General features: G+C 45.8%; 2 protein-coding genes across 2 annotated transcripts in view; one reads left to right on the top strand and one right to left on the bottom strand.

Moving 5' to 3' along the window:
* Positions 1-11,333, bottom strand: part of Usp31 (ubiquitin specific peptidase 31) — a 63,628-nt gene extending 52,295 nt beyond the window's left edge. Inside the window, exon 1 of the mRNA XM_055627398.1 lies at positions 10,632-11,333. Within this exon, the coding sequence (XP_055483373.1) occupies positions 10,632-11,246 (615 nt within the window). The 5' untranslated portion in view covers positions 11,247-11,333. The remainder of the gene's footprint in view (positions 1-10,631) is intronic.
* Positions 11,334-37,622: 26,289 nt separating this feature from the next.
* Positions 37,623-64,789, top strand: Scnn1g (sodium channel epithelial 1 subunit gamma). The gene is made up of 12 exons (XM_055627644.1): positions 37,623-37,939; positions 39,407-39,719; positions 41,048-41,238; positions 42,430-42,533; positions 45,079-45,242; positions 58,017-58,115; positions 60,040-60,157; positions 60,917-60,995; positions 61,078-61,135; positions 61,325-61,386; positions 63,983-64,058; positions 64,409-64,789. The coding sequence occupies exons 1-12, from the start codon at positions 37,623-37,625 to the stop codon at positions 64,787-64,789; spliced, it is 1,962 nt and encodes a 653-aa protein (XP_055483619.1).
* Positions 64,790-71,893: the final 7,104 nt, after the last annotated feature.

Raw genomic sequence — 71,893 nt, 5'->3', positions numbered from 1 at the left:
CAACCACAAAATTATTTTCATTGCTACTTCATAACTGTAACTTTGCTACTATTATTAATTGTAACATAAATATCTTTGAAGACAGAGGGTTTGCCAAAGAGGCTGCAAACCAGTTTGAGAACCGCAGTTCTACACCAAACCTTCCTTATGTTTTCTCCTTGAATGCTCAAAGAAACGATGCAGAACTGCAGTCTAGCTCTCCTGCTCACTAGCACAGAATCCCATATTCCAAAACAAACTTTAGAGTAGCAATAAGCCCTCTTTCTCAGAGCTGCTGTAAAAACTTAAAAATTGAGCATGAAATCACTCTGTAAATAATCTAGCTCAACACACAAACACAAATACACACACTCACACAAAGTATTCTCAAGATTATGTTTGTTTTTAATTCTTACTTATGTGTATAGGTGTCTTTCCTACATACATACACGCATGTCTGGTGGCCATGAAGGCCAGAAGAAAACATCATATCCCTGGGGACTGGAGTTGCAAACAGCGTGAGGCTCCATGCAGGTGCTAGAAATTAAAGCAGGTCTTTTTAGAAAAGCAGTCAGTGCTCTTAGTCCCTGAGCCATCTCTCCAGCCCCATGATTATGTTTCTTAATGCTCCCCCAAACCGGATAGCTATGCCTTGCTCTTAATGCACAGAATGACAACTTTTAACTCTTAGAATGCCAAGTAAAATGTACGGATCAGACAATAAATGCCAACGTTCCTTTTAGTAGGAGCAGATACCAACAAAGTCATTGTCTGACCAGCCCCATGGAATCTTCCAAAGCATGAATTATTTGTTTGTGGATGTACTGTTTGCTCCATCCGAGCTTGACAACTAGAGGGAAGAAGCAACAGATGTTCAGTGACTGGCCAGTTCCTCTGGGCACTGCCTCAGCGCAGGCACAGAACAATGGCTTCTACACAGACAAGAAACAATCATAACACAACAAAAGACTCAAGATAACATGTGCTCTCTGCAAAAATGTCTGTTATACAGAAGAAAAAAAAAGTCACTTGAAGAACAGCAAATGAACAATTAATAACAGAGCAAACAGATTTTGAAGGAAGAGGCAACGGATGACAAGTTTTACTCAATTTTTAATGACTTCTCTTTCACTACTATAAAAAGGTTGGATTTTTGTTTTGAGTATGTGGAAATTATCTATGAGGTCATTGTTTTCCAGAGTTTTTACTATAGGAAACAGCTGCAGGGAACTATACAAACAGAGAACACTGCCCCATTTAGTAGCCCCTCATTGTGACAAGACTATAAAGGGACAGGAAAAATCCATCAAACCACACACTAACATCAAAACAGTAGTGGCTGAGTCAAAGTAAAAGCTTGAAGCACACAAAGGAAGATGTAAGACAATTCACTGGGACCAAGCACCAGCGTGAGGCCACCTGTGTTTGGGTTAAGAGGTTTGTTCTATGCGCAGACCAGTCAGGCCAGGTGGTTCCCAACCTTCCTAATGCTGCAGCCTTTTACTACAGTTCCTCGTGTTGTGTGACCCCAACCATAGTATTTTTGTTGCTGCTTCCTAACTGTGATTTTGCTACTGTTATGAGTCATGTTTTCTGATGGTCTTAGGCAATTCCTGCGAAAGATCATTCAACAGCCCCTCAAAGGGATCAAGACTCAGAGGTTGAGAACCACTTAAATAATTCACTTTGTACAGCTCCTGAAAATGAAGCAATCAACAGACAGCATTAAAAATGTTTTTTTTTGCCTAGGTTTCTGAAGTTCAAACACAACTGAATTCACCCCTCACCTCCAAAACCATTTTCTACTTTGTTTACCAGTCTTGAAAAGTGCCATCCCAAGATAACCTGTCTCAAGAGCCCTTCATATAGTCTTCAACTCTTCCTACCTCATTTTTTTCTCCATAAAGCTGCCAAACACTGTCAACTCACCTTGAGTGTACGCTCTTCACAGATTGAAGTAGGGAAAGGAGCAAGAGACAAGGCAATGAAAGGAAGGACAGTGCATGCAGCCCCTTATCACAAGACTGCTTCAGGGAGCCCAGTGACAGGAACTGCATCCTTCTGCACAGCAATTCATTCTCTGGCTTAATTCTCATAAAGTGTGGGTACTAAGGCCTGTCACTCCATCTTCTGATTTCCTCCCTGCTCTTTGAAAATTTAAAGCCTCATGTGAGGTCTGACCCAAGTCTACAACAGCCCTGGCCATCAGCAGCAGCACATCCACAGTTAACAGAGTCTAGTCTGCAAGCAGTCCTCAGTGGCTCCCTCAGTTCACAAGAACCAACAGTGTGCACATTCCACAAACCAGGAGCAGGAACTCAATACTGAGTAACACATAATCGCTGCCCATTGCACACAAGGAACTGGGGTAAAACAACAATGGGTTCAGAAATCTGAATCCCCTTATCTCTGTTTTTCAACAGTTCACACAACAGAGGAATTATCTGGTCCTATGAATAATGTATTAAAAAAATGCCTCCGATCCTGTTATACTTTTGGGGGAACATAAGGTTTTTTACTACCTCAATTTCTTCTCAGTTATTAGCTGATGAAGGCTTTCTCACTACATCGCTATTAGTTTACATTTGAAGGCTACTGATTTTGTCAATGGCAGGCAAGTGTAGTTCTGCCCAAAATTAACATAGATATTTAACATTAAAATTCACATAAAATAACTTTTTTTAACTTGATAAAAGAACTTTTAACAAAGAGCATGAAAGAGAATAAGCAATATTTGATATCAATACAACTGATGAAACGGAATGTAAAATGCATAAATACAACATCAAATGCTAAAGAGGCCTTCTGTTTAGAAGCAGGGTGATCTGAGGCTGGGTGAGAGCAACAGCACCCGTCAGCACTTGCTGAGCACTGTGTGCAGGGCCCTGCCAGGTCAGGCTTAGGAAGCAGACATACTGTCATCTCCTCGCTACAGATGAGGAAGTGAAGCCCAGAGATGTAAGCCTCGAGGTCTCAAGAGAAGTAGAGGAGTAGGACTAGTATCATATCAAAATCTGAGTAAATAGCATGACGAAGTGGGATTTATTCTTGCTGTGAAAGGAAGGTTCAACATACTAAATATCGAGCAATGGAAAGTACCACACGTTAACAAACTGAGGGAGCAGGGAGGCAGCAACATCTCAAACTGATACAGAAAAGAAACATTTAACAAAACAGGATTTTAAAAAAAAAACATCAAAGGGGGAAGGAGAAAACTGCTCCAGGACAGAGGCAATCAAGCTAGTGGTAGAAACCTGAAAAGGCAAAGCAAAGCAGAGTAAAAATAAAATAAAAATTGGAAAGAAGCCAATCTCTCTGTTCAGGAATGATATCACCTCTTATGTGGAAAACTATAGATACCAGGAAAATCTGCTAAACTTAATAAATTAACTAGCAGAGAAGTTGCAGGATACAGAATCAACACGCCAAAGTCAGTTACATACTTTTATACACTATTAATAAGCAATCCAAAAAAGAAATCAGCAAGTCTACTTATGCAGCTGAGAGCATAGCTCTTAATTCAACAGCAGAGTCTGTTTGGTATGTGCAAGGCCCTGGATTCCATTCTCAAACCAAAAAGAGCTATTCCATTTACAATAGCATCATTGAGAATAAAATATCAGTTTTAATCAAGAAGGCAGGAAAAAAAAAAAAAAAGAAAGAAAACTATACCAAACATAGAAAACACAGCGAAAAAAACAAGAAATGGCATAAATAGATGGCGCGCTCCCATTTTTATGAACTGGAAAATTCAGTATTATTACAATGATACTCTACCCAAAGAAATCTACAGGTGGAATGCAATCCCTATCAAAATTCAAACTTTTTTTTTCCCCAGAAATAAAAGTCCTTAAGTTCATACAAAATATCAAGAGACTCTGAAGCCAAAAAGATCTTGAAAAAGATAAAGGTGAAAGAATCAAACCTGATCTTCACACTTACTACACGTTAGTAATCAAAAGTGTGGCACCGACATTAAGATAATCATAGAACAGCAGAAGTGAATAGAGCTTGGACATGTGCATAACTGAATTTTGACAAGGATGAGAAAAGCAGTCTATCTCTACATGTGTCTCAAATCCAGCCCCATTCTCCATCTCCTCTCCCCAGTTTTTTCACCAGGTCCATCACAAAAGCCTGCTCTCCAAGCTTCTATTCTGTTCACTATTCAATACCAGGAATGAGCAGTTCACATTTGAACACAATCATGCCAGAACACTGTTTGAAACCAGGAACAACCAGCCTTTGCTCAGGATAAATCTAAATACTTCATCGTGGCCTGTATGGCCCAGTGAGACCTATCTCTTTCAAATCTCATCTCTTCCACTTTCCTTCTGCCTCCTTGAACTGCAAACAAGACCTGTCAGACTTCTAAATGCACCTCCAGGTCTTTCCAATAATATAACCTTTTGAGTCCATTTTCCTCCCAAACCCTTCTGGCCAAACTCATTATTTTCACTCATGTACCTTATCTTCTTCTTAGTTCTTAGGATTTAAAATTTCTTATTTGTCAGTATTAATTGGCTAATATCTGCCTCCTCTGTGACAAGTTCTGAGAAGAAACCTTGTTGCCTATGGCCTTCTTTATTTTACTATTTCTGTATCATTTTATTTAAACACCATATAACCAAACACTAACTAACACAGTGTCAGGAACTCTGATTTGTAGAAGTGTTAACTGCTGACAGTGAATTAAAAGATGAATGAGTCTTCAGCTTATATTTCGGCTCACAATCGGGTCCTTCTCTGAACTCCTACTCAACCTTCCATTAGTAGTTCAAAATCGCTTTCAATTGTAACAGATGGGTCCTCTAAGAGCAAGAACTCTGCTCCATAATCTTCACACTAAATCCTGTTCTTCACACTAAATCCTGTATTTCCAACCTTTCACCTAAACTAGCTCCTTTAAACACAGTAATTGAGCAGATGTGATGTAGCTTTAAGTCAGATGCCATATTTTAAACATGACCCCCAAAGCTCCTGTAATGTAATCCCCAATACAAACACTAAGATGTTTAAGAGGCAATTAGGCACAAGGAACCTGCCCTTAAAAATGGATAAATGTTGGAGTATCAGTCTCAGAAAAGACCCCTGTGCCCTGATTTTTTGGTTCTGTTGTTCTCCTTGTGGAGCGCCTGCTCCCTCCAGGTTTTACTATCTCCCCCTACTTTCATAAGTTTCTCTCCACTCTGCCCAAAGTCTGGTTGTGAGACTCAGAATCTGCTTTGATACACTGCTGGGTAAAGTCTTTCAGAGGCCCTCTGTGGTAGGCTCCTGTCCTGTTTCCTGTTTTCTCCTTCTTCCAATGTCCATTCCGTTTGTCTTTCTGAGTGTGGATTGATCATCTTACTCCAACCAAGGACCATTCATGGAGATAACCTAGAACCCCTGCTCAGATGTAGCCATGGCAGCTCAGTCTCCAAGTGGGTTCCCTAGTAGGGGAAACAGGGACTGTCTCGGGCATAAACTCAGGGGCTGGCTCTTTAATCACCTCCCCCTGAGGAGGGAGCAGCCTTGTCAGGCCACAGAGGAGGACAATGCAGCCAGTCCTGATGAGACCTGATAAGCTAGGGTCAGATGGAAGGGGAGGAGAACCACCTCTATCAGTGGACTTGGAGAAGGGTATGGGAGGAGATGAGGGAGGGAGGGTGGCATTGGGAGAGAATGAGGGAAGGGGTTACAGCTGGGATACAAAGTGAATAAACTGTAATTAATACAAGAAATGGATAAGTGTCATTATCACAGGAGTAGGTTCCTGATAAAAGAACAAGTTTATATCCCATTACACCCTCCTTCCTCATCCCCCTGCAAACACACAAGCTAGCCTCAGCCTCCTGACCATTCATCTTCTGCCATAGGATGATGGAAGAAGAATCCTCTTTTGCCAGATGTGGGCCCCTCAACATTGGGATTCCCCATCTCCATAATTTTAAGAAATAAATTTCTTAGAAATCACCCAGTTTAGCCTGGGCATGGAGGAGCACACCTGTAATTCCAGCACTCGGAAAGGCAGAGGTAGGCAGATCTCTGTGAGTTCGAGACCAGCATGGTCTACAAAGCAAGTCCAGGAGAGCCAAGGCTACATAGAGAAACCCTGTCTCAAAAAAAGAGAAAAAAATTCACCCAGTCTGTGTATTTTAATAGCAGAAAGTACCAGAACATCTGCAAACATGGAGTTCTATAATTGTCTGTGTATTTTATTCCCCAACTGTCGTTCTTTGGCAATTTCTTTCCTGCTTCCTGTGCCTGATAAGTGGTATACATCAGCTCATGCATTTAAAGAGCCTGTAAGGGTTGTTTTTAAGCACAATTTCCGAAAGTATCTGAGCCTCAGGAGCAATGGCATACATTCAAAGCTGGCGGCAGATGACCTTATTTTCACTACAATTTCGTACCACAGTCTCAGAGGAAAAAAATGCTGCTTGTCTCAGCAAGTCCACTAGGTCTGCTCAAGCGCTCCGCTGAGCCCTATCACGTCAGTGGTTGTGCTGATAAGGGCACCCCAGGCCCAAGTGTTTCTGATTACTACAAACCTGGAAGAAGTCTGCAGAGTTCTTCTATCAGTAGATCCCTCTGCTACAGTTACTCTTTGGGAGCATGGTTTGAAGACAGGCTATAAAACTTACCTACCTTGGCTGAAAGGGGCTCATCTGTCTTTTTTTTTTTTTTTTTTTTTTTTTTTTTACCCATTGTTACAAAGAGGACTGAGTACTAGAAATGAAAGGCTTTCATAAAGAACCTGAATACTCATGATCCTGAAAATCAAGCAATACACTGATTTCCCCTTAAAACACCAGAATGAGTATTCAGATTTCAAAATCATTTATTTACTTCACTGTTTTAAAAAAGATTTCAAAATCATTTATTTACTGTTTTATAAAAGAAGTGGCACAAGGGTCAAGTCCAAGTTTTACTCTTGTGTGACGTGTATATTCACAAACACCAAATCCACAGGGTAAACTGACTAGAGGCTGAGAAAGGAATGGAAGTCTATGCTGAGAACAGACAAACTGCTTCTCCATCTCAGCACTACTGATATCTTGGGCTGAATAATCTGCAGCATACAGAATCCCTGAAATCTACCCACTAGATGCCAGCAGCACTCGCATCCCATGTGAAACAACCAAGTATGTCTCCAAACAGACAAATGTCCCAGCAGGTGCAAGATCTGTGGCACAGAAAACGGAAAAATGCTCTGATCAGAAACCAGTGCTCTAAGACCATGAGAAGGTATATGCTTAAAACAAAATAAAAAGACACAGGCTGAAGCTAGAGATGTTTCTGGAAGCATATCAAAACTGGACTAGTCATTTTGTCACTCTAGCAAATAAAACTCAATGTTTGCAACCATAGTGCAACCAGAAGCAAAAATTAAAAATAAAAATAAATTAAAAAAAAAACAAGACCAAAACCACATTTACTTGACAAGTTCCTTCAGTGCAAATCAATGAGGTTAGAAGGATGAATTCTAACTGAAAACTTACACAGAGAAAGATGACTAACCCAGAAGGTTTAACATGATAAAAATCACACTCAAATCCACAGCAAAACCAAAAGGGCAAATTGGTTCTATCTCCTCTGCCAGCTCCAATCAGGTGATGCCTTCCTGGAGCCAAGAACAGAGGAGGGCTCTGGGATTCAGTGAGCTACTTGAATATGAAAAATATACAAATAACTATCCACGATGGCCACAAACAGGCAGGGGGGGCAGGAACATCTCCAACTTCTTTTATGTTCAAAATCATATTCAGCAAAAAAGGAAAGCCATAAAACAATTCTCCACAGACAGCAAGAGACAGAGAGAGGGAGAAAGAGGGAGAGGCAAAAGAAGGAAGGAAGACAGACAGAAAGAAATTCTATCACTCTCCTACTTTTATCAGCTCTGGCTCCCAACTTCCCAGGAGAACGCCCAAAGCAGCCCACAAAGCCTCCACAATTTCTTTACCCACTTGTTCACACACTTCCCCAAGGCCGTCCGCACCACTCTGGCTGGCTCTGGTGCAGCCAGGTACCTAGTGCCTCACTGTCTCCCCAAAGCCCACGCAATTTCACACTCCCCTCATCACTACCCGGCCCAGGAAACCTTTGTGCCTCCTGTTCAGTCACGTCCTCTCATCTGCTCTTTGGAGCCCACTATTACTCAAAGTACAGTCCTCGGATAGGCAGCAACAGCATCACCTGGGAGCTCGGTGGACAAGCAGACTCTGCAGCCCTCCCCCACAGATCAGAATTTTCTTCATAACAAGATCCTCAACTATAAATGTGAGTCACGTATAAGTCCAAGTGCAAGCGGAGCTCTCAAGGAAACTAGGTCCCAACATCACACCTTCTAACAAGTGTCCTATTATGAAGTACCTGGGTGACTGTCTATGGGACAAAACCCTACACATCTTCTATATTAAAGCAGGACACCAAAACACCTGCTTCTAGCGTTCATGGCCACCAACTGACACAGGTCTAGTCAGTGAAATGTCAGCAGAAGCCTGCTGGGGGCTCCTAGGTGAACATTTATTTCCCTCATGACTTCCAGACTTCCTATTAGAACACAGGGTGCTGCAGGTGCCAGTGTCAGCTAACCATAAGGTAACACACACAAGACCAAAATCCCAGTAACAGCTAAGGACAACAGAGTGGGTTAGCACTGGGTCCATGCACCTTCTGGGACACCACAGAACCACCAGACTACTGTGCCAGCCGGTTCAACATTTCTACTGCTCAGCACTCTCATTGGGGAATGTTCCTTCCAATGGTGAATGCATTTCTATCTGTGTAAACTGTTAGTAAAGGGAAGGTGAATTAAAGAATACACTGAACTCTACTGAAGGTCCAGGAGATTACAGTGTTTCAAAAACAAGGACTCCAAGAACATGCTCAACTTTGCCAAATACGCCTCCGAAGTCTCTATTCTAGAAGTATTGACCCATTTCTGTTGGTAGCTTAATGGATGCAAAAGTGAGCACAACCTCATAAAAAGCAATGGAAATGACTTCGAAGAATGTGCCCAACTTTGTCAAAGTATGCCTATCAATCAATCAATCCTGCACATCCAGAATTACTAACCCATTTCTCCTAGCTCATAGGAGATGGACACAGAAGTGAGGACCACCTCCTAAAAGCAACTGCAGTGTTTACATGCTAAGGCACTAACATACCAAAAAACCACAAACCTCACACTAGGATTGTGCCTTGAAACCTTCCCCACAGTTGTGGCTACCCATGGGTAACTATAAGCCAAGGAGGCGGATCCTGTAAAAAATGCTGTTCTAGTTTCTTACTTTGAGACCTCTAACATGAATCTTTGTCTTTTTTCCAGACCTTATTTCAGACTATTATTTCCATTCAAAATTTCAAGATCAAACAGTAAACACTTTTTTCTTTTTAAGCAACATAAATACAATCTAAGCAAAACTGATTAAAAGGGAGTGGTAGGCAACAGCAGCATTGCTCCTCTGCAAGGCAGGACCTAACCAAAGCGAACTCTTCAGCTCCATCATCATTCAGTCCTGCAATCCAATCAGTACTTGGAGAAATGTATTTTAGAGAGAAACTTGATAGCACCAATGGAAAACCAGTACCACTTGCCATAAATAGAAGACAAATGAAAAAAAAAAAATCCAATAAAAGCATAACCTTATTACATTTAGCTATTGTTGGGTTGAAAAGATGGCTCAGCAGATAAACCTGACAACCTGAATTCAATCCCCAAAATCCACATAAAGACGGAAAAAGAGAACTGTCTTCACAATTGTCCTGACCTCTACACACAGTGCCACACAGACATACACACGTAAATACTTTTGTAATAAACTTAATGTTGCCTACCAAAGTCTCTGAACTTGAAACGTGTTTTTTTAAAAAGAGGAGTGGGGTATTATTCAACTTCATTCTCGTATCCATGTCCCACCTCAAAGTATCCTTATACAATCTCCAATCATCTCCCTGTTCAGCTTGCAGTAAAAACTCAACTCCTTAGGACAGCCTAAATGACCCTTACCATCTAGACCCTGCAAACTCCTCTGCTCCCCAATCTCATCCCCTCAACTACACGGGCAGCTCCGCCAGCAGCTGCAAACCAAGGCCAGGACCACCTCTTCATCTACTACATCATCAGGTTCTGCCTTCTTCGAAGTACTATCTGAGAACACTTGGTTCATCTTACTTAAGAATGAAAAGAAAAAGAGTAATTTGCACATCCGGTACCAGACAGCGCTGAAGCATTTCACTTATCCCCATGAACCCCCTAAAAGTGCCCAAACTGGGTAATCTCAGCGTCCAGTGAAACCTGTCAACTTGCTGTGAGTAAGCACCAGGTAAACAGAAGCATAAAGAGGCTCGGTGATTTGCTAGGAAAGAAGGCAGATTCGAACCCAGGCGGATGCTCTTCCACCAATACCCGCTCCAAACACTGCAGTTCCGTGAAGGCAGGGTCTTGCTCCTGGCAGCATCCATCCCCAAGACGGAGCACGGGCCCTGGCTCCTGTGTCCCGGGCTCGAAGACAAGCTGGACGCGTGAACGGTGGGAGGAACGCGTTCCTTTGTCATCTGGGTTATCTTCCACAACTCTGAGCATCCAGAGCAGAAATCCTCCCGGCCTGAAGAGGGGGGAGCCCAAAGAAGGCGCCCGAGCTCCAGGGGTCCCCCTCCGGGCTCACCTTGAAGTCTCGGCTGTGCTGCGGGGTGTACTCCAGGGTCCAGAGCGCCCGCACCAGGTGCGCCAGCTGCTCGGTGACCTCGCCCTGGCCGTGCGGGCCGCGGGCCGCCGGCTGCACCGGCTCCGAGGGCTCCGGCCCGGCCGCCCGGTACTGGCCCAGGGCCAGGTACTCGGCGAAGAGCTCGGTGTTACTGAGGCACTGCAGCGTGGCGTTCATGAAGCACGTGTTGCCGTGGTTGCGGAGCCCCGCCACGCCGGGCACCGGCTCCGAGGCGCAGGCGGGCGGCGCGGGCGAGGCGGGCGGCGGCGGGCACGGCGGCGGCGTGGGCGCGGAGGCCGGGCCGGGCGGGAAGCAGCTGCGGAGGCCGCCGCGGTCCGGGGCGGCGCCCTCGGAGCTGAGGTGCGAGAGCGTGGACAGCGTCTTGAGGACGCGGCTCATGAAGCTGCCCACCGAGCGCGCCGACGACGGCGACGAGGGCGCGGCCGGCCCGGGGCCCCCAGCGCCGCCGCCGCCCCCCGCGCGGCCGCTCCGGAACAGCCGCTTGCTGAACGAGCGCTTCTCCTTCCCGCCCGCCGCCACCGGCGGCCCGGGCCCGGGCGCCGTTACCTTGGACATGGCGCCGGCTGCCGACGCTCATCACCGCGCCCGTCCGCCCGGACCGCGACCCCGCCACGGCCGCCGCCGCATCCCGCCGCCCGCGCCTCCCCGGGCCCGGGGGCTTCGCGCCCCACACCACCTTAAAAGCGCCTCGGAGGGAGCCAGCGAGAGCTAGGCGGCTGAGGGGCGCGCGTGCGCGCGCGGCCGCCCAAGTGGGCGGCTCACGTGACTCGCTCGCCTCGCGGCCCCGCCCCACACTGAAGCCGCGAGGCCGCCATGTTGACTGTGGGAACGGCGTTGTCCCTGAACCCCGGCTTCAGGGCTCCGGGCTCCGGGCGTGGTTCTGCGTGCTGAAGCTCAACACCGGCCATGTTTGGTATGGGCACGGTCCTACAGGCTGGGCAGACGCTAGGAGGTGGGTTTTAGGGGTGGGTCTCTGTCTTTGCAGATCCCAGGGAAGAGACCTAGAGAAAGTATGAAAATCGAGCTGCCTCTTAGCAGGGCGTGAGGGAGCTGATAGACGTAGCTTTGTCTTGCCCTAGGGGAGTTAACCCAGCCTGGCTCCCGAGGGACGGCCGCGTACCACCCACCCGAACGTGGTCACGGAGCTGGCACATTCTGATGGGCTTTTCTTCCAGGGTGTACCTTGGGGTCCCAGCAAACTAGTAGTATTAGAATTGCCTTAGTGAAAAGTTTTGTAAAAATCAGCCTTTAAATCCGCTGACCTCTCCCATCATTCACGCCATCCACTGAGCACTCGTGCACTCATTCATTCATTCATTCATTCATTCATTCATTCAATAGCTACTGAACACTTGCTGTGTCAAATACCGTACTAAACGCTAAGGGTACTACAAGAATGAAACTACAGCTTACACGCTCAGCAGGTACTCATTCGTGATACCCTTTGCAGTCAACACGATATGTCAAGCATGGAATACCTGCTTTAACCTTCAACTCAATGCCTTTGATAGCTCATTTAAGCCCAAGTTTGACTCAAAGTCTTAACCTTTAAACCAAGGGTCACAGACCCACGACTATCCCCAGATGAGTCATTCACATAAACAAAGGTGAAGGGTCAGTCATCTGCTGATCAGGTCACACTTCATGTGACTTGGGAATACAAGAAATGTTGTGGAGAGTGGCAAACTGCTAATTAACATTCTTCTAAAGGGATGGCTGCCACTCACCTCCAGTTAGTTGTCCTCATGTGAGAATGGTGACGTGGTGTTGCCAGGTCATCTGATTTCTAGAGAGAAGGTGGAAACTCTATTTTTAAGTGTTGGTTCAATTAAAAAAAAAAAAAATAGTGCATGGGAGAACAGTGTGCCTTAAGGCTGCCTTCCTCTTAAAATCTTCTGGTTTCTAATCTTTCCCTTTGTATGTTCTCTTTGCTGAGAAATTAGCCTGAGTCCTGGTTACTGCAAAATGGAGATATTGGGAAAGGAAGCCCATAACATTTTAAAAATAGAAAGGCCACCCATCTCAAAGTAAGTAGTTGGGACTCTAGACTACACAATAGTAAGTATCATATCCTGTAAAGATGTTCTTGGTTTGCTCTGAATAGGTTCAAACCAACTCCACTTCTACTTCATAATCAAAACCTCTATCCTGACTGTACCGCAGGCTCCTCGCAACATCAGAAAGAAAGCTGAAGCCTGATGTCCTCCACCTTGGCACACATACTTACTGCTCCTAGTGGTTTGATCCTGATTGAGAGCCTTTGCCCAAGCAGATACATCTGCTTCGAATATCTTTCCTTGCACTTCCTCACTCTATTCACCTCTCTTCGTCTCTAAAACCTTGCCTTCATTTCTTGCAGACTCTCTTAGTAAGTACCTTTTGGCCATAGCATTGACTTGACCCTGTTAGAATTCAACATACAATGAGCCACTATCTTAGTTATTTTTCTATTGCCCTGAAGATACACTGTGATTAAGGCAACTTATAAAAGAAAGTACTTAGTCAAGGGCTTGTTTACAGTTTCAGAGAGTTAGTCCCTGATTATCATTGTGGGAAGCATGATGCTGAAGCAGTGGCTGAGAGCTTACATCTTATCCAAAGGTTGGAGGCAGAGAGAATGAGAGGCAAAACAAGAATGTGTGTGTGCATGCGTGTGAGGGGAGAGACAGAGACAGCCTGGGCTTGGTGTGGGCTTTTGACAACTTCAAAGCTCACCCACAACAACACACCTCCTCCAACAAGACAACATCTCCTAATTCTTACCAAAACCCAAAATAGTTCTACTAATCAGAGACCAAGCATTCAAATATACGAGCATGTGGGAGTCGTCTTCGTTTAAGCCACTACAGTCATTTTCAGTAAACTGTAGGCTCAACCCGCAAGACCCTCGCCCATCTTACTCATTCAGGAAACTCAGTTAACTGCAAGAGTATATCTAAATTATGTCTGAACTCCTGGAAGGATATGTGAGAACTGCCTTTCCAAGTTCCTCCTACCAGTCTAGGCTTATGGGTCTCCAGGGACCCCAAGCCATCCAATCCTTGATAATCCAGAGTAGGCTTTGAAGAGTCCCTTGTTGAGCACTCATATGGTGGTGGTGGTGGTGGTGGTGGTGGTGGTGGTGGTGGTGGTGGTGGTGGTGGTGGTTGTGCTGCTGCTGCTACAACTGCTTCTAAGCTCCTCCTTCTTCTATTTTATGTGTATGAATGTTTTGCCTGAATGTATGTCTGTGTATCACATATGTGCAGTGTACTGAAAAGCCAGAAGAAGGCATCAGATTTCCTGAGACTAGAGTCCCTGTGGGAATTGAACCCAGGTCCTCTGGAAGAGCAACCAGTGCTCTTAACCACTGAGCCATCTCTCAGCCCAATATGTTCATTCTTAAGATTTATCCAAAACCACACTCCATAATAAATATCCCACCGCCCCTCCCTTAAACTTCAGCTAGGGAAACACAAATGAGAAATAAGAGCACAGTGAGGAGCATCCTTGGCTGTGCTTTATTTATTTTTGCAACTACCCTTAAGCTGAAACTCAGGTCAAGGAGCTTGTGTGCATCACAAACCTACCTTGGGGCAGGTTTGTCTGGGAAACAATGAATGGAGAGCACAGCTCCCACCCAGGAGATGGTGCTGAAAAGTTTTATCAACTTTGTCACACTGGCAACCTTAGTAATAATAACCAGGATGGTATCACTATTCTTAGGAGTCACAAGGCCAGGTTTGAACAAGTTAATACAGGTTAGCATTGGAGAGATTTGGAGAAACTCTGTTTCTTTGAGAATCAGCTTTTCATCTACGGAAAGGGTTAATGCCTAGCTTCACCTTTGTGTGGATATGCACATATTTGGTAAGTGTTAAAGTTTCTCATACTCTACTGAGTAGCTATATAGACAGCAATACATTTTAACAAAGATGAAAAGAAGTGCGATGACCTTAGCTGGCATATTAATGGGCTTTGATTTGTACAAATGAGCTTGGGTTCAAGCTGGGCTTTTAGCTCTTCAACATTCAAACCAACTTCCAGTTTGGAAGGGATACAGAATTAGGGAAGAGAACTCAAGCTTCCCCTGTGAACACAGAGCAGAGTTTGGGGAGAATGTGTTCTCCTTACCATTCCTATCGGCTAGAACCCAGCAAAGTAACCTAATAAAGACCAACCAGGTGTGCCCCGACCCCAACTTAGACGTTGATATTGTAGGAAAAAAAAAAAAAAAAAAAAAAAACAGGTTAGCTGGAGATAATGCTTCAAATCATGAAACCCCACAGCTCTGTGTTTGGCATCCATGAGGGACAGGGCCAGACACGGGTGCAGCCACTGTCCTGCTGGCCACCCGAATGGCAAGTTCTTACTGGCCTCTGCCTCCCTGAGTTTCTGCCCAATCCTGTTTCCCCAGCTCTGTTTTCATTGTTACCTAACCTGACAGGCTTCTTATAAATTCCTTTATTGCTGAAACTGTTAACTGGGGTCAGTTTCTTTTGTCTGTAATCAAGAAAATGACTAGTAGTACCTTTTAATTAGCAGTTCTTAATTTTTTCCTAGTGTGAGTTACCTGCAGGCATTTGCATTTCCCTTTCCTTTTATGTGTGTTGGTTGACAACAATAAATTGCATGTAAACTGTTGTTGATATTTCAGGTTTTTTTTTTTCTTTAGGGTAGCCTGAACTTCCTGGTGATCCTCCTACCTCAACCACCTGAGTACTGGAATTCTAGACATGCGTCGCCACCCGCTTCGTCAATGCCGTATCATTTAGTTGCCTTTCAACCATGTTTACAGGGTTTCCATGTCACATACAACACTTTAATATTTTCCATCTCTTCTATAAAAATGGTTATTTGTCATGCTTTGACAAACAACTTTCCTTACCCCAATATCACAAGAATGGTAATCTGTATTTTCCTTTCATTTTCTTCTTGGGGGTTTCCCCTTCACTTTAATATTAGAATTTCTGGACTTTGTGTGCGTGTGTGTTGTAAAAAATGAGGTAGGGCCCTACTATGGTTCACATTACCTTTGACTTCCCCACATTTGTGTTGCAGTTTGGTATCAGCATGACCATGTTGGGACATGAATGAAAGGGAAGGGTTTGGATCATAGGTGTGGAGCCCATATAGGGACTGAGGACTTTCTCGGGTGAGTTCCTGCTTGTTCTTGTAAGACTGGATTAGTGACCACGAGAGCAGGTTTTCATGAAGCGAGTTTGGACTCTCCAGCTTTCTCATGCTTTTCTCCCACAACCCACTCATCCTTCTACTTTCGGTATCAAGTTGGAGTAATACAGGAGCCCTGCCAGAGACTGGCAACCTATCTCGGACTTTCCAGGATCCAGAAGAGCCCTGAGGATGCAGCACAGTTTATACCATGCATCGCTAGCATCCGTGAAGCCGTGGGTTCCATCCCAATGCCTCCTAAACCAGGGATGTGAATCAGTACACACCCATCATCCCCAAACTGGGGAGGGAGGACAGGAGAGTGAAAAGTTCAAGATCATCCTCTACCACATGGCAAGCCCAAGGGCGTACGGAGATAGACCCTGTTTCAAAACCAACCAAACAAGTCTCTTTTCTTTGTAATTTACTCAGACTCAACTATTATGTCATACCAGGAGAAAAATTCTAAGACAGAATCTTACTTTTCCTCTATTCCATCCACAGGGCTCAGCGCCATTAAAAATAAAAATAACACAACTCTCCCCATTGCTTTAAAACCCCACTTTGATCTCACTTAAACTCTTATTTATTTTTGATGTCTTGGGGGAAAATGTTAGATGCTATCAGTATGTCTATATTCAAAAGTCATATAGATTTAGAATATATTGAAACACTTGCTAGACCATCCTTCCTTAGGATTAGCACTCTGCTCAGCCCCTCAAATCAATTTATATATTTGGGGCCTAAATTATATAGATTAACTTAGGAAGAAATCACATGATCACAGTTTTTAACTTACCTGAGAATGAAGTATGGCTTTTTAAAACCATACAGGAAGGGGAGAGGATGTGGCTCAGGAGTGGAGCACTCGAGCACTCGCCCAGCATGTGCAAAACTGTAAACTCCCTTTTTTTTCCTTAATATCTTTTGCATTATATGCATGTATGTGGAATGCATGTGTGTGTACACTTTTGCATGTATGTGGACACCGATGTGTGCAATTGCACTTGTCCTGCATGCAGAGGCTGATGGTGGGTATCTCTTCAATCAGTCTCCACCCTGTTCACTGAGGTAGGATCTCTAGATTGAACCAAAAGCCCATGGTGCTGCTAGTCTACCTAGCCAGCTTGCTCCTGAAATAATCCACCTCCACCCTCTATGCGTTGGAATTAGAAGCAGCCTGCCATGCCCGCCAGCATTTATGTGGGTTCTGAAGATCTTAGTTCTGATCTTCAGATGTGCACAGCAAGTGCTTTGCTTCCTGAACCATCTCCTCAGCCCAGCCCTGAGTTCCAGCCTCAGCACTGCCAAACAATTAATAAAAGAAAAGAAAGCCATTGCAGGGACTTGGGTCCCACACAACCTGAATACGTTCCTGTTTGTTGCTATCATAAACTGGACGGGTTTTTGTTTTTGTTTTTTGTGCTGTTGTTTGTCAACATTTAAACTTAGGTTCTTTTCTGTAATTTTGCAGTTGACTCATGAGTTTTTCAGGAAAGAACACATGAGCTAATAATCTTGCGTCTTCGTAAAGCCCGTCTGTACCTTTCTCTTGTCTAATTGTCCTTCCAGGGTTCCGCTTCGAGCAATAAGAGGGAGGCCTGCATTAATGGCTGTGCTCCCAGGACTTCACCATTAAGCTCCTGCTAGTTTGGGGTTTGAGATTATATATTATTTATTGCATTAAAGTGGTATCCATTTACTCCTGCTCAAAAAGAGTCATTATCAGAAATGAGCTTGAGCTTTATCAAACACCTTCTGTGTGTGACCACGAAAATGAACTTTCAGTCCTTTTCCTTTTGAGCTTCTATGCCCACCGGAGGGTATACACAGCAGGTATGTTTAATGTCTCCCATAGGCTCCTGTGTGTTTGCGTACCTGGGCCCCTGCTGGTGGCACAGTTTTGGGAAGTTACAGAACCTTGTGGATAGGGGGAAAACCTGGTGATGGGGGGGGGGGGGCTGGGGGCCCGGCTTGACAGTTACAGGTTAGCTCACTTCTAATCTAGTTTTTCACTTCTTAGTTTGCCAAAATCAGAAGAAGCCAAGCCACAAGCTCCAGATGCAACAGTTGGAGCCATGGCCCAGGCACTATGCCTTCCCTGCGATGACAAACTGTATCCCACAGACCTAAACAAACCCTTCCTCCCTTAAGTTGCTTCTGTCAGGTGTTGAGTCTCGGCAGTGAAATAATAAGTAACTAACACAGAAACAATTTAAGTTGCTTTTACTAACTCAGCTTGGGACTTCACTGGAAGAATGCATAGAACTGTCAGAAAAGCTGGAGAATCAGACTTGCAAATCCAAACAAGAAAACACAGCAGGGCCCAACTCCGGAAAATGCTGCTTAAGATGCCACTGTTGGACCATAGAGGAAGTTGATGCCGCCAAGACTGTCACAGAGTACAGTCACACTGCTGGACTCTGCAGCCACTATGAATGCCATTGAATAATCTGTCATTGTCTCTGAACCGTTCCTGTCACCGCCTCATCATTATGGCCCAAAGAGGAGATAACCGTTTGGACAGGAGACCTTACGTCTGCTCCCTGGGAGCTGGGACTTAAAATGAAGGAGCATCCCCTCCTTCCAGCCATCACAATGGAAAAAAACTATCTCCCAACTCCAGTGAGCCTCCGCTCAGAAGATTACTCAAGTGCTGGAAAAGCAAAATTGGCACGAATCTACTACATCAAATGTAGGCTGCCCTATTGATAACATTAAAAATATTACTGTATTTTTATCATAATTTTAGGTCCATATTAAAAAGCCAGCTTAGGCTGGGAATATCTCCCTAGATCAGTTGGTAAAGTATGCACAGACACACACACACACACACACTGACAAGGAGGGCTTATTTCGTGTCTATGTGTGTCTGTGGCAGGACACTGCCTGTCGATCTACTATCCTTGGCAAGTTTCATTCAGTTTTGCTAGTTCTTTAAAACCCAACTGTGAAGCATTCCTATTTTCTTTGGCTTTGAATCATTTAAATGGCATATTTTCAAAGATTCTGAGAATTCACCCAATTTAGTTGCTCAATCTGGAAGCTCTTTGAAACGTTTTCTAAATTTTTAGCCATTAATACTGCCGTATCTAAATCTTCCTTCTCCTTTCAGGTTAATTTTAGTCCTTTCATTTATTTTCTAGAAAATGTCCCAGATTTTCCAGCGCATTCTTAAAATCTTACAAAGAATTATTATTGTTATTCTGTCATCTCTATTGGCTCAAGGCCACAGAACTGAGTTAAACACATTCCTCATTTGGAACTCTCACTGGTGCCCTCCATTCACGTGCTTCTCTGCCCAAGTCATGTCCTGAGCCTCATATTGCAGCCGATGTGACTGCTGTTTCCATCATCCTCCGGGGGGCTTCTGACTTTTCTTCAAATCCAGCTTCCAGCTCTCCCATGCTTTGCTTCCATTTGACAGCCAAACGTGTGTCTCTCTTCTGAGTAGTGCCTGTAGGCTCCTGGCAAGCTAGGGAAGGCGTGCACAGGAAGCCAAAAGATGCTTGTCTTCCAGAGACTCTCAGCCAATGGATGTTGGATACAGGAATGTGGAAGCCATCTTCATTCTCTCCAGTTGAGACAAGCTCAGAGGGGTGGTTCATAGGGGTGTCTCATACTCCAGAGCTCTCTGCAAGGTTAGGATACAGGGATTCTTTCCAGGATTTTCCTTTAACCCCCTTGTCTTAGCTAGGGTTTTATTGCTGTGAAGAGACACCAAGACCACCACAACTATTATAAAGGAAGGCGTTTCATTGGGGCTGGCTTACAGTTGAGAGGTTTAGTCCATTGTCATCATGGCAGGAAGCATGGCAGCACACAAGCAGACATGGTGTTGGAAAGCTAGCTGAGAGTTCTATATCTGACTAGGCAGACAGTAGGAAGGGCCTGGCATGGGCTTCTGAAACCCTAAGGCCCACTGGCAGGGACACACTTCCTTCTACAAGGACACACCTACTTCATCAAGGCCACACCTCCCAATATGCCACTCTATCTTCATTCAAAACACCGCACCCATCTTCACTTGACTTCTTTCTTGACTGCCTCCTGCTTCCTTCCACCTTGCTAGGGCTTGGATCTGGAATAGCCTCTACAGAAGGGCCATGTGTTAGGGGTGGACCTCAGCTTGGCATTATTGGTAAAAGGTGAAGCCTTTAAGAGGTGGGACCTAGTGGAAGGGTTTATATAAGTGCAGCCATGCTACTGAAGGGGTCTGTGGGATGCCAGAGTCTCTACATCCCATCCCCTCTCAAGTCACCACACAATGGACAGTTTAGTTTTGCTACACAATGCACTTCCTGTCATGAAGTGCCTCACTATAAGGGCCAACAGTCATGGACTGAAACCTCCAAAACTGAGAGCCCAAATGAACTTTTTGTTTGTTTTGTTTCCTTTGTTTTTTTTTTTTTTGTTTGTTTTTTGTTTTTGAGACAGGGTTTCCTTTGTAGTCCTGGCTGCCCTGAACACACTTTGTAGACCAGGCTGGCCTCGAACTTGCAGTGATCTGCCTGCCTCTTCCTCCCCAGTGCTGAGATTAAAGGTATGCGCCACCGCACCCAGCTTAGCTTTTCAGCTTTTTATGTTGGTTAAATCAAGTATTTTGTTACAGTGCTGGAAAGCTGATATGGCCTCTTAGCAGTCTCTTCTAAGAGCTCTTCCTTAGCTGACCGCTTACATAAGAATTCTCAACTCCATGTCCAGGCATAGAAAACAAGTCTATGACAAAGATGGAAGTCAGAGGAAGGACTTGCAAGAGTAGCTTCTTTCCTTCCATCATGTCTGGGGAATTGAAACAGGTCATCATGCTTGGCAGGGAGCACCCTTACCTAGTGAGACATTTTGCCAATCCATAGTTGGGGGCCATCATTTCCAAGGTAATGGTGTTAAGAGGTGGGATATTTGGGAGATGGTTGGGTCCTGGGGAAAATTCCCAAGAGAGACTCTTCACTCCTTCTACCATGGGAAGACAACCTCTGTGAACTGAAGAACTGGCCCTGAGAAGGTACTGAATCTGAATGCTCTGTCTGACCTTGGACTTCTCAGAATCCAGAGCTCTCGGGGATAAATGTGTGTTCTTACATGTCCATAGCAACCGAAACAGGCTAAGAAAGATAGCTTAGACTCATTCAGAAAAAATGGTGTTCAGTTTTAATAAAATTTGAGTGCAGAAAAGAGAAGAAACTGGTAGTCGATGTGAGTTTTGAAGGATGAGTAGGAGTCTGGCCGCCAGGGAATGGAGTGTGCTCAGTGGAGTGTGAAGGCAGAAGTCAAACGGGCAAAAGCTAGTGGTTGAAAATGGCACATGGCTGCCGTGCTCTAGGAACTAAAGGGTAAAATGTGGAGAATGAACCTGGGGAGTCAAACAGACCCCAGGACAGTGGTGATGGAAGAGATGAATGAGGTTTGGTCTAAGCAAGAGGTTCTTCTCGAATCAGAGAGCAGAGCTGAGTGCGGAAGACTGAGGTCACTTTTTAAGCACGAAAGAGAGTGAGAGAACCTCAAAAGGAGAGCATCACGGATGTGGCGACACGGGAACATTTGAAAGGCCTGGTGTGGCAAGGAAATTCAGTTTAAGGTGGTTCCACAGACCCAAAATTGAGGGGGGAAGGGTCTATGCTTTTTTTCATGAGTTGATTTCTTCCTTCCTTCTCTTTTTTATTTCTGAAGAGGAATTGAGGTGCCTCACTATGTGGCCTAAACTGACCTCCTCGTAGTGATCCTCCTGCTTCTTCCCAGTGCTGAGATTATAAGCATGCGCACACTCCTCTCAGCAGGAAAACTGTCCAATGGTGCTCGCAGGTTTTGTAGACTTCCCCGACATTCACAATCCTTTTTCTCTTTCTCTTGTGTTTTGTAACACAACTGGGGTAAGCCTCAAGTTCAGAGTCTTCAGCAGGCTACAGTCTTGGGAAAGACTGTTCCCCAACAGACGTGCCAACTGAGAACCTTGACACTCCCCTGTCAAGAGCTAGAATGCAAACTCCCTCTTTTAACACCGGGAGAGCCTTTGGGGCTGCCTCAACTAACACAATTCCATAGAAGAGGCCGTGTGTGAGTTGAGTTCTGAAGCCAGATCGCAAAGGCCATAGTTTGGCTTGGTCTCAGCACGTTCATCTTTGGAACCTGGTAGCCATACTGTAAGGGAGCCCAGACCTTACTGAGAGGCTCATGGGGAAAGGAACCAAGTCTGGTGGTCCGGATGGGTTCCAACTGCCAGTTCATACTGACCCACCAGCCGTGTGGGCAGTCAGTCCTGAAGGTGGACCCTTCAGTTGTGTCATTCCATGGTGCTATGTAGTACAGAGATCCAGGCTCCCAGCCGAGGACTTTTTACACTGGAGGTTCATGAGCAGCATGGATGATTCTGTCGTTTTAGCCTGTTAAATTTTGGAGTGATTTGAGAGGTAGGATTAGATAACATGAACACGTATTTATGTAGTTGTTGGTGGTGGCTTTCATTTTATTTTGCCTGCGTGTATGTCTGTGAACCATGTTCATTTAGTGCCTGCGGAGGCCAGGAGAAGGCGTTGGAGCCCCTGGAACTGGAGTTACAGCTAGCTGTGAGCCACCATGCCGGTGCTGGGTGGGTGGCTTAAGTCTTCTGGAAGGGCAGGCAGTACTCCTAACCACTAAGCCATCTCCCCAGCCCACAATGAGTGTTCTTACTGGACCATCTCTCCAACCCTTGGTTGTTGTTTTGCTATGCTATGGCTTGAACCCATGGCCTTATGCATCCCAGCAGGCATTGTAAGAGATTTTAATTGCATTCTTTTGTGTTCTTCTATCCATTTTTACATTTGCTTTCTATTTATAGTAGTACCAGTTTTCTGCTTGCTGCCTCTTCATGAAGTTTTCTCTTAAAATATACCTATCCCTGAGATGTGGGCTAAAGTTGATGACTCACTACCAAAGAACTAACAGTGAAGAGAAAGACAGAATAGCTTGACAACGGAGTCCTGGCAGACCTTGCCTGAGCCAAGAGAACAGGGCTTACATGAATAGCCAAAGGGACCATGCTCCCAAGGGTCCCTGCAGGACATGACACAGATGGTGATGCCATCTCATTGATGTCTTCTTCCCCAAACCACGAGCCCAGTATGATATGAGGAAAGTCTTTATCTGAGGTTAAAGATAAAAACTAAAATACTTACTGGGGTTAGGAAAATCAAAGAAAGCCTGAAAACTCATCACAGGGTGGAGGAGATAGGAAACAGAGGAACTCAGGGCACCATATTTCTCAGAATTGCATTTTGGAACAGTAAAAAAAAAAGGGGGGGTATTAATGAAAACTGAATGAAATATAAATAAAATCTAGAATTTAGCTATTTGTGTTGTGATGGTTTGCATCTGATTTACCCCTTAAAGGCTCTTATTCGGGATACTTGACTCCTAGTGTGGCAGTACCCTGATCTAGGGAATTTCCCACTGAGGCTTTCCTTAAAAGTGATTTCTATGCTGTGTCAAGTTGACAAAGCTCAATAGGACATTTGGTTATGTGAGCTTGATATTTAGGGGAAGCAGAAAAGAGAAGACAAGAACTTGCTGTATTCTCTTTTGCAAGTCTTCAAATCTAAAATGATTCCAACATAAAAAGTTCATTATGATGCACTTAAGTTGGCCTGCTGTTGCCTGCCTGTAATCTCAAATACTCAGGAGGCTGAAGTAGGAGGATCACAAACTCAAGGCTAATCACTGCTACAGCCTGGGCCTCATATTGATACTCTGACTCAAAATTAAAAGTAAAGAGAAAGGCAAGAATGTAACTTAGTGCCAGAATGCCCAGAAAAAAAAAATATATATGCACTTAGTTGTCAGGCAAAGAAACACATACATGTAGTACCAGTACTTGAGAGTTAGAGGCAGGAGGATCAAAACTTCCGGGATAAGCCAGGAGTAGTGGCGCACACCTGTAATCCCAGGACTCAGGGAGGCAGAAGCAGAGGGATCTCTGTGAGTTCGAGGACAGCCTGGTATACAAAAGAAGTCCAGGACAGCCAAGGCTACACAGAAAAACCCTGTCTCTAAAAAAAACATAAATAAATAAATAAGTCCCAGGATAGCCTTAGGTTTATAGTAGATTTGAGTTCAGTCCTGGCTACGTGAGGCCCTATTCTAAAAAAACAACAAAAATAAGTAAATAAAACAAAACATAAATAAAACATTTAATTTTCAACAAAGGGTTGATTCCAACATAACATTGACTGATATAATAAGCCAAACGCTGTGAGAACGACTCAGCAAGCATTCATTCCCTGAGGGCAGTATCCCATCTTGGCACTGACAGAGAAAACTGATAGGTGTGTAGAGTATGAGGACACCCAGGGCTGTGAGACCACACAGGTCAGGAAGGAGGGGGGATGTGGTAAGAAGCCACAGAGGGCAGATTCCTCCTGGTATCTTGAGCCCATCTCAGGAGTCAGGGATAACCGGATGTGTATCCTGGTCCTTCCAAGCAGAGGTTCTCAACCCTCATGTGGTGGTGACCCCCAACCATAAAATTATTTTCCTTGCTACTTCATGACTGTAATTTTGTTACTGGTATGAATCATAATGTAAACATCTGTGTTTTCCAATGGTTTAGGTGGCCCCTGTGAAAGGGTCATTCTACTCCCAAAAGACTGGGACCCACAGATTGATAACTACTGTTCTAGAGTCTTTCAAAGAGCCAACAGAATTCCATCTGCCTGAGAGACACTGAAACTTCACGTGAAAAGAAAATATCAAACCTCTGCTTTTTTTTTTTTCTGCAAAAATAAGAACATTGTGAGAGTTATGCAAGTGTTAAGTGTTCCATGAACACTGGAGCACTCATCCAAGATTCCAGTATGCAACCATGAAAATACAAAGTGCTTTCCATTTTAATGATAAAGCAGCATTAAACTAAGCAAAGAAATAAATGTGCAGTGTTATTTTAGCCTACTGATAAATGCTTTGAGGAAAAATAAAATCGAAGGCCAGAGATACGGTTCATTGGTTAAGACTGCTTGCTACACAATCACGAGGACTGGAGTACAGATCCCAGCACCCACATAACAAGGCAGATACCCTGAGCACATGTGTCATGCCAGGGCCATGGGAAAAGTGGAAATAGAAGAATCACTAAAGTTTGCTGGCTTCCAGCCCAGCCAAGAAAACATCAGCTCATGTTCAGGGAGAGACCCTGCCTCAGAAGAATAGGTGGGAGAGTGATAGAGGAAGGAACCTGCTCCCTCTTCGGGTTTCTGCACCTGCATATACATTCACAAAGATACATACACGCAAATAAGTAAGTCTGGAGAAAAATCAGTAAAGTTTTTTTTTTAAAGCTACTGAAAATAAATAGTAACGTCAGGTCTAAAGTATTGAAAAAATCTCGGTGAGGGCACACTTAGACTGGAAACTGCTGTGGGTATCCAAGCCACCACTACAGACAGAGGCAAGAGGAAACACAAAAGGACTGAGCTGGGAATCAGTTTGGCATCTTCCAGAAGAGCCAGCTAACCAGAGTGGATGCTATGAGTTGGTCAATTGCCTGAGACAAGGAGCAGGGGATGACTGGAGTGTCAGATACAGCCAGTTGGTAGTGTAGAAAACTGAAATGCCAACAGAAACACAGAAAGGACTGTTGGTCACCATTCAGGTATGATGCAAAGAGTCGTGTGTAATTGTTTGATTAAAAAATGAGATTGGAGGATAGAGAGAACTCTAGGAACTTTTCCTCTCCTCCATACCATTTTACTAAAATGAGAGGGAAATAATAAAAAAAAAGATGTTATAAAACCACAAGAGAAGGATCAGGAAATAAAAGAGAGAGAGAGAGAGAGAGAGAGAGAGAGAGAGAGAGCCCAGGGGTTGAGAGATTCTACAAGAGGCCATCAAGAGCAAAAAGATGGCTCAGTCAGTGAAGTGCTTCCCTCAAACGCATGAGGACCTGAGTTTAATATCCAGAACCCATGCAAACATGCTGGATGGTGGCCATGCTCACGTAGTCCCAGCTATGGAGGCTGAGACAGGTAGGTCCCTGAAACTCACTGGCCAGCCAGATTTGTTCAGTTGTTGGGCTTCAAACCAGTGAAAGGCTGTCTCAAAGGAGGCAGGTGACACCCAAGGCTGTCCTCTCATCTCCATGTGCTCCTATACACTCCAGTTAGACACACATGGGTATACACACACACACACACACACACACACACAGTCTATAATTTAAAAAAAAAAAAGAGGCCAAAAACAAATCAGAATAAACACAATGAAGCAATGCCCTCAGAAAAGTATAGAGGAAGACAGTTGATGCTCATCTCAGACCCCCACAAATGCATACACACGTGTCCACGTTCATGTGTACAACACACACACAATGTCTACATGCCCTCTTGATCAAAACTCTATTGGAAAGCATAGTTGACTGAACTAAAGGATTCAGTGTTAAAGCCTGCCAAGAGAGCCAGCAGACAGAAAATCCAACACCGAGTAGCTAAAGAAAGTTACAGAGTGCATAAGGAACCACCAGTTCAGACTGTGTGAGATTGCAGGAGACTTTAAGGGGAATGGTTTAAGTCGGGAAAATGAGAAACAGTGTGGCTGACTACATGAAAAACAGAAATTAGCAGAAAGCTTCACTACTGTTGAATAGATTGGAAAGAACTGGACACGGTGACAGAAAGCTATGTAAGCAAAAGCAATCCATCATAATTAAGAAAAAGTCAGGAGCTGAACAAGAAACCAAAAATGTGATTACAGCACCTGACACAGTTAGTGTAGTAGACTGTTTACCTGGTCAATCACATCGGACACCACCTTAAACAGCACTATAGAAGAGAGGCATCACTTTCTGCCCCAGCCTTCTGTTGCCCAGTCTTCATTGGTGCCTATTTTCTCCTTGTGGTTTGCTAGGAGGTTATTGATTGTAGCTGAGAGCAATGTACCCAGCAGAAAAGTCCTTTTTATATTTCCCATTTTATAGGAATAGCCAGACCCAATACTGAATGCAAATACACAAAAATTCTGAGATTCTGGGAGAGGTGTTTTGCTGTTGTTGTTGTTTTGTTTTCGAGACACAGCCTATCTATGTAGCCCTGGCTGTCTTGCATCTCTCTCTATAAACCAGGCTGGCCTCAGACTCACAGAGATACATCTGCCTCTGCCTCCTCATGAATGCATGTGCCACTATGTTTAGCCGAGAGCTTTCTTTTTCTGATTTGATGCACTCACCATATGACCTTTTCCTCTACCCTCTTCTCCTCCTCCTTCTCCTTCTCTTTTTCTTTCTTCTCTAACTCTACCTCCTTCTTCTCTTCTTCTTCCTTTCCTTTTCAAGGTCTGGTAAATACAGCAGCTGTCTTGTGATCTTGAGGATGATGACCACGTGCTAAGAATGACAGAGTCAAAATAACAGGAGAATGGTTCTTTATGACACTTTTGGACAATTGTGCTAACTTCTAGGCAATAGTAAAACAAACAAAGAAACAAAGCACACCTTAAAATTCAATCCGAGACTAGTTGGTCACAACAGTTGTGCCACAATTTCACAACAGGGCATATTTTCCCAGGCCAGTCATTATCCCAGATCTGTCAAATAACTAGAAATAAATATGGAAAGACACACATAAGATTTGTACTAAAAAGTAAAAACATTTTTCCTGAGGGAAGTTAAGGAAACCTTAACAAATAGAAGGGTATACCGTGTTCATGGGTAGGACATGCTCTATTATAAAAATGTCAATTCTAATCAAATTTACCTACAAGTTACACACATTCTCTATGATTCTGTGTGTGTGTGTGTGTGTGTGTGTGTGTGTGTGTGTGTGTAATTAGAGAGCAAATCCCTAAGTTTTTGATTGCTTGTTTGTTTGGTTGGATGATTTTGTTTGTTTGTTTTTCTTTTTTGTTGTTGTGGTTTTGGTTTGTTTGTTTGAGACAGGGTTTCTCTGTGTAGCCTTGGCTGTCCTGGACTTGCTTGTAGATCAGGCTGGCCTCGAACTCACAGAGATCCACCTGCCTCTGTCTCCATGAGTGCTGGGATTATAGGCAGGTGCACTGCACACATCTCCTGGGTTTTATTAGGACAGATGAAAGACTCAAAAAGCCAGAAGAATCCTGAAAATGAGAACTTAGCTATCAAAGATTAAGACTTTACATAAATGACTTATCCTCTACTGTTCTACTTTTAAGTTTACTGTTCCTATTTAAGCTAAAGATGAAAACTTTGATTATTAACGTTCAACCACATTTCGTTTAACTTTTTATTGTTAAAGAATCATACTTCAGCTGAAAGGATGGTTCAGCAGTGAACAGTACTTTCTGCTCTTCCAGAGGACCTGAGCTCAGTTCCCAGCACCCACATCAGGCAGCCCACAATCGTCTTTAACTCCAGCTCCAGGAGTTTCCCACACCCCCTTCTGGCCTCAGTGGGCACTGCACACACACACACACACAGAATTAAAAATAATAAAAATAAATAATCATACTTGCAGAAACTGCAAAACTAGTTTTCATAGAGTTTCTTGAGCTTTCACTTGGCTTCCATCCACAGCAACATCTTATACAATTAAAGCAAAATATCCAAACCAGAAAATGTCTGTTGGTCAATACTGTTGACAAAACTCAGATCTTATTTGACTTACAACAGTTTTCTTTTAAACTGTGTGTGTGTGTGTGTGTGTGTGTGTGTGTGTGTGTACAGACATAAGTGTATCTGCTTTCCTTCATAGGCCAAAGATGTCAGATCTCCTGGAGCCAGAGTTACAAGCAGTTGTACACTACCTAATGTGCATGCTGGAAACCAAACTTGGGACCTCTGCATGAACAGTAGGTACCCTTAACCTTTGAGTCATCTTTCCAGCCATGGTTTCCACCACTTCTAATATGCACATTTGTGTGTGTGTGTGTGTGTGTGTATGTGTGTGTGTATGCTTTTTAAATATGTATAGATTCCTGTAATCATTGCACAGCCAGTACACAAAACTGGCTTGCCTCTGCCTCCGCAAAGAAGTTCTCTCCTGTCTCACCCATTCCCCTCTTGACTCCATCCCTGGGCCTTACAACCACCAATCTGTTCTCTACCTCTGTGGTGTAATCAGAAGTTTGGCCAGTATTGGCTAATTCAATTTTGGCAATTCTCTAGGTCATTAAATAGCATGGAGAGTTAAGAATTGGTTACACAGCCAGACACCACGAGGCAGAGAGAGCTAATTGGGAATGCCATGGGCTCTTGAAGCCTTAAAGCCCAAACCAGTAACACACCTCTACCAAGAAAGCCATGCCTCACAATCCTTCCCAAATTTTACCAACTGGGCCAAACATTCAAATATAAGAGCCTATGTATGCACACAAATGTGCACACACACACACACACACACACACACACACACACACACATATGCACAGGCAGGCAGGCATGTGCTAGACACAGTGCATAGCTGGGGGTCTGAGGACAGCTTTCAGAAATAGGTTCTTTCCTCCCACTCTGTGGATCCTGGGAATTGAATTGTGGTGGACGATTTTACCATAGCACTCCAGGGGCAGAGGCAGTCGGATCTTTGAGTTCAGGGCAAGCCTGGTCCACAAAGTGAGTTCCAGGACCAGGGCTACAAAGAAAAACCCTGTTTCAAAAAGCAACAAACAAGAAAGGCAAAGAGCTGATTGCTGGTGTCTAGTTATAAAGACAGCTTAACTGTGGTTGACTTTATCTATGTTGGCTTGATAGGCCGGCTGGAGGGTGTCACCTTAGCCCCTTCATCCTCCTCACTGAATCCATCTTCAGGCTGTAAATGGTGTTTTGTGTGACCGGCAACCCTTTAGAGACCTCCCGTAAATGGTCTGTGAAGCCGGGCCAGACGTCCTCGCCGCTGTCCACGGTGCTGATCGCCTAAAGCCAGTTTCCTGGAGAAGCAGCATTCACACAAGAGAACCTAAAGGCTCCAGTCCAATGCCAGTGAGATGGCTAAGCAGGTAAAGGCACCCACTGCCAAACCTGATCCCTGGGGTCCATATGCCAGAAGGAGAGAATTCATTCTGAAAACTGCCATCTGACTGCCACGTTCATGGCATGTAAGTGTCTCCACACACAAAATAAAGAAGGGGCGCAAGAGGTCTCTCAGTGGATAACAGAACTTGCTACTCTTCTAGAGGACCCGGGTTTGAGTCCCAGCACTCATATGGTGTCTTGCAACTGTCCGTAACTTTGGCTCCAGGGAATCTGATGCCCTTTTCATCTGGCCTACACCGGAACTAGGTTGGCATGTGGTGTGCAGACATACAGGCAGGAAAGACACCATAAACAAACAAACAAACAAATGTATTTTGAAAGTCATATATCCTTGTCCTGACTCCTTAGTAATAAGGAGTATAATAAGTCTCTCCAAAAGAGACTTAGTCAAAGAACAACCTTGAAGAGATAGACTTGCTTTCATTCCAGTGACACAAGATAATGTTCACAAGAACCAAAGGGCTAGAAAGACCTGGAGGGGACAGGAGCTCCACAAGGAGAGCAACAGAACCAAGAAATCTGGGCACAGGGGTCTTCTCTGAGTCTGATGCTTCAAACAAGGACCATGCATGGGAGATAACCTAGAACTCGTTCTCAGATGTAGCCCATAGCCCATAGCAGCTCAGTGTCCAAGTGAGTTCCCTAGTAAGGGGAACAGGGACTGTCTTGGACATGAACTCAGGGGTTGACTCTTTGATCACCTCCCCCTGAGGGAGGAGCAGCTTTACCAGGCCACAAAGGAAGACAATGCAGCCAGTCCTGATGAGACCTGATAGGCTAGGGTCAGATGGAAAGGGAGGAGGACCTCCCTTATCAGTGGACTTGGAGAGGGAATGGGAGGAGATGATGGAGGGAACATGGGGTTGGGAAGGAATGAGGGAGGGGGCTACAGCTGGGATACAATGTGAATAAATTGAAAGAGCAAGGAAGACCCCAGCTTGGGAGCAGCCTTCTTTACCCAACAGGGTTTCCACATTTATGCCTAAGCCCTTGTCTTCTAAGCTACTTTAGACACTTTCAAGTTGCTTCTGATCCTCCAGAAGCTTTAGATCTCTTGGTATCTCTTGTAATTAATCTCTTGAGACCATGAACTCCTATAATGATCCTGAAATGCTATACTATCGGAAAAAGAAGTTTCAAGTGGTATTGATTTTAGGGAAAATGGCCCATCATCTCTAAGAAGCCAGGGGAATGGAGGATCTCAGTGAGACTGTTGCTGTTTGTGAGGACTAAAGGCAAAAGTGGGGAACTGGGCTCAGAAACTGGAGGCACTTGTTGTCAAACCTGGTGGCCCAGATTCAATTCCCAGGATCCACAGAGTGGAAGGAAAGAACCTATTTCTGAAAGCTGTCCTCAGACCCCCAGCTATGCACTGTGTCTAGCACATGCCTGCCTGCCTGTGCATATGTGTGTGTGTGTGTGTGTGTGTGTGTGTGCACATTTGTGTGCATACATAGGCTCTTATATTTGAATGTTTGGTCCCAGTTGGTAGAATTTGGGAAAGATTGTGAGGCATGGCCTTCTTGGTAGAGGTGTGTTACTGGTTTGGGCTTTAAGGTTTCAAGAGCCCATGGCATTCCCAATTAGCTTTCTCTGCCTTGTGGTGGCCGCTGTCTCAGTACTGCTCCAGCACTGGGATTTCCTGCCTGCTCCAATGCTCCCTCCCATGATGGTCTTGGACTCACCTCTGAAGTATAAGCTCCAATAAACTCCCTTTTATGTAAGTTTCTTTTCTTTGGTCATGGTGCTTTAACATAGCAATAAAAAAGTGACTAAGACATACTCTCATTGCAGCCTTTAATTTTTAAAATTAATTTATTTCTTTGTTCTGTCTCTGGCTTGAAACTTGCTGTTTTAGTTCAGGGTGGCCTTAGATCCAAGGTGAGTCTCTCACCTCAACCTCCCAAATGCTGGACTACAGGCATGACCCACTCAAGCCTTGCTAACAAAACAAAATATCAAAGATGCATAAAAATCACTTATAAACCTGTATTTAGAAATAATCTCTTTTTTTAGACATACACATTGCTTAATCCATGTATGTTTTAAAACATGCTTACATGATAGTTATAAACAATCTACTATCATTATGGTCTATATGCTATTTTACACCTCTATTCTTTTAACTCTCCTTTTTGTTCACTGATAGAATACATAAACATGGAGAAAAAATCTCATTAGTGGGAATTTATTCTGAGGACATAATTAGAGATATATACAAGATCTTATATAAAGAATAATTTATATTAGTGAATAGTTAGAGACAATAAGTATAGCAATAAACCAAGAAATTAAATAATTTGATGGGCTTAGGTCCATGTTCATAGTGGCCAGGGCAGCTTCCCTCTATATATCAGGAGAGGAAAAACATGGCTCCCCTATCATATGAGAATAAGTCATGTAATGTCATTTTTTTAAAACCCAATACATTTAACAATCATGTAGCTTTAAAACTTTCAGGCAGGAGATACGGCTCAGTAGTTAAGAGTATGTACTGTTCATGTAGGGACCCAAGTTTGATTCCCAGCACCTTAATCAGGAGGTTTCCAACTGCTTACAACTCTAAAGGATTCAGTGCCCTCTTCTGGCTTCTGCCAGCACATGATGAACTCATGTGAACACATAGGGAGACACACACACACACACACACACACACACACACAGAATTTTAAAATATAAATCTTTCTAAATTAAATAAATCTTTCTAAACAAAACTCCATCACACAATATATATGTATATATTATATATACATATATTAATAATATCATATATAATACATTATTTTATTATATATCAAATAATATATAAAATATATTATATATCAAATATGTTATTTGATATATATTATATCAAATATATATTATTTCAAATATATCAAATATATATTATGTTTGATATAGTATATTATATCAATATTTATATATATAATATATTTGATATATATATATCAAATGATGATTGCCTTAGTTAGGATTTCTATTGTGATAAAACACCATGACCGAAAGCAACTTGGGGAGGAAAAGGTTTATTTCAGCTTACACTTCCAGATAACAGCTCATTATTAAGGGACATCAGCACAGGAACTCAAGCAGCGAAGGAACTTGGGAGTCAAGAACTGAAGCAGAGGCCATGGAGGAGCGCTGCTTCCTGGCTTGTTCCTCGTGGCTTACTCAGTCTGCTTTCTTATAGCACCCAGGACCACCAACCCAGGGGTGGCATCACCCACAGTGGGCTGGACTCTCCCACATCAATCACCAACCAAGAAAATATGACACAGGCTTGCCTACAGGCAAATATTATGGAGGCATTTTTTTTTAAATTAAGATTATCTCTCTTTCCAAGTAACTATAACTCATGCTAACGATAAACTAGCCAAAACAGTAGTTCTACTGCATGCTTATTTTAGGGAGGGGTATGGATTATTATGTCCCTTCTTCACCGTGAGCATGTATGAATTGGAGTCCACATCTCCCCTCCCCCCCATTCCTCCCTACATTTTCAGAGACAGGGTCTCATGTAGCACAGGTTGGTCTCAAACTCACCACATGGCCGAGGATGACCTTGAGTCTCTGAGCCTCTTGTCTCACCCCCAGCCCCAGCTCTAGCTTTCCAGGAATGCACCACTACATTCAATGTACGTGATACTTACTGTGGGAATCAAACCCGAGGCTTCCATTATGCTGGACAGGCGCTCTACCAACTGAGCTACATCCCCAACTCCAGAATCTGCATTTTTAACAAGTTCCTGTGGGTGGGTATGAATATATCACTAAAGTCTACGGCATTTTAATTCTTGTTAACACCGTCCCTTTTGTGGGACTATGTTTCTCCCAAGGTCAAAGGGATTGTGACTCGGACACCCGTCTTTGGTCCCTCACAGTTTCAGCGTCCTAAATTGATTTCTAATAGTCATTGGTGTGAGTCCCTATAGAAAGAGAGCCGACAGGCCCAAAGAAGGAGTGGTCTGGTTAAATAGCTCATGATGCCCACGGCGGATGCTGAAGCAGCTGAGTGCTGCAGGTCGTAACCGTGTCGGAGGGGTGAGAGGCAAGAGGCTGTGTGGAATGTCTGCGGGAACTGGCATAAGAGAGTTCCTGTGATCTGGGCCAGGGTGACTCCCAGGAGCAGTACCTGGGGGAAGATGCAGGTTGCAGAGTGGCCTCTGGGCGGCAGCAAACACGCGCGGCGCCCCAGCAAGACGCCAGGCAGCCGGAGCTGGGGCGCAGAGCTGACTCAGGACGGCGGGTGGCGCTGCGGGGTCGCGGCTTACTCGGGGCGGAGAAAAGTCCCGGGGTGGCCTGGGGAAAACACCTGGGCAGGTGTGGGCGGAGTCTGGGTGGGGAGGGAACCCTAGGGGCGGGGCCTAGGCCTGGCCCACCGGCGTTTCTGGCGGCGGCTGCGGGAGATGCTGGGCTTTATGAGGCCCGAAGAAGAGGAGCGTCCCCAGACAGTGCGCACGCCAGCCGCGACTCTTCGCCTCTGAGAGGTAAGTCCAGCGAGGTCGGGTCGGGCCGGGTCGACCTCGGGGTTCCAGGCACCCGAGCAGCCGCGGGGAGCGGTGGCTTCCGAGAAAACCACGGGGTGGCGGGATGCTGAGACGCTTCCCGGGGCGCCACGGGTCCAGCTCCGACCTCTCCCCAGACCCCGGCCCGGGATCCAGAGCCGAGCGACGGGCGTTTCCGAGCCAGTGTGTGGGAGGAGCGCCTCCAGGCTCTTCTCTGCCCATCTCATCCCGCTTCCCAGCCCTGAAGAGCGTGCACTTGACCGCGACTGGTTCTTTCAGCCGCGGAAAGCTTTTCTGTGGAGGTGACTGTTGCAGAAAGAATCAAGTACTTGGAGAGGGCACCCAAGACAGCAGCAGCGCCCGTAGCAGATGGCTTTTGCCGCAAAAACTGCCCCAGGACGGACAGGGCCTGCAGCGAGTCAGTGGGGTAGCTTGGTCCCGCGGCCTTGAGTCCTTGGAAGTCCTGAGGCTCAAGCTATTTCCAAACAGCACGATGGCATGGCGGGAGTCCAAACATTCCCTGGTCCCAGACTTTCATGCCCAATTTCTAGGATGAGCAGAGAGCCTCACAAACGTGTCATCCCTCGCCAAGCGCTGGTTCCCTCACAGGGGAAGAGGCAAGGTTTGGAGCGTGTGAGGGAAGAGAGCAAGTGTCAAGAAGAAACCAAGGACCTGGAATTTCAAAGAATTTTTTTTTTTTTTTTCATTCTGTGTGGCCTTGGGCGGATTACCTAACCTCTTTGCACCTCTTTCGGACGGGGATAGTAATAACAGCTCGTTTACTCTGTAGCGAGAATTAAATTCGGTGAAAATGTTGGAATAGGAAGCCTGGGCACCGGCTATCGGTGACTGACAGCTGCTGTTACTACTGCAGTCGCTGAGTCTGCAGCCAGTCATTATTCAAGGAATAACGTAACGAGTATGTGTTCTTGGGTTCAAATCCTAGCCCAGACACTTTCTATTATGATCTTGGGCAAGCTACCTAGTCTACCCATGCCTCCATGTCGCTTGTATAACCGGGAAACTTTGACACCTACCTAAGAGGACTGTTGAGAGCTGCTGGCTCCTGGAATTCGAAGATGAGCTTCGAATTCCTCTGCCAAAGCACCCGGTTGAATTAAGTCCCAGGTCTAGCACTAGATACAATTTTGCTTTGCCTGAGAGTTGAAATACATATGTGAACATTCTGGAGTTCCCTCTCACACGACTGGCTGGTCCTCTGGGAAAGAGGTGAATGGGAGCCCCGAGAATCATCTTCAGTGAGAAACACTAGTGTTGAGAACAAGAGTGTAAAGAATTCAGCTTTTGACAAACAGCTAGTAGAAGAAGGAACCATCTTTGGGCTGCAGTTCTATACAAATGGATCCTAGATCTATGCTTTGAAAAAAAACTGCTAACTTTGTTTCCATTTTTGTTTCTTTCTTTTTTTTTTAGACAGAGTCTTATTATGTAGCCCTGGATGGCCTAGAACTTTAGACAGACAGACAGACACACACACACACACACACACACATACATACATATATGACTTAAAACTCACAGAGATCCTCTTACCTCTGCCCTTTGAGTGCTGGAATTTAAGGTGTGTGCTACCATGCTTCACAACATTTTTTTTTTTTAAGGACAACAACATTTAACACAAAGTAAAGCAAAGCAAATTCCACTGCTTGCCAAGAGGCGAACAGAATAATCCTGTCAATAAGATACGGTTTTTCTCAGCTTAGGTATCTCATGTGAGCCTGCGGAGGGCAGGTTATTGGGACAGTCTGGCTGCCTCTGAACATCTGCCCTCGATTCTCTATTTCTTTTGTACGGTAAGCCTTAAGCCCACGAACATTGTAAACCTGAGAGCCTTGCTCCTCAACTTCCCCCCAATTTTGGACCATATTTTGTGGATTCAGGATGGAAGAAAGCCAATTCTGTTGGCCCAGAATCCTGTCTAGAGGACTTGATGATGGAAATGGAAGTCATTATTTTAAGCAAGCTAAGCCATTCTCAAAATTTTTTTTCTCTCATATACAAAACTTAGATGAGAAAGAGAGAGGAAATGAGACAGTAGACAAAGATTTCAAGGAAGGAGGGGGAAAAAGAGAGCATTTGGGAGGAGGAGGGAGAGGACCAGAGAGTGCAATGGGGGAGAGGCCAAATTGGAACAAAGTATAACCACGCCTACAGTAAGGCAATGCTGTAACCAACCCCACCATTTTATACACCATCTTGAAAAAAAGAAATAACATAACGGGGTCATCAAAGTCCTTGTCCTGAATGCAGATCCCACACGTCGACATAAGGAGCCATGCTGTGTACCTTGGTGACGTCACTCCACCTCTCTGATAGGGAGATGGTAACAGTCTAGCTACCTCATGTAATGGTTGAAATGTATAAGCGACTGTGTATTTGTATACAGAGATTACATATTCACGAGGCCGCTGATTCTATCTAGCGTACAGCGAGTTCATTGCTGAAATGACTGTCTCGTAGCGTAGTGTCTCCACAGCGGAGGTGAATACATAGGTGAATACGTCCGTTTGCTCTCCAGTAATCAAGGTGCCTTCTCCAGATTCTGATACCTTAAAATCAGGTGCAATGGCATGGTGCCTGGTAAATGCGGAGAGGCCAGCAGTCACGGGCTGATGTTACACCAGGCGCTATAGAAAGTGCACAGAGTTGACAGTAACGAGAGGGGGAAAAAAATGAAACAGAAATCGTTTCATTTAGAAGGCAACGTGGAAATACGGGGCAGGGAAAACATGGTCAGGACACGATCTCTAACAGCTTCTGGGAAATTGTGGGAGGTTTCACCAGCCGGTGACACGTTACCTAACGTGCGCTCTGTGCAGGAGGGACATTTCGCTAGGCACCAGGAGACATCGTAAAACAAGAGGGCTGCTCTCAAGGAGAAGTGGCCCAGGGACGCGATAAGGCACGGGTTATAGCGCCTCCGCCTGATAAGAGCCGTCGGCCTGGGTTACTGTGAGGGCACCTGCCCCAGGAAAGGTCCTTCAGCCAGTCCAGCCAGTATGTGCAGGTTACACACGGCCCTGCCCCCACGGGGCTAGGCCTGGGGGCCTTAAGAGGAGGAGGAGGCAGCTGGGGTGGCCCCAAAGCAAATATCCTGGAGAAGGGGCTGAGGGCTCAGAATGCCGCCCGTCCGTCCAGCCCACAGATGAAGAAGGCCTCTGAGAACACGTGGGCTTGGTGTTCCCCAGTCGGAGGCTCCAGGGACGGGCTGACAGGCCTGTGCTTGCAAGCTCACTGACGAGTCTCCTCTGTCCCTTCAGAACTCAGCTGCAAAGTTCCGTCCTCGCCATGGCGCCCGGAGAGAAGATCAAAGCCAAAATCAAAAAGAACCTCCCGGTCCGAGGCCCCCAGGCACCGACCATCAAGGACCTGATGCGCTGGTACTGCCTGAACACCAACACCCACGGCTGCCGCCGCATCGTGGTGTCCCGAGGCCGCCTCCGGCGCCTGCTGTGGATCGCGTTCACGCTAACGGCAGTGGCCCTCATTCTCTGGCAGTGCGCCCTCCTCGTCTTCTCTTTCTACACCGTCTCCGTCTCCATCAAAGTGCACTTCCAGAAACTGGATTTTCCCGCCGTCACAATTTGCAATATCAACCCCTACAAGTAAGAGGCTGCGCTCACCTCGGGGAGCGGGAAGTCTAGCTTCTCGAGGATGCCAAAGCCCCTCCCCCAGAGCGGCGGGTCCGAGGGCCACACCAGCCTGCTGACACAGGCTCTAGAAATGTCGATTTGATCGCCGGGATCGGTTTCAGACCTGCATGCTTTCAGGTCAATGGCTGTGTTCTGTCTAAGGCAGCAGGCAGGGGAGGCTGCTCCACCAATTCTGCTTGGAGACTGGGCCCGGAAGGTGCCACCCCCGGACCCAAGCAGCCCCACTGAGCCTTTCCTAGTTCACTCCCTTACTCTCTCCCAAAGCCAGGCTGACTCAGAAGTGACACCCAGGTGACTTCCGGAAGCATCCTCGCTGCCCTGACCCTTCCGTCTCAGGGAGCCCAGCCCAGTAATTGAGCTCCCCGGCTCTGGACAGGATAAACCCTTGGTGCTGCCCGGTTGTCAGTGGCAAGACCTGTTCTAAATGGGTCATCAGAGTCCTCGGGATTATGGGAGACTGATCTGGGAGGCCAGTCAGAATGCAGCAGAATGGGGGGGGGGGGTAGGAGGAAGAGCAGCGAGCGACTACAAGTAACAGTGGCCCTTTAATTACCTACTTGCATATATATATATATATATCTTTTACACTTTTAACAGTGTTTATATACTTGGAGACAGAGCCACGCTACCTAGCTCGGATTGGCTCTGAGCTTGTGGTCTTCCCTCAGCCTCCCACGTGCTAGCATAGTAGCTGTGTGCCACCATACCCCCACACTGAGCCTTCTCCACAACCTCGTTTTACAAATAAGCAGGCTGGGTAACGGAGACACAGAAACGGAGACTCAGATCGCACAGCCTGGATTGGGATGGAGAGCTTGAACGGGGCGGGTAGACTCTGAAATCCATGTCCCTGGCTTCTGTGCTATGTCATGACCTCCACCGGAAGCGAGAGGGAGAGAGAAGGGAGAGTCAAGAGAGAGGCTGGGGCCGTTTGGTACGGTGATTTTTTTTTTTTTAAACGGTGTCATTATGCTTCATACAGTCAGCTCTTGCTTTCTGTGTGCTTGGGTGTTGTCAGAGTGACAGCTCCAATCCTGTGCCTCCCAGCACTGGTTGGAGAGTGTCCTGTGGGCCGGGGCAGAGTGTGATGGGTGGAAATGGAGCCTGCCCCACCCCCGTATGAGTAGCAGTTATGTATATGTCCACACTTTGGCCACTTTATGGGAGGCACCTGAGAGTCAGCACTCTAGAGATACTGGTTGGGGGCATCACCCTACCTATGGGTAGACAGAGGTGGCAGAGGAGGGGAACCGGTGGTCATTTTGAATGGGGCAAATAGTGAAAGATCATGTCCCCTTGGCCGAGGGAGTGGTCAGGAGACACAGGGCTGACACACCAAGATGGAAGACAACATGGAGAAGCTAGAGCACTGTGCTAGGGGTCTTCCTTCTCCATGAAATTTCCTTTGCACTTTGGTAGGTACAGCGCCGTGAGCGACCTTCTGACTGACTTGGATGCTGAGACAAGACAGGCCTTGCTGTCCCTATATGGGGTCAAAGACTTTCCAGAGGTTAAATCTCGGGAACGCCGGGAGGCAGGATCGATAAGATCCACTTGGGAAGGCCCACCACCCAGATTCCTCAACTTGATCCCATTGCTGGTCTTCAATGAGAAGGGAAAGGCCAGGGACTTCTTCACAGGCCGGAAGCGCAAGATCAGTGGGAAAATCATTCACAAGGCTTCCAACGTCATGCACGTTCACGAGTCGAAGAAGTTGGTGGGATTTCAATTGGTAAGACTTCCTTACAGTTCAAGGGTGTCAGGGAGAGTAAGAGCTGGTGCTCCTGATAGTCAACAGGCCAAATGTAAGGTGTGTGTGTTGTTATCATGATTTGGTGGCAAGACACTGAGACCAGCTCATGGGCAGAGTCCTAGGAGATGACCAGTGGCTCGTTAGGGCTCTCAAAGGTCAGAAATTTGGGGAGACCTAGTGATCTAGGGAGCAAGAAATGATAGTATTTGTTCAGATACTGATGTCGAATTAAAGAGGCCATTGTCACCCTCTCTGATAATGCCGAAGTTGCAGATTCCATCTTGGGGCTCCCTTAGCCAAGCTGGGGGGGGCACCTGATCACCTCCTGACATATTTGGGGACGGGTCCCCAAAGCAAAGCTACTGTGCAGACATCAGAAAGGGGAAATTAAGCCACAGTGAATCCACCAGGGTTCCCAGTAGTACCTGCCTTCCTGAGGTGCCATGTCCAAGCTTCTATTGCCCCTATGGTCCCATTCAAGTGGCAATTGGAAGCAGCTATTCAATGAAAATGAACTACCCACTACCCTCCTGGGCACGGTCTATCATTACCGTGCTTCTCCACGCCACCGTCAGAGCATGGATGGGGACTGTTTCTTCATCTTAATAGTTCTGATAACGGGACTTTTGAATCTAGCAATGCTTTCTATCAATCTAAACAAATTTTCGACAATGAAAAAGGTGCTTCATCAAAAAGCATTGAGACTTCGAAATCTTCCTGGTTACGTTCACAGAATATTTACACAATTTCTCTTAATACCAAATTCTTTGGATGTTTGTCCTTTCAGGAGACTTTCCAAGCCGAGGGTGATGAAAATGCCAGGAATGTTCCATGGCTCCTTTCTAGAGCCCTCATAATTAAGTATTTCAAACATGAGTCTTTTCAACTGCTTGCTAAGTGTGGCTGGGTAGGGTGGTATTCACCAGCATTCTGTCAGTGACATACTCCATATGTTAGTGCCTAGTCTGAGATCTTGCAGAGAAGTAATGTCAGAGTCTGGGCTAGAATCCAGATTTCTACACTGTGTTCAGTAGGAAGACGATGACATTAATCAGCTAAACCCTGGATATACGGGGACCCTAAAAATTGAATTTGCTTCTTGCTCAGTGGCAGACAGTAGCAGAAAGTCATAGGAGTTGGCCCCAAGGTTCCTCTTTGCTCTCTCTTTTATCCATGAGGCTTGAGGTTGATCCACTCAAGCTCCCAGAAGTAAGCGGAAGCCGAGGACCTAGCCTGGCATCTGTAACTCACCTCAGTCCTTCCGGAAGTGCTGGGACTGACAACCTGGTGTCCCCTCTTATCCACAGTGCTCAAATGACACCTCTGACTGTGCCACCTACACCTTCAGCTCTGGAATCAATGCCATTCAGGAGTGGTACAAGCTTCACTACATGAATATCATGGCACAGGTGCCTCTAGAGAAGAAAATCAACATGAGCTATTCTGCCGAAGAACTGATGGTGACCTGCTTCTTTGATGGGATGTCCTGTGATGCCAGGTCAGGAGGGGACACTCCTTGAGGACCAGAGGTTCTAACCTTAGGCTCTTTTCATGCATTGGAAGCGTACCTTTAGGTCTTGAGAACACTGGCTCTGCCCTTTGAAAAATCACTGACAAGGGAGCTAGGTTCTGGGATCACTTGGAAAAAAATGTACCTGGCGTGGAATCACAATATCTTTAAACCCATTAAATTACCTGTCACAATGCAAGGTAGTCAGAGGCATACATCTAGCTTTGTGCATTATTATGATGTGTACCTATGGCTGAAAGCCACTGCTCTGGTTCAAAGAAAAGAAGGAAGAAAGGAAGGGAGGGAAGGAGGAAGAATGGGAGGTAGGGAGAAAGGAAGAGAGGGAAAAAGGGAGGCAGATATCCAAGTGTTCATATTCCACTTTGAATATAATAATCAGATCCCTGGTGGTGACTATTAAGTCAATGGGATATTCTGAGGTGAACCTTCTAGTCTGAATGGTTTAACTACCTTCTTTTCTGAATTCTAAGCCTTTCTGACCCATCTATAGGTTAATATACACATTATTTCTTGCAAATATTGAGTGATTGGGGTAATCTCACCCTGAGGGTAAAAGTCCTGAAATTACATGGTGGCCATAGGATGGGACTCATTCTCTTAAGATCATTTTCGTGGAGCTGAGGATTTGAAAAGCTCCAGGTGTTGGCTGAGAAACTGAAGGGTAGAGGAATTTGGGGGCAGGCATGCGGCAGGCCTATCAGAGCTGAGGATGCAGTTCAGTCGGCAGAAAACTTGCTTGACCTGCACAAAGCCCTGGGTTCCTCCCCTAGGTATGGTGGTGCTCCCGGTGCTCAGGAGATGGAAGCAGGAGGAGCAGAGGTTCAGTGTTATCCTTGGCTACATAGGGAATTTGAAGTGGGCCTGAGGTACGGGAGACCCTACTTCAAAGACAAAGCAATACCAAACCAAAATAGAGACGGTGATGAGAGGATGATAAAGGAGAACAAAAGTATAGTCTAACTCTATGCCAAGGCTTGTCAACCCTGCTGAGGGGCCTGTTCGTTTCATGGGAGGGAAAATGGGATGAGTGAGTCACATCCTCATCCATTGTCCCAAAGGAAAGCTTTCCCCATCAACACAGTGCCTCCCGACTTCAGCCGGGATGCACAGGGGCAAGCCCCAGCCCAGCTCTTTCTCAACCTTCCCGTTCTCCCGTAGGAACTTCACGCTTTTCCACCATCCAATGTACGGGAATTGCTACACGTTCAACAACAGAGAGAATGCCACCATCCTCAGCACCTCCATGGGGGGCAGTGAGTATGGTAAGGAGGGAACCCCTCGTGGAGGGGACCCCCGAGGCATTTGGAAGTGCTACCTTGACGGCAGCAGCACAAGTGGGGACACATGATCTTCCCGTCCTCACCACCTGCCCTAAAGCAAAGGCATTCTTCCCCTCTCCCGGTGCACACGTGCTCATCCGCGTTCATTCTTTCCTTCGATGTGGGCATTTTCCCTTTCTGACTGGGACACTGCCGGGGTTCCTTCAGCTGACAAACCGCTCTGGTTTAAGCTCACTGCTGGGGTGACTAATCCTGGGCAGGTGGCGTCTAAGCTAAACCCAGATGGGGTGAGTAGGAGATTAGCTGGGCAGACACACCTTTAGCTTAGTTAGGATGACAGACTCCGGAGCCAAACCTCAGCTCTGCCTCTCACCGTGTGACCTTGGTTACTGCCCTTCAACTATAAAGTGAGAACAATAACAGTAGCTCCCCTAAACGTTATTCAGAGTTCTAAGAATAAGCCCTGGAACACATCCAAGCTGCCATAACAAAATACCATAGTTTGGATGGCATCAACCATAGACCTTAGTTTCCTCCAATGCCAAAGGCTGGATGTTCAAGGTCAAGGTACCAGCGCTTGTGAATTCAGATAAGACTTTTTTCTCTTCTTAGTTGCAGATGGCATATCTTCGTCGTGTGTCCTCGTGTGGCCTTTCCTGTCTCAAGAGGGTGCTGTGATGTCTCTCCTTTTTATGAGGGCACCAGTCCTATCAGAGTAGAGCCATGACCTTAAGTCCTCATTGAGCCTTAACTAAGGCCCTATCTCCAAATGCCTTCACAAAGGGGGTTGGCACGTGGCCATGTGAATCTGTTCTGGGAGGGCACACACCCCAACCACACGCACTGTGCATGCAACCATCACTGGCATTGCTGTTGCTGCCACCACAACTCTTCATGACACCTCTGTTTCTGCCCCTTCTACTTCATATGGAAGCTAAGAATGTGGCAGGATGGCTTGGTTTCCTCATAGAAAGAATTCCTCCCCCACGCCTTTCCTGTGGTGCTGAGGATCTAACCAAGGGCCTTATGCATGCTCGGCAAAGCATTCAGCTGCCAACCTACACCCCCAGCCCCTGTTTATTTTGAGATGGGGGTCTCACTAGATAACCCAGAATGGCCTCCAATTTGTGAGCTTCCTACCTCGGCCTTCTGAACCCTGACAGTACAGGCATACTTAACAGCACTACGCCCAGCCAAAGGGAATTCTTGAAAAGTTCGACGCAAACAGAACTTGATTTGTTACAGAGATATGTTCTTGTTAGGAATAGCCAGGCTCTGTTATAGAGGAAATCTGCTCTCAGAATCCTGGATTTCATAACCGTGGAGTCTGTGTTGTTTCCGAGAACCTGAGAAGCTGTAGCAGTGGCAAGGAGGCTGGCTGGGAACTGAGGGAAGAGGGCCAGAGTTTTAGCTCTGCTGTGTGACCTCCAGTATACCAAGCCCCTCTCTGGGCTCAGTTCCCTTAGTTACAAATAGAAGAGGTTAGAATACCTCTGAAGTTCTCATTTTTCAATTCACACAGACTCTACCCATTCATTAATTCATGCATTCATTCACCAAGCACTATCTGCTATATGGCCCGCTTGGAGGAGCTAGGGATACAGTGGGGAGTGAGACAGATGTCATTCCTGCTTTTAGGAAACTTGCATTTCTGTGGAAGGAGAGATAAATGAAGTGTGTTAGTTACTTTTCTGTTGCTGTAATGAAACAACATGGCCAAGACAACTTATGAAAAAAAAAAACATTCAGTTGGGCGTACAGGTCCAGTGGGTTAGGCCATGACAATGGAGCAAAAACACAGTGGCAGGAACAGCTGAGAGTTCTACCAAGTGAGGCCAAGAATTCAAACATATGCGCTTATGGGGGCCAATCTTATTCAAACTGCCACGTAAGGGGAGTGTGCTTAGAGCTGGTCCAGAAGGGGAGAGAGTGGGATAAGTTAAGGATAGAGACACAGATTAGGATACACCTTCCTAGTCCTGATGGTGACAGGCAGGGGGAGTCGATGGTATTCCTCTATATACAGACAGATGCCATTGAAAGGCTTCAGGCAGGGATCTGACCCAATTTCCAATTTTCAAAGTTCAGTCTGACAGCTGGGTACAGACTATAATCCACACAGAGAACAAGAGCGGGAGAAGGAGAGAGGTTAAACCAGCCACCAGACACACCATCACATTCTGTCTCTTCTCCAGCTCTGCTATGTAAGCAGCCACAGCACCAGAGGCACCTTTGCTTGCCCAGTGAACTTCCTTTATCAGCAACAGCATAGACTTACGTGTCTCGTGCAGTTCTGTATTTAGCAGGATCTTAGTCTTGGCTGTCACGTGCCTGTGATGTGAGGTTGAACCACTTCTTTGAACTTGCAATAAGCAGATCAAAGACAAGTTCTCTACTGTCTTAGAGATTTCAGTCTGGTGTTCAACCACCTAGTACTTTCTGGAGGTCTCTGGGTCTCAGAGGCTCCCCAAGGCCCCGAGGACTGTTTTGTTAGCCTTTGACCATAGCAAACTGCTTTGTCTCCCAGGGCTGCAAGTCATCTTATACATCAATGAAGACGAATATAACCCCTTCCTGGTGTCCTCCACTGGAGCCAAGGTGCTCATCCATCAGCAGAATGAGTACCCCTTCATCGAAGACGTGGGAACCGAGATTGAGACAGCGATGTCCACCTCCATAGGAATGCACCTGGTAAGAGGATATTCATTGGCTTGTGTTTAGAGAAGATGGCACATTCTTACTTGAATGATGGCTAAGGAGGTGCAGCTGATGGAAAAGTATATTGTTTTCCAAGGGAGCAGGAATCTGTGCTTTCCAAAAGCTACCCCTGTGGTCATCCCAGGAGTCACATTCAAGTTTCTGTTTGCATCTTCTATGTGGATTAGCAAGCACAGGATGCCATTTGGGAAATCCCCTTGTTAAAAACAAAACAAAGCACCAGTGTTTATGGAAGCAAAGCATAAGACGCTAGCTGTCAGTTTGTCAGTCATGTAAAGAGAGCAGATAACATCCATCTAGGATGCCTACAGAAACATGGGGGGGGGCACAGTCACAACCATGTAAAGGCCAATATAAAGTCACGGGGTTTTCAAAGGTCTGTTTATCCTGTCACACTTCCAGCAATTCCACTTCATCTACTAAGACCCCTTTTTGCCCTTGAGCCTTTGATCTTCTGTAACCTAAGTGGGTACTGGAACCCACATGCTTAACAAAAGGAGCGTGCATGGACCCTCGACACCAACCAACATGGCTTACTCTTCCACTCTTAGTCTTTGCCATTCTGACAAGAAGACGTTATATACACTGTAGTTTTACTTACACTACTCCGTAGTGGAGAATTTTTTTTTTTTTTTTTACCTGTGAGTGGGTGGGAAAACTAGACAATCTCTTTACGAACTATTGCTTATGTCTTTGTATCAGTGCCTAATGTCTCACTGTAAAATCCCAGTCCCTGAACCTCACAAACTTAGTCTCCAGAACAGTGGTGGTCATCAGACCTCTATTTTCTAAACTAGGATCTCGGAAAGATGCACCAAGGACCAAACTTTTATGATGATCACAAGAGTCAGTAATATCAGGAAATGTGGCTTGGAAATTTAAGTGATCCTCGGCCAGGGGTTATGAGGTGATGCGGTGGGTATTTGAGGCTTGATTGACCCTCCATCATTTATTCATTTAACAGTTATTTTCTGAGTACTTCATCAGTGCTAAACACAGAGAAGTCCAGATAAGAGAAATCAATAGTGAGAAATTATAATCACCATGCTCTCTGAAGGAGAAATGAGGATGACCATGGTGGTTTATGTCTATAACTCTAGTACTTAGGAAGCCAAAGCTGAAAAGTTCCAAGCGTTTTGGGGCTACATAAAAAGATATTACCTCAAAAAAACAAAAGGGACAGGTGGTAGGAGAGCTTCACAAGATCACAGCATGGGTGTCTTGGTCAGTTTTCTGGTCAAACACCTAAAATTGGATTGTTTGTAGAGACTTTTGCTTGGCTTGTAACTTGAGGCTGGGAAGTTCAGCATGGTGGTATTCGTTGGTAGAGAGTCTTTGTGCTGCACTGGATTAGGAAAGACGGCACAGAGCGAGCACCCTAGCTCAGGTTACTCTCCCTCTTCTTATAAAGCCACTTATGTCATCATAGGGACCCACCTTCACACTCTTACAGCCTAATGGTCTCCAAAGAGCCCACCCCCAAATATTGGTAACATATAGGTTTGGGGATTACATTTCTAACACATGAATTTTGAAGGGATACATTTGAACCATAGGATTGGCGTACTGACTCAGGGAAGGTGAGGTTCAGGGCATGCTACTCTGAGGAAGTGTGATTTAAAGGTCACTGGCAAAGACTATGAAGTAGAATGGTGGTTGTACACGGGACATCTGTTGCTTCAATGTGTTGAGGAGGAACCATGTCTGGTGACACAGATGCTCACAGATGCCTATCACTTAGGACCTGTGTTCCAAGAGACAGGTACTATGTACAGCTTGGGCTATACGAATGCTGATTTCCCAAAGAGACATAAACACCTTGAGTCTTCAGCATGTTCAGATGGGGAAGTGGAAAACCTGGGGTACCACTAATTTTTCTGTTCACCGAAGAGCAGAAAGAACACAGAGGACATTTCCACCCAGCATTTCTTTGCACCCTGAAAAGGGACTTGGGCTCTTCAACTCTTTACCTTATCCTTTCACCTCTCTTTGCCTCCTGCCTCTCACTGTGTCTGCAAATGGTTAAGAGTTAAGAGCTAAGAGAGTTTGCAAAAGTTCAAAAGCAAATGGACTCCACCTCTGGGTCTCTGTGTTGAGCTTGGAAAAAACCACTGTATTAGTAAGCAAACATTCTCTATTCCAGTGGTGGGTAAATAAGGATCTGGTTGAGTTTTCTGCTACACCTGTAGAAAATCAAAGCCATGCAGCAGGGTCAGGCAGACAGAGGCATGATTGATGACCATGCAGAACAACAACGAAAAGACGAGGATTACCAAGAGGTCAGCAGGGAGTCACTAAGAATAAATCCAAACAAGCGAGACTTCCTTCCTTTTTCCTTTTTCACATTTATTTGTTTGCTTACTTATTATTTATCATTGATAGGTGTGGTAAGCTGATAGACTTAAAATTTTTCTCATTTGTTAAAGGTCTGTATGACTTAGCATGGTCAAGGCCCTAAATATCAAAAGATGAACCTTTAAGTGGGGAAGACAAAAATCAACACACCTGAGCTGGAAGGCAGCTTGCTAGTGAAGCATTTCCCTAGTGTGCACAATGTTCTGGGTTCTAACAACACTCACACACATACACACACAGAGGGAGAGAGAAAGACAGAGAGAGAGAGAGAGAGAGAGAGAGAGAGAGAGAGAGAGACTAATATATTGTTGATAGATTGATCAGTCAACATGTATCTGCAACATGGTGATTATATCTGAGAAACCTGGACCCCGTCTGTCTTGTACCCAGTCTCAGATCTTAGAACATAATATATCCATAATAATTTCTGAGTAAATGAGTGGGCGAAAGGATGGATGGATGGGTGGATAAACAGACAGCGGCTACTGGAGAAGCTTCCCAAATGATGAGTTTTTGGAGAATAAGTTCCTGGCAAATGATTTCAGGAAGGGGTAGTCCAAACAGAGAGAAGAACAATTATAATATGGTCATGGGTAGGATGTTAAGACATATATAGTAAAGCTTCTTTAATCTTGAAAGCTGGACAAAGTGACATATGCCTCTAATTCTAGCATTCAGGAGGCTGCAACAGAAAGATCAGGAGTTTGAGGACAGCCTGGTCTACATAGTGAGACTTTGTTTTTTTAAAAGAACAGTTTGGCTAAAGTCTAAGCATATGCCGGAGACAGCACATTAACAGTGATTCCAGAGAGAAACTGTAAGGACCTTCAATAGGACCAGGGCTGTGAAGGTGAGCAGGAGTGAGGTGTAGAGATAGTTTGTAGGAGATAGATGTAGAATAGTGGTTTGACAGCTGGTGCTAGCAGGAAAAGCCAGGGGAAGCCACATGAACATTTGGGTCCTGGCTGGGCTGTGTTGTGGGTCAAAGACTCAGAATTAAAGAGTAAAATAGGAAAGGTGGAAAAAATTCAAGGCCTGCCCAGCTTGTTGTGTCTTGAGGGCAAAAACCAAATGAAATGAAGATGTTCAGTAATGGGCCTGGAGAGATGGCTCAGTGGTTAAGAGCAGGTTGAACTTCCAGGGGACCCAGATTTAATCCCCAGCAAGCCACATGGCAGCTCACAACTGTCGGTAACGGTTCCAGGGGATCTGACACCCTCACACAGACACGCATGCAGGCGGAACACCAATACACATAAAATAAAACTAAACAAACTATTTAAAATGTCTAGTAAGTAAACACTTTGAAACTGGAGCTCAGGAGAAAGTTTGGGAGTTGGAAGGAGTGGAACAGAAACTAGAGTAGAACAGGTGGGGGGGTGAATAGGAGTTGAGGAAGTGAGCAAGGATGGACCATTCACTCATGAGGTGTAGGGCTGAGTTATGGAGCAGAGAGATTACTCCGCTGTGTTGCAAACCCAGCAATATCCCTTTGCCTTCAGCTGTGCCCACACAGTCTCTTCACAAGGATATGTATCTCAGGGATTTAGGATTGACAGGGTCTGGCTCTGCACTTTCGCTGCCTCCTCTCCACACCGCAGTAACCTCATCTGCGTAAGGGGGTGGTGACAGAAACTCTGCTTTGTGGCTGCTGAGAGTTCGGTGAGGCACTTGTGTTTACATGCACTATATGCTTGGCATATAACAAATGCTCAGAAAAGGGCGCTGGCATGGCTGTACATGTTTTCAGAAAAAGGATGTGGCCACGTGTGACAGTGGATGCGTGCAACCCCAGCACTCAGAGGGCGGAAGCAGCCACAGATTTGATGCCTGCCAGGATACAGAGGGAGATTTGTCTCAGGGGTGGCAGAAATGTTGAGGAAGGCTGATCATCTCTTTCTAATAACCCTTTCTTTCATGAGATAAATACACGCAGATGATATGCATCTACATTACTATATACTAATACACCGTTGTAGCATATATATGCTATATATATATATATAAAATATACTACTTGCTGTATGTGTTGAAACGTCTTTCTTAGTTTGTGCTTTCCTCTGGGTTTCTTATAGTATTTTTATTTTATTTATATATATATATATTTTATGATTTATTCACTTTATATCCCGATCATAGCCCCTCCCAGTCCAATCCTCCCTCCCTATACCACCCTCTCTCTCTCCTAGTCCACTGAAAGGTGGAGTCCAATCTTCCCTTACTATCTAACCCTTGTCTATCAAGTCCCATCAGGACTGCCTGGATCCTCTTCCTCTGTGGGTTGACAAGGTTGCCCAGCCTGAGGAAGTGATCAAAGAGCAGGCAACCAAGTTCAGCCCCTGCTCCCCTTACTAGGGTACCCCCATGGAGACTGAGCTGCCCATGGGCTACATCTGAGCAGGGGGTCTACGTCCTCTCCCTGCATGGTCCTTGGTTGGTGCATCAGTTTCTGTAGGCACCCCTGGGCCCATATTTGTTGGCTTTGTTGGTGTCCTTGTGGAGCTCCTGTCCCCTCCAGGTCCTCTATCCTTCCACTTTTCCATAAGACTCCCTGTGCTCTTCCCAAACTTTGGCTGTGAGTCTCTCTTACAGTATTTTTCAGTGAAAACCGCTAAGTGTTGCACAGTCACGGCCTTTGCTTTCCTCTTTTGTCAGTATGTTTATCGAGGATTTCCCCACCTTGATATCAGATACTGAAGCCATTTGTCTTCTAGCTACTTTACCGCTTCATTTAATACTTGTACCAGTTTGATTTATTTTCTGTAGGATGTAGTTTTTAATGTCTTAGATTTATTATTTTGAGCAACTTCTTTTGACAATTAATTAGGAATATATGTTGTTTTGCAACACACCAAAAAAAAAAACCAAAAACAAACTTGATAATATATCACAAAATACAAAGAAAAAGAGTTAAACCACCTGTTTCAGTTACTTTTCTTATTTGTGACAAATAAATAAATAACGGAAAGACAAAAGCAATTTAAAGAAGGAATGATTTAATTGGGCCTCCCAGTTTGAGGATATGGTCCACGGCAGCAACAGGAGTGCGAGGTCCAGAGTGTGCACAGAGTCAGGAAGCAGAGAGACATGAATGCTGCCGCTCAGCTTGCTTTTTGTTTCCTTCATTCGGTCTAGGAGTCCAGGCTACAGGATGGTGCCACACACATCAAGGCCAGTTTTCCCGCTTCAGCTAACCCTCCTTAGAAACACCTTCGCAGACATACACAGAGGTGGGGGTGTCTTCCAGGTGATTCTAAATGTAACCAGGCTGACAGCCAGAATTAACCATCTTGCCACCCATAGTCCCGTGTAGGGGAAGGCCCTGCGAGTCTCTTTTCCAATTTTTGAATTTGTTAATTTTACTACTAAAATGAAACCTTCCCGAGTATACTCCCCTGTAACCTGCTTTTATCGTCTCAAAATTCAAAGTATAGCATCAGCATTGCTCCGTGGCCCTAGGTGATCCTCTAGCTTCAACGACCACATACAATTTTGTTTTTATAAGTGTAGACATCATCATGATATTCTAAGTTCCTATGGTATACAGTTGCTTTTTGGTATTGGAAGTAAATTGCTTCTAAGACTCTCCACTGATACCAACATCCATGGCTGCTCGAGTTCCTTACAGACAATGGCACGGGTATTTGCATACATTTCCCTAGATGCCTTAAATCATGTCTACAGAACTTATAATACACAATAACGTACGAACACTTTGTAAATCATTCAAGATCTACAGATGTTATTACAGATGCGTTGTCTTAGCTGCAGTCTCTACTGCATGGCCAAAGGTAACATGGGGAAAGGGGGGAAGAGGGGTTTAATCTCATCTTTTAGCTGGTACCGCATCACACAGGGAAGTCTCACACAGGGCAGGCAGGATCGTGGAGGTGTGAGCTAATGCAGCAGTCATGGAGGGGTGCTGCTTCCTGGGGTTTTCTCATGGCTTGCTCAGCCTGCTTTCCTAAGCACCAGGACCTCTGGCCCAGGGGTGACAACATACAGAATGGGCTAGATCCTCCCACATCAATCACCAATCAGTGAAACGCACCACAGACTTGCCTTTAGGCCAGTCTCATGGGGCATGCTCTCGGTCAATTTTTCCTCTTCCCAGATATGTCTCTCGCCCTGTCAGGTTGACATAAAACTAGCCAGCACATGAATTTTTCCAAACATTTTCTATTCGTAATTGTTCGAATCCTCTGATGGTCAATCTGGTCCCTGTATAGAATGAGGCAGCATTTTCATAGAGTCTACACACCCTCTAGAGATGAATACTATGTAAATATTATGTACCTAGTTATGCCGTACTGCTTAGAGAATAACAAAAGAAGTGGCAGCATGTGCAATAGAGATACAGCTTTGTTATTTTACTTTTAGATGTTTATTTTGTTTAGGTGTGTGTGTGTGCATGCACAGGTGCCCATGGAGGCCAGAGGATGTCAGATCCCTTGGAGCTAGAGTTACAGGCTTTTGTGAACTGCCCAATGTAGGTGTTTGGGTCTGAACAGTATGAGCTCTTAATCACTGACCTCTTTCTCCAGCCCCAAGATAGTTTTAAAACATATTTTCACCACACAGTTGGTTGAAACTAGAGATGCAAAGGGCCAACTATAAATGTTACTGACCTATCCATCTAACTATCATCTATAATCACTTATCTATCATCTATCAATCTATTATCTACCTATCTATCATCATTATTTATCATATATCTGTCTGTCTGGCTATCTATTTGTTGTACTGGCGTTGTACTCAGGACCTTGAGTATACTAGGCAAGTTCTTTATCCATAAGCTACATCCCCATGTATTTATTACTATCAACATCATTAAATTTATTTTGAGACAAGCTCTCACTACGTAGGCCAGCCCAGCCTTGAACCCACCTCCCTCCTGCCTCCGTCTGCTAAGTACCTGGGATACGGGCAGTACCATACCCAGACCAGTTGTGTACTTTAATGTTACAAGTTCTTCGTAATAAAAGGCCACCTGCTGCTGCAGTAAAGCCTGTCTGTTAGATTGACGTGAATGGAGAGGGAGGTAAACTGAGGCCGGTGCAGGAACGCTTGGCAGCCTAGGCTGATGTGCTTAGTCTTGAATCACCAGGCAGTGAGGACACTGATGGGATGAAGCCTGTAATTTGGATGGGTGAGTGGGAGGTGGGTAGATACCAAGGAAGAGAAAGTGGGGACAGAAGAACAAACGGGTCACTGCAATAATCCCAGTGAGGAACAGTGTTGATCAGATCAGATGGGGAATAAGAAAGACGAGGACTCGGCTGGTTTGAAGATGCCTCTCTGCATCTCCTGATGACTGAACACAGTGAAGAAGTTTCTAGGAGGCAGCGTGGGTTTCTAGCTTGAACAGCTGGACAGACTAGAATGTCGTTAGCTAAGACGAGGAGGTTTCACGCAGGCGTGGGGGGGCAGCCTGAGCTCAGATCTAGACAGTACCCCTTAGCCGTTGCTCCTTATGTGCCATCTTCAAAACTGGCAGCTTTGAACAACCACCAAGTATTAGGTCAGCCCGTGTGGCAGACAGTGCACTGGGTTCACCTGGGAAGTTTCCCTGACCCAGACTGGATTGCGTTGACCTCATCCACCATTGCTGGTGGCATGTAAGGTCAGGTGCTAGCTCTGCTGGGCCACCCTGTGTCTCCTCCCTGTGGCCTCTCCTCCCCAGGTGACTGGCCTGGACGTGTTCACGTGGTGGCTCAGGCTCCAAGGTCAGCAAGAGAAGGCTAGTTCCAATGTGCAAGCACTTTTCAAGTATCTGCTTGTATCAGGCTTGTTCGTAACCATCGGTCAAAGTGTGAGTCATGTGACCTACCCAGATTCAGCCGGTGGAAAGCAAACTTCATATCTCTTTATGAGACTGCAAGACTTGACTAATTTTTTTTTTTTTTTTGCAAACTCCCACAGATGGGATATGTTTAAGATATTTGTGAACCTCCTAGGCAGAGATTACCAGTGGTCAATTAGGTCCCAGCAGACAAACTACCCGGCAAAGGCAACCAACCTAAGGATAAAAGGGTTTATTTTGGCTGGAGGTCAGCTTTGGGGACACCAGTCCCTTGTGCTGTTGTACTGAGAGAGGATGAGTCATTTTTAGACTGTGCACATACTCTAATAATTAAAGCTGACCTTTGTGGCAAAGTTCTGTGCTAAACACTTTCTTCGCCTTAGGTTCAATGAGTGCTTGAAACAGTAAGCAGGGGCAGAGAATGAAGAGGAGGGGCTCTGGGCTTGGAACCATGGCTCGCTCTCTTTTCTGAGACATTGAGCTTTTCCCTGGCAAAAACCCAAGTGTTACATTTTTAAAGGGAGGGAAAAAAAAAATCTCAGATCAAATACATTTCCCGTCACAGAACAGGGCTCGGCGCCAGCACAAAAACCCTTCTTCGGAGTGAAAATAAGTAAATAAACAACTCTGTTTACAACAGAGAGTTCTGAGAGCCAGGGAAGCTACACCCTGAATCACCGGGTAGGAGGACACACACCTGCAGTTCTACCTCTCGAGGGCCCAGAGCGGAAGGATTACAGGTTTTAGGCAGTCCTAGGGCTGGCTGCATAGTGAGACCTTGTCCCTAAAGTAAAAAGAAAAAGGAGAGGGGCACAGGGGACAGAAAGGCAGGAGTTCCCTGTTTACAATTCCCACTCCTCTAGCTGAGAGTTCAGAACCGGAGGTGATGTGGTGAGGTGATTGATGCGCTACCACACCTTGCTTGCCGCCCTCCCTCCCCAGTAGCCTGCGCGCTGCGTTGTGAGGAAGGTACTCTCTTCATCCTCAGAGAGGAGGGGGATTAAGCAAGACCAAAGGTGATTTTGTTAGATGAGCTGACGTGGTGCCTTCCTTACTTCTCTCCTCCGCTCCCAGCTTGAGGATACAGCCCATCCTGGTGAGGCAGTCGGGGCAGGAGGAGGCAAGTCAAATAATTCCATCTGAGGTAGCGTGGTTGGGATCTGAATTCAGACTTGTTCCAACCCCGTGGCCCCCTATTGTATAGCTAGTGAGCTGGCCACTGCATTGTGCTTGGGGGTCATTGACCGTGAGCCACAATATGCTTGCTATAGCAGGGACCCCTTAGGAGGGCTCAGGATCCTACCACCTTCATGTATGGTTGGATAAGATGGCCACAGCCAGGGTTGGGTCCTGGATTCTGCTTTTGTTGAGCAGTCCGGGGTACCATTTCAGACACATCCTCCGGGACTAGGTGAAGTGAGGACATCTCTTCTACAACAGGAAAATCTGTTGTCCCCCAGAAGTCTCACCTTGAAATGGACACAGTGGAAACACTGCAGAGTTGCTCTGGCTGAGCTGGCAGACCAGTCTGCCTGCTGCCCAGCCCTCTGGAGTGGCCCTGACACAGTTTTGACCCAGGCAGCTGGAGATACAATTCTACCTCGTGCAGCCCGAGTTCTCTTCAGAGACCTTTACCTGGGTGAAGCCAGCAGCTTAACTTCCACTGTGGAAAAGGATCTCAGGAGCAGTCAGCACGAATCAGGATTGGAGGTGTGCAGGGCTGGAAAGCATTCTGACAAAGTTTTTTCAGCTGAGTCTCTGGAGAAAAGACCTCCACCTCTCAAGAATGAGCGAGGAGAAAGCCCCAAACCACCCAGGGCTCCTATGGGAATCAGTATCATTGCAAATAAAGATCACTGCGTCCTGAGGCATCACTTAGATTCTATGACTTCGGTGCTCTCTGAGGACTTGTGGACTGCCAGAGTCACTTTTGCTGACCTCACTCAGCTCACCTAAATACACAGACCTTCTTTCCTGGATGCCAGATGGTGTTCTGGCTGCAGCAGGCAAGTGGAGCCTGTGGCAGACAGGCTCCGTGGACATGTCAGCCGGATCTGGGCCCCCAAATTCCTAGGGAGCTTAGAGCTTGGAACAGACCAGAAGGTGACAAGTAGCAGAGGTGTCCTTGGGGAGAGCTACTGCTCTCTGTATCTTATTCCCCAGCCCAGCCTTGGCAGACACTAGACTCTAAATGGATTTGCCGTTCAGCTTTAAGCCCATTGATTCCGTACTGACTGGAAACCAGCTCATTTGTTATGAGTATATTAGTGAAAAGAACAGATTGCAGAACATGTCATCTGTCTACCTGTCTGTCTGTCCACGGGGGTGAAGCAGCCACTTTCCATTGCTTGCTCGTGTTGTTGCAGCGTTTCGAAGGGAGCACAGCCAATTGCCCTTCAGGAACTGGCAGTTAATTGAGGGAGACTAATGTGGGTCGATGAATTACAAAACAAACAGAGAGGAAGAGGAGCCTACCGGACATGCCGCTGGTCTGTTTCTACCTGTGTGGGGCCTCCCCGTTCTTTGTTTTGCCCAGCCATCATTTAGAAACAAGCCACCCTGTGCCTCTTCAGCCCTGACCTCTGACAGTATGTGCGTAGGTGTGTGGGTGTGCATGTGCCTTCTCACACGCCGGCAGACTACAGCCCCTCGCTCTAGGCTGGCTACAATGCCTGCTTAGTTTTTGCTCCTCCTCAGAGATGTTCTTCTTCTCCATCCCTATTTTGTTGTTCTTGTTGTTCATTTGTTTTGTTTGCTTGTTGTTTGTTTTTTTCCTTCTTTGTTGTATCTGCATTGCTATTTGCTTTGAGGCAACTAAACTGGAGGCAAACTTGAATGAACTGTGGAACTGGATGGACAAGGGATTTGAACCTTGAATGGCAAGGCTGTCCCTCCATTTATGATCAGGCTACTATTTCATTTTCCTTGAATCTTCTAAGAAAGTCAACATCCAGAAACTGAAGGTGGGGAATTAGGCCCCGATGAAGGGACAAGCAGCTCAGGAGGCTCACAGTCCCCACACTTCTTTCTAACTTTCCAGTTATGTCTTATAGTCCCATCATGACTCCTATCCCACCCGGCCCCCGCCCCTCCCCACTCCACCCAGCAGATAAACAGATGGCTCATTACCATTCAGAAAGCCGAATCTAGGTTTCTTAGCAGGAACTGGAGGTGGTTCTGCTGCAACTCCTCTTGTTTGTTTTCAGAGATCTCTCTCCCAGCCCCCTGTGCTGGGAACTGAACTCATAAAGGCCAGATAAGAGCTCTACCACTGAACTTCAATCCTAGGCCCAGAGATTCCTCTCTTTTGCCATGTTCCAGGCACAATGCCCGCCCCCCCCCCCACCTCAATCTTTGCTGCTTCTTTTGCCTGGTATTCATTCCCCAGCTCTCCACTAGGGCAGCTCCTTTTTATCATTTTTATATTGAGTCAACATAACAAAGGTGTCTTGTGAAGCCATGTAGGGAAAGCTGGTGACATGGTCCTGGTCCTAGTCTCAATCAGTCGCTGTGAAAACAAAACAAAACAAAACAAAAAAAACCACCCTGAGCAGAAACAGTTAGTGGAAGAAAAGGCTTATTTGGCTCATGACTTCAAGTTATAGTCTATTATTTCAAAGAAATGATAGGACCTGGACACTGATCACATCACATCCAGTCAAGAGCAGAGAAAAATGGACCCGCCTATGCTGTCTGCTTGCTGCTCAGCCATTTCTGTCTGCTCTTATGCTGTCTGAGGGCCCAAACTGGGGAATGGGACCACCTGCATTCAGGATAAATTTTCCCACTTCGAGTAGTAATCAAGACTCTACCTCCCCACACACCCACCTTATAAAGACAATTACTCGGTTGAGCTCTCTTCCATGGTAATGTTAAGTTGTGGCAAGATGGTATTTAAGACTCTTGTACAAGCCCACATCTGAGGGGACAAACAGACCCTTCTTTATATTACTAAGTAGCACATTTTACAGTGCTTCTGGAGCCTGGACAGGTAAGGCGTATGGGATACCAGAGATCAGGCTCTAGATGTCTAATCATTAAAGTATCTGAACTTTGCTCTTAATTTGGGCCTTTATCTCTACCAAAGGGCCTTATCAGAGGTGCCTTTCTAATCAGTCTGGAAGACTGAATGTCTCCTCCTCCTGAGTCTTTCTACCGAGAGTCCTTGTGCAGGCTAGCGGGACCACCAACTTCCAGGGAGTCTTCTGTCTGCATCCCACTTCCCAGTCAGGGAGCTAGGATGACAGACACAGGAGCAACTGTGTCGAGCTACGTGGTTTCTAAACTCAGGTCTTCACACATATGTGCCAAGCGCTTTACCCACTAAGATATCTCCCGAACCCCACTTCATTGATTCGTAAGCTAGAGGCAAGGTGTCTTACTGGCCATGCAGCAGTAGACCCTTCTAGAATAAGTGCTCAAGGAAAGCAGGGCACCTGTCAACTTTTCTCAGTCTACAATGGCGCCAGGCACCTACCAGCTAATTAATAAACTTAGGTGGGCAACTAAGTGATTACCTTGCGTAAGAGGGACATTCCCATCTGGGTCCCTATGAAAGCATAGATGACTGTATGCTGCTTTAATTGTAGACAGAATCCTTCAAGCTGAGTGAACCTTACAGCCAGTGCACGGAGGATGGCAGTGATGTGCCCATCACGAACATCTACAACGCTGCTTACTCCCTCCAGGTATGGCATGGCAGAGGCCCTCATCTCTGGGTTGCAGCCTGAATCCAAAAGATGAAGTTGTATCTAGGCTGAGGTGTGCCCTAAGACCAGGAACTAGGGTAAGGATAGCTGGGGTTGGTCCAAAGACCTAAAGTACAAATGATGCCAGCTGATTCCAGTCTTCTTCGGTCCTCTGTAACCAGAGCTTACTTGACTCACTGAGGTCTGTGTGGAACACAATGTACAAGGCAGACAGATCTACTTGCTAAATGGAGCTTGGCAAGGGATAGACAGGAGGGAAACCTTTAGCAGGAGACACTGCCTGAGGGGTCAAAAGTTTGGCTTCCACGTATATCTGTGCCCCAGGACTTGGGCGGGTTGTATCCCCTTGACAGTCACAGAGCTGTGCTGGGTCAGGGTGAGCTCGTTAGCAGCTCCTGGACTACTCCAAGCTGCACACTGATTGCTCCAGTGAGAATGGCATTAAAAAAATCAGGGAAGGACACAAGAAAATCCATACTCCTAGCTTCTCTTGGGGAGAAAACAAACAACAAACAAAATGAAGTGATCTGGGATCTGAGAGCCCATATCCTGGCAGGATAAGCCACGAAAAGAGCCGCCACATTAAACAAGCTATAGATTGACTATTATCCGCAGATCTGCCCCCCCACCCCGTAGCATATGAGATCACTGGCCTTACAGACATTGCAGTTTCCAGCCCTTAAGTTCAATGAGTGTTGCAGCTATTCCAACTACTCCCATAGGCTGGAACTCTGAATTCGGCCTCCTGTTAGAATGCTAGAAAGCCCACAGATATCATCTTGGCAGAATCGAAACACCAAGGGGGGAGGGAGGAGGACAGACAGGTGGCTCAGACAGTAGGCCACTTGCCTCAGAAAGGATGGGTGCATGAGTTCAGATTCTCAGAATCCACATGAAAAGGCAGGTGTGTGCCTAGCAATGGCAAGATGGGACATAGAGACAGGTGGGTCCCTAGAAGCTCACCAGCAGCTAACACGGCCTGTATGGCAAATGAAGCTCCAGGCCTTTTTCTGTCACTTGAATGCCAACACCAAGGTGAACGGGGAAACTAAGGCAACTACTAATCCACAGGGTCCTGAGAGTCCAATACTCAGTGCCAAGTCTCCCACGTGGGTCTTTCAGGATTATGACCACGATACCCGGGAAGATTCTACTACAGAGTAGCAGCTTCACAGCAGATTCAAAGCTCAGTGGTTTTTGTTTTTGTGGGTTTTGTGTTGTTGATGTTGTTTCTTTGGTTTGGTTTGGTTTTGCTTTGCTTTTTCTGAGACAGGGTCTTATTTTGTAGCCCAAGATGACCTTGAACTTACTATGTAGCTCAGGCTGGCTCTCCAAGTTGCTATGCTCCTGCCGCTGTTTTCTGAGGGCTGGGATTATAGGTGTGCAACACCACAACTGGCCCAGATATCAGTTTTGATATCTGTCTTCTATGTGCCCTCAGGCGAACCTCTCAGATCTCTGCTGTGTCTTTTTTCCTCCCTGAGTCAAGTACAGTACTACTCCAGGAGACTGTGGTGAGCGTGGGATACATGAACATATTAAGCTATTTTTCCTCAGTAGCTTAGCGTTACCCAGGGCATTGTTTTTATGATTGTAGCATGGATTCTTGTCAGCACGGAATTCATGAATTCAATCAGCACTTGTCAGCACTCTTGTGCTAACAGTGCTTTCGTGAGTATCACCTCTTAGCTCAGTTCTGATGGAGGCTGAAGGATTCCATGCTGGACATCCTGAAAAAAAATTTTTTTTTTTATATTTTAACCTTTTTTTTTTTCTTTAGTTTTATGTGTGCATGATTTGGCCTGCATGGTTAAAAAAAAAAAAAAAAGGCTTTGGAATGAAAGACATGCAGGCACAGAGCCCTCCAAGGAGGTTAAGAACATTCCTGGGTATTCTCTTTCAGATCTGTCTTTATTCGTGCTTCCAGACGAAGATGGTGGAAAAATGTGGCTGTGCCCAGTACAGCCAGCCTCTTCCTCCAGCAGCCAATTACTGCAACTATCAACAGCACCCCAACTGGAGTGAGTGAGCCCACCTCCAGCCTTCTGCATCCCGGGAGGGAATCAGCTTGGCCCAGCTTCCCAGCGATGCTCTTGAGCCCCTGTCCTTATTGTCTTTTGCCTGAATGGGCGTTAAAGGCCCTTTCTATCACCAAGCCTGGCTTGGATTGTGCTTTTCAGTTATGGGCTAAACGCTGCACTCTAGCCTGTACTAACAGCTAACCAACACAATTAACTCTAAAAGGTACTGTTGCCACTGTTGACAGTACTCTTTCACAGAACAGAGAACCAGAATGATTAAGTCACTTACCTGAGGACACACAGGCAGGAAGTCACAGAACTCGACCTAACCTCTAACCCCACTCACAGTGGTTTTTTTGTTTGTTTTTATTTTGGGTTGCTTTTTTGTTTGTTTTGTTTTGTTTTGTTTTGTTTTTTTGAGATAGGTTTTCTCTGTATAGCCCTGGCTGTATTAGAACTCACTTTGTAGACCAGGCTGGCCTCAAACTTAGAGATCCACCCTGCCTCTGCTTCCGAGTGCTGGGATTAAAGGTGTGTACCACCACGCTTGGCTTCCAACTCATATCTTTAAACCAGGAAATGATACCATTTTCTAACTCACAAACAAGAATTGGTTCCCTCCTCCCCCACCAAAATCTCCCAGCATTTGTAGAAGGTGCAGAAATACATAATTAGCAGGAGATGATGGCGTCTCTACAGGTGACTCTAGGAAGGGCGCTGGGTCCCCAAAGTTTATACTTTCTTCTGCCCTGTCTCCAGTGTATTGCTACTACCAGCTGTACCAGGCCTTTGTCCGGGAAGAACTGGGCTGCCAATCAGTGTGCAAGCAAGCTTGCAGGTGAGTAGCCCTGGAGAGTTGGGGCAGGCAGGGCTGTGCTAGGCCAGGGGCTTGTGTTCATTCTGTGGCCTTCTCCCCTAAGCTTTAAGGAATGGACGCTGACCACCAGCCTGGCACAGTGGCCATCTGAGGCTTCCGAGGTAAGCTCTAGACCCCACCCCCACCCCTGGAGCCCTTGGTGTCTTCCTGTATTCTACCATGGGGGGACAGAGTAGAATGTACCCAGGTGGATAGATCTACACTGCCAAGGCGAGCGAAGGGGGGTGTGTATGACTGAGGAAGAGGGCAGTGGGTAGCCTTAGGCCCACTCTTTTCTTTCTCTGTCACAGAAATGGTTGCTGAATGTTCTCACCTGGGACCAAGGCCAGCAAATAAACAAAAAGCTCAACAAGTAAGTTTACCTCCACCCAGTTCCCTCAGCCTCTGTCTGCCACAGATTCTGGGCCCTTCGCTTGCTTCCTCGTTGCCAAGCCCTCTCCTTTTCATTCACTCAATCGTTTAGTCAACAAATATTTACTGAGCTCCTATCATGAACCAGGCACTGTTCAGGCTTTTGTTTGGCCACGATCCACCACATGAAATACATTTTGCATTGTGGCCCATTGGGTCTATAACCGGAATAAAGCATGCAACAGTGTTTCCTCAAGAAGGACAAAGCACTTGGGCTGATTTTCAGATGACATGCAATGCTCTGGCCAAACCAATTGTTTACAGTTGTCTTTCTGTGCCCTCTGGGGATCTGTTCCACGACTCTCCGTGAATACCAAAATTCCTGAAAGCCCAAGTCCTGTATGAGAAACAGTACATGTTTGCATATAACCTACCGCATCCTCTCCTCCGTTTAAGTCATCTCTAGATCACTTGTCATGTTCAATGTGATGTAAATGCTATGGAAATCACTTCCATATCGAATTGCTCAGGGAACCTGAAAAGAAACAAGTCTGTGCATGTTCAATCCGGATGTAATTATTTTTCATCTCAAAAAATTTCCTTCCCTGCTTGGTTGAACATATGTTTCCAGAACCAATAGACACAAGAGGGAAGGTGGGTTTCCATCCTAAATGGTTACCACACACCAATCTGATTGGTTAGTACCTGTACTGTTTTCAACTGGCAAACACTTTAGATATGCCTTTCAATATATTCTGATAGCTCTTCATCTCTGTTCTTTATGTTTGGGTTTTTGTTTTTGTTTTTGTTTTGTTTTGTTTTGAGAAAGGATCTTATATAGCCCAAGTTAGCTTCAGTGAATGACCTTAAACTCCCAATCCTTCTGTCTCTACCAACAAGTACTAGTCTACTCAGTTATGTAACATGTACTACCATAGCCCACTAAACTTGTAAATTCACACTCTGGCCATTACCATGTCCCAGCTTAGGGTCTTCCCCTGTAAAAGCCGATTTGGTCTCCAACTCATAGCATCTCATTAAGGGCCAGGTGGTATGCGAGCTGTTGGAAGAAAATGGGTGTTCAGGTGACCAAGCATACTCTCTAACCCCCATGGGGTTTGCAGTGAAAAGATAAAGATAGAATTTGCCCATTGGTAATCCCAAAACTTTGGAGCCAAGGTAGGAGGGTTGAGAGTTCATGGCCAGCTTAGGCTACACCTCAAATAAATATAACAAATAAGAAACAACAATAAAAATAGAACGAGACTGAGCATTTGCAATCAACTGTTGCCAACCAGTGACCCCTAGCCAAACCCAGCTCCGTAAACACAGTCCTTTATTTCCCGCTTTTCCGGAAAGATTAAATGTCCTACAAACATGTGACTTCCATTCTTGCATCACATCAAATGGCTACGGAAGAGTGAAGTCTCAGAATGAGCGTGAACCTTCCAGTTCACCATTGTCCTATCAGGAGAGGGTATAGAATGGTAGTTGAGGGCATGGCCTTGGAGCCAAATGGGCCTGGCTTTGAACCAGCTCATTCAACAGTCAGTTATGCAATGAATGAACCCAATCTGTGTCTCAGTTTCCACGATGGTGTTAGCAGAGGGATGATGAAAACACAGCTCCCTACCTCAGAGAGACATTGTGAGAATCTCATTCATTCATTCATTCAAGGGTTTTCCAACAGTGTTTGGCAACACTGAAAATGCCTAATAGAAGCTAGATGCTATTATACTTATTATCACTATTGCCTTAGCTTGGACTTGCGCCACCTACTGGTCTCCTATATGAGTCTGGGACTGAGATTGCAATCAAACAGTTACCAATGTCAAAATCTAATACAAGGGTGGCTGGGTGAACTGGCTTCCTCTGTGGGTGAGAAACAGTTGGATTTTTTGTTTGTTTTGGGGTTTCTTTGTTTTTTTGTTTTTTTTTTTTTTTTCTGGTGAATGGGTGGCCAGAGACCCAGGCCTGTCTTACTCGGGGTTCCTATTGCTTCAACAAAACACCATGATCAAAAAAAAAAAAAAGCAAATTGGGAAGGAAAGGGTTTATTTGGTTCACACTTCCACAATGCTATTCATCACTGAAGGAAGTCAGGACAGGAATTCAAACAGGGAAAGATCCTGGAGGCAGAAGCTGATACAGAGGCCATAAAGGAGTGCTGCTTAATGGCTTGCTTTCCTTGGCTTGCTCAGCCTGCTTTCTTATATAATCCAGGACTACCCAGCCCAGTGGTGGCACCACCCATCATGGGTTGGGTTTTCTCCCATTGATCAGTAATTGGGAAAATGCCTCACACCAGGACCTCATGGAGGCATTTCCTCAGCTGAGGCTCCTTCCCCTCTGATGACTCTAACGTGTGTCAGCTTGACACACAGAACCAGCCAGTGCAAAGCCCAGGTTGGAAAAGTACTCTGAGGCATAGAAAGAGAGCCAGGGAGCAGGTTCTAACAGTCTGAGGAAGTTCAGAACACAGGCCATGGCAGGGGCTTAGACAGGAGGGAAATGATAGCCATACTGAAGAGCTAGCCACCTGGCAGGAAGCCAAGCCTTCCCACCCACCTGATTCCCACCTGTTTGAATTTCTGCAGAACTGACCTGGCTAAGCTCTTGATATTCTACAAAGACCTGAACCAAAGATCCATCATGGAGAGCCCAGCCAACAGTGTGAGTAGTCTGCTTGTCCAGTCTGTTCCCTGCCTATTAACCTCATCTAGGAAAGCAGTCAGTTTGTAGGGTTCTGACCTGATGTAGGACGGATGCCAGAGGCCAACCGTGCCTCAAAGAGGAAGCCCAGAGTGAGAGGAGACAGGCCTGCTGCTGAGGCCAATTTGGAGAAGCCTCTCATCCCTCCTTTCTTGAGATAGTCTCACCAGGTATCCCAGACTAGCCTTGAACTGGCAATCTACAGAAGGATCCTTCTGCCCCTGCCCCCTGAGTTCGGGGCTGTGGGCATGTGCCCCCACTCTCGGCCTGGGGAGGTCCCTCTTGAAGTCACAGCACAGTCTTCCTTGCAGATTGAGATGCTTCTGTCCAACTTCGGTGGACAGCTGGGCCTGTGGATGAGCTGTTCAGTCGTCTGCGTCATCGAGATCATAGAAGTCTTCTTCATCGACTTCTTCTCTATCATCGCCCGCCACCAGTGGCAAAAAGCCAAAGATTGGTGGGCCCGTAGGCGGTCACCTCCCTCCCCCGAGACTCACGCCAGCCAGCAGGGCCAGGATAATCCAGCTCTGGATATAGACGATGGCCTGCCCACTTTCACCTCTGCAATGCGCCTGCCTCCAGCCCCAGGGCCCACAGTACCTGGCACGCCACCCCCCAGATACAACACCTTGCGCTTGCATAGTGCCTTTTCCTCCCAGCTCACAGACACTCAGTTGACCGATGAGTTCTGAGGCAGGATTGGAGGGACAATCATGGTCTGAGGAAACTCTCTTCCTGACACAGAAGGGCCCTCCTATCCTGGCTCTGGGCTTTTTGATACATGACTTACAGCCTGCTGTGAACAGAACAGCGCCAGGAAATCTGCAGAAGGACCTGATGGGTCCTTCCCCAACACTCCTAACTTCCAGGATGAGCTAGATTCTACAGCCTGGACTCTGCAGTTCTGAGCTAGAGAGCCAACAGTAACGGCCTGGGCCAACGGTGAGCTCTTCACAGGATCCTGAGAAAGAAGCGTGCTTCCACAGCCCCAAGCTCAAGAGTTTACCCACAATACCCCTGGCCTAGGTTGCTGCCCAAGCACGTGATCTTGGGTAGCAAGGCTGGCCAGCCATTGCCTGGCATGTGTGACAGAAGAAATTACCACCGGCCTTGGATCCCAGCTGTTGGTTGCTAACCTAGTCATTGACATGGGGACAAGGTGTCCTCTCTGCCCTGCCCAGAGCCAGGGAGCATGTTTGGAGAGGGCACAGTAGAGAGGCCAATGGGTGTGGCAGGATGTCCCTACACTGGCATCAGGGTGGGGCAGTAGAGAAAGGCCAGTTAAAGGGCATAGCTAGACACTCCTGACAAATAGTACTCCCATGATCTCAATTCAAGAATGGAATGCTGGGAGCTGTGCTAAGCACGTACAAAAGTCCCCTGAGGGCATAACATTCTATCTTTGAGCTGAATATGTATGTGTGAGTGTATGTGTGTGTGAGTATGTGTGTATATATGTGCGTGTTCATAATTTTTATATAGCTAATATATATGTATATATCAAAAAGAGAATATTTTGTGACTTGTGAAGATTACATGTGATTCAAATGTTAGTGTCTATAAATAAAGTTTTATTGATACATGGCTATGTCAATTTATTTATACTTTGTTCGAGGCTGCTATGAATTAACACATTAAACATTAAAACATTGGCCTTTTCAAGAAATAATTTGCTGACTCCTGAGTCAATTAATCTAAAAGGTGCAGAAACTAAGGTAGGTTATTTGCTCAAGATGACATAGCCAGGAAGCTACAGATCTGAGATTTGAATCCAAGTAGCTTGACTTGCTGGCATGAGTATTGTCATTCCCTTATCCTGAATGCAACCCCTGCATGCATCAAGAATGAAGCTGATGTCACTTGGAGTGCAAAGACAGGGAGGCTTAGCCCACAGGATCTAGACTAGAAGTAGATCCTTTGTGCACAGATCAGAAGGACCTGCAATTGGAGACTCGCTGACACACTGGGACAGAGACTGATGGAATTCAGCATCTTCATGAAACAGAGGCTTCGGGGACCCTATGTGAGCTAATGACACAGGTTCCACACCATGCCTGTTCCTGTATTCGCCACTTCTGCCCCATGTGGGGATGCTACTGATTCTCAGGGGGTCCGCTAACAGGAAGGAGGTCATGATGATTCCAGGTGACATGGCCCTCCCCTGGGGGCATGGGCTGCTGCAGGAAAGTATCACGGGCATAAGACTGGCTGGGCTCCTGGTGGCTTCCACTGGTGCTGACAGGGAGCACGCAACAGATGCTCACTTGGGCACCGATCAAGGAAGAGCTGGGGACTGTGCCTTCAGATTCGTGGAACTGGCCAGCCTTGGCTTGATGTCACCCAGCAGGAACACTCCCAGCAAGGCTGAAGTTGCTGCTGGGTGTGTCAAAGGGGAGACCAGCAGCAGCTGGCTTAATTGTGCTCTGGTAGATGGGCGTGAGCGCCTCCTGGCTCCAGCCATCTCCATGGCTGCTGGACTCCTGCCGCGTCGCCTCTTCTCCTTTTCCATTCACCTTTCCAGGACAGATGCAAAAGTCACCACCTCTGCCAAGCTTTCCCTTGTCCCACGAAGTTGAAGGTTTTACCATTACACGCCGTTCACTCCCTGGTATAAGTTTTTCATCCACTTGTGTCTGTCATTAGACCATGAACTCTATGAAGACAGGGATCATATCTTACCTCTTTGTACCCAGACTGAGATAGGACTGAACACAGAGTTGACGTTTAATTGTACAAAGCTTCTAAGAACGATAATAATTGGGCTGGCAAGGTGGCTCAGTGGTAAAAGGAGCTTGCAGCTGAGCTAATGATCTGGGTTTGATGCCTGGAATACATATCTAGAAGGAGAGAAACAGCTCACTCAAGTTTCATCTGACCTCCACATGTTCACCACTGCATGTTTGCCCATACTAAACAAACAGGTGTAATTAAAAAAACAAACAAACAAATGAACAGTAAGAATGACACAGTTTTTCGGCTCTTACTGTTTCCTAGGGATTCTGCTCAGTGCCTCCCCTACATCAGCTTCTATAATGCTGGTCCCTAGGATACACTTGCGAATAAGAAACAGAAGCACAGCAATTTCTCCTCTAACCACACAGCTGGTACTTCATGAGTGCCACCCAGTAGTAGAGCCTTCGGGCTTAGCCACCAGCCACCCTGCAGACTGCCTTTCACTTTGGAAGCTTCCTCCCAGAGGTCAGGCTTATCTGCCCCTGAAAAAAAAAAAAAACAACAAACAAACAAAAAACATCACTGGTCCCCTGGCTTTATGTCCAGAGGCCTTCCTATATCCAGACAACGAAGAAGACAACCCCACAACCCAAAAAGCGTCTCCTAATGATTCAGAGACTAAGAACCTGCACCCCAAAAGGTGGTATCAAATAAAAACTTTTCCAGACTGGAAATATAGCTCAGCTGGTAGAGTATTTGCTAGCCTGTAAAAACCCCTGGGTTCAGTTCCTTGTACTGCTTAAGCCTGGGATGAAGGTACATAATTACAGCCCCAGCCACACTCAGCTAGACAGTAAATCCAAGGTCAGCCTGAAATACATGAGCTTCTGTCTCAAAAAAAAAAAATGTTTTAAGACCCAAGCTTGTCTGAGGTTGAAACTCAGGAGAGAGGTCCAGGTCAGACACAGAGGCATGACTGATGTGGGAGCCAAGAGTGTGAACTGGGCAGGGGCAAAAGGGGGTGCTGGAGAAATGGTTCAGCAGTTAAGAGCACTGGATATTATTCCAGAGGATCCTGGTTCAATTCCCAGCACCCACACAGCAGCTTGCAACTCTGTAACTCCAGTTCAGGGGTATCTAACACCCTCCCACAGACATGCGTGCAGGCAAAATAAAATAAAATAAATTATTTTTCTAAAAGTGTGAACTGGGTCACCATGAAGGAAAACAGTCACTTCCTCAGTCAGAAGGGGAAGAGAAGCAGCAGAAGAACACGGGACGTTTCCAGAAAAAAGGGCAAAGCAACCTAAGACTCCCTACTCCCAAATGCTCTCCTTCTTTTCATCCCTACTCCGGGATACTGCAGAAGGATGTTTCCAAGCGACAAATGTGGCACATGATACTTCCCACTTAGACGTTTCTTCATCACCTGGGCCAGGTTTCTGGACTCAATGTAGGGCAAGGATGCTAAGTGACAGGAGGGTTTCACTGCCGCGCCTGCCACACCCCGTTCCTTCACTTTCTCCACAAATTCTCCACTCATTCATTCATTCACCCATCAAGACTAGGTACACAGATGCTGCCAAGTCTTAGACAGTGAGCTTTTGACCTAGCAACCTGGAATATTACTCGGTGTTGACGGACAGAATAAATAAACCATGCCATTTCCAACTGTGCAAAACAAAAATGCCAGTTTGGTGAAACTGGTCTTTAGCACTTTAATTCTGTTGACCACTTTGTGTGTGTGTGTGTGTGTGTGTGTGTGTGTGTGTGTGTGCGCGCGCGCGCGCGCGCGCGCACGTGCATGTGGTGCATGTGCAGAAGGCCCAGAGTTTGATGGCCAAGTGAGTTCCTCGGTTGCTTTTCATCTAATTTTTGAAAAACAAGCCAAAATGGATAAATGGATAATGGAAATGTGGCACACATACACAATGAAATTTTACTGAGCCATAAAGAAAATTGAAATTTGTAGAAAAACGGATGGAGCTGAAAGGTATCAGCTTAAGCATGGTAATCTGGGCTCAGAAGTACACAGTATGTTCATCTCATGTGGGGATCTCACCTCTAACTGTTAAATTTTCGTCTTTAGGAGGGTAGGTGGACAAAGGTCAGGAATTTAGAGAGTGGTGCTTGGGGTTGGAGAAAAGGGAGCTAAAAGGCAGAGTTGGGGAAGACGAACCAACAAAATGAAAGGGGATAGCAGAGGTGAAAGGGGCAGAGATCACACAGGAACCTGTGACTTCACAAGCCAGTTCAAAATGGAGCAGCTTCCAGAAGTGAGAGCTCATTTTGGTGCACGATTAGGGAGTGTGTTCCATCATGCTGAGGTGGTGAATGCCGGTAATCCCAGGGCTGGAGATCAACAACCGAATAGCCAGACCCTGCCTCAAAGAAAGGAAACAACCATCATAGTTAGAGTCAGTCAGTGGCAGAACAGAGTGGCCAGTGCTGTGAGAAGAGAGACCCCAGGATGCTGTGGGGGAGGGGCAGGCCCCTGGAGAAGGTGTTGGCTAAGAGAATCAGTTTTACTAGAGAAAAGATAATGTTTTCACTCACGGTTTCAGAGGCTTCCTTTCAAGGTTGATCCAAGGATCTGATGCTTTGGGCCTAAGGGGAGGCAGAACATATTGGCTTGCAAGAGCAGACTGCTCACTATGACAGACAAGAAACAGAGAGAGAGGGAGGGGCTTGGGACAAGTGACCTTTCTAAAGCTTACCCTTTTTGACAATCAGGCCTCACCTCCTAGAATTTTCACTTTTACCCAAGTAGTGCAACCAGCCGGATACCACGTTCTCACTCAACACATGAGCCTATAGAGGACATTTTTACCTTCAAAGTTTAGCAGTGAAACAATCATTCACTCAGATAAATAGATCCTGGAGCAGAATGTTCTGGACCACAGGAAATACCAGCACTGGCAAAAATTACTGCCTTTTATGATAGAATATTATTCTGTCACTAAAAAGGAATGAAGTTGGGTCAGCAAGCAAAGGCACTTGACACCGAGCCCGAAGATGTACGTTCAATCCTAAGGACCCACTTGGTAGAAGGAGGGGACTGTTTCCTGCACATTGTTCTCTGAGTTCCATAGGTGCTATGCTGATTGCCCTCCCTCACTTAAATGTAACCTGTAATGAAGTGCTTACATGGATGAACTTCAACTGAAAGAGCCAGAGGACATAAAAGATCACCACAGCTGTTCATACTCACTTATATCAAAGACTCAAAAAATAAAATAAAATAGAAAAGGCAAATTCAGAGTCAGACAGATTGGCAGCTGCCAAGAGGAAATGGGTGCTTCTGGCAGTGGACTTGGGGTTCCTGCTCAGGGATGTGAAAAACATTTTGGAACTACACAGAGGCAGCATTTGTAGAGCATAGCAGCTGTGCGGGACAACTTCAAAAAGGTTGACTTTATGGAATGTGAATTTTACCCCAGTAAAAAATTCAAAGTGAATTTAAGAATGGGCACGAAGATGCATCTATAATCTTAGCACTCGGGAGACAGGACGATCACAAAGTCAAAGTCAAGGCTGGGCTACATAGCAAAGCAATACCTCAAATGTATACATCCATGCATGCATGCATGCATGCATGTATGTATGTATGCGTCTATGTATGTATGCATATATGTATATATATATTTTAAAAGTGAGGGCTGGAGAGATAGCTTAGAGGTCAAGAAAGCTGTCTGCTCTTCCAGAGGACCCGAATTCAATTCCCAGCAACCACAGAGTGGCTCAAAACCACCTATAATGGGATTTGATGCCTTCTTCTGGCAGGCGGCGGGTGTACATGCAGATAGGGCATGTATCTTTTTTAAAAAATAAAAAGTGAGGTGACTTAAAGAAAAACTGCAAATGAGAGTGCGAACAGAATCAAGATGGCCCAATTGCAGAAGCCAAGAGAGTTGAAACTTGTGGGTGAATGAGGGGTGCAGAAACACTCAGAGGATCAGAGGGCATGTGGACACTGACTGGTGAGTGGCTCTTTCTTAGCCTGATTGGCATCACATGTAGTGTGACTTTCCTATTAGACCACACGGAAATCTTCTATGCATTCTGCTACAGAGCGTGAATTTGCACAACTTAAAAGATCTTAGGGGCTGAAGATACAGCTCAGTCTGAAGAGTGCATGCCTTGCAAATGTGAGGCCTCGAGATTAACTCCCAGAACCCACGCAGAGAAGCCAAGCATGGCGACCCATGCTTGTAACTCCAGCTCCAGGGAGGGAGAGACAGGCAGATCCCTGGGGTGCTCTGGCCAGTTAGGCTAGTGGACTTGGGGAGCTCCAGGCTAGTTAGAGATGCTGCCTCAAAACAAGGTAGATGGCTTTAACAGAATGATACCAAAGGTTGGTGCTCCGATCTCAGGTGCGCATGAAGATGTATACATGTATACATATGTTTACCAGTGCACACCTGCAGACACAGACACACACACCACAAACCACATACACATCTCAGAAAAGAAAGAAGATTATGCGGCTGGTAATACAGGCATTATGTGGGCCTCAAAAGCAGCCTGACACCCCTAAAGGCAGCTGGAAGTCGATGCAATTCCCTGAAGATAAAACACTTCCTGTTTTCTGCCTCTCCTCCAGAGAAGCAGTCCAGAGAAATAGCTGTGTAGCCATCCTCTAGACCCTGGGAACATCTGCCTGTCCCAGCTCTGGCTTACACAAGCTTCCAGCGTACCCCAGCGAACTGAGAAAGGATTCCAGCCCCTTCTGTCCCGAGACAGAACCAGCCCAGGGTGGTGAGTGGCCTGGCCTGGCCGGATTCCTGAGACACGTGCTGTAATTGCAGGATAGCAACTAAAGGAGCCTCATTGTGCCCCGCTGGAGTCAAGGAGCAAGAAGAGCAGGTGAAGCCAACCCAGTTGTTACTTTGCTCCGTCTCCCTCTCCCTCCTTCTGGAACATTCCCAGGGGGGTCTTCTCAACCTCTCCTTATAGCTCCAGCAAAACCTGCTAAGTGTTTGTTCGACAAACTTTGTTATTCTACAGCCCTGCTCGTTAACTACCTGGACTAGGGATGAACAGTTGCCTTTTGTTCTTTTTAACATTTTTCAAAAAAAAAAAAAAAAACACCCTATTTTGCTTGTATCTACACAGAAGTAATA

The sequence above is a fragment of the Psammomys obesus genome, unplaced genomic scaffold, assembly GCF_907164565.1.
Source record: "Psammomys obesus unplaced genomic scaffold, mPsaObe1.curated_primary_1811, whole genome shotgun sequence".
NCBI lineage: Eukaryota > Metazoa > Chordata > Mammalia > Rodentia > Muridae > Psammomys > Psammomys obesus.
Note: the sequence above shows the minus strand (reverse complement) of the source record. Positions and strands in the feature narration are given on the sequence as shown.

What these genes read in the sequence shown, in the direction of transcription:
- Scnn1g (XM_055627644.1), top strand. Translation starts at nt 37,623, where the DNA reads ATGGCGCCCGGAGAGAAGATCAAAGCCAAAATCAAAAAGAACCTCCCG. An exon ending in TGCAATATCAACCCCTACAA is followed by an intron (nt 37,940 to 39,406) that starts GTAAGAGGCTGC and finishes GCACTTTGGTAG; the next exon opens with GTACAGCGCCGTGAGCGACC. An exon ending in GGGATGTCCTGTGATGCCAG is followed by an intron (nt 41,239 to 42,429) that starts GTCAGGAGGGGA and finishes GTTCTCCCGTAG; the next exon opens with GAACTTCACGCTTTTCCACC.